Here is a 62,875-nt window from a genome sequence, read left to right as displayed (position 1 = left end):
CTGTATGTATTGATGCATCTCGGCCAGCTTCAATTTGCCGCATCAACTTACAGCTGGCCTTGCTTGAGCGCGCCTTTAGGTCACGGTCGGGAATTTGCGGTATCGGCGCTCCTGCGCCACCAAGCCACACTACTCCACTTTTTGCTGTGCACATAGCGTAACCTGTTGTGCATATAACTAGTCCCATTTTATATCATCATTGCCATTTTGCCTCCACATTCCACCCACATCATGCAGCCGCTTGATGTGGGTGTATTCCAACCGCTAAAATCAGCACATCAGAAAGCACTCCGAAAATCACTCGCAGAAGGCAACATAACATTTTCGCGGATCGATTTCCTCACAGAATTTCAGGATGTCTACGAGGCTGGCTTCACGCGGCATAACATCATGGCGGCGTTTGAAAAAACAGGCCTCTTTCCCGTCAACCCAGCGCCGGCGATCACCAAGATTCTCCACGAACAACTACGGCAACAGCAACCCATTAACCCTGCGTATGCATCAGACGCTTAGTTGGGCTGCTGTGGCCCCACGCCAAGATCAACGGGTACTGCACAATGGAACTTCGAGGGTCTGTACTGTCTGAGCGGTTACTCAAGCCCCGAGTCAGCGCAACAAGCCCGAAAGTCGGGACCCTCGAGAGCCCTATTCGCTGATAAAGGTGATACTCATGCACTCTGGGATATGGCACTGCGAACGATTTACTAATCACATGAACTGATGGTGCAAGCATTGCAGCCACGACAGCGACGATGACATTGAGGCTTCTTCACCTTAACACTCAAGGCCCAGACCTTCCGTCTTAAGGACTCGTAACAACGTGACATCGTTCTTTCTGTAACACCGGCCATTGCCCCGGCAATTAACCGTACCATCTGGGTCTCTCTCCATAAGTTCCGCGGAGAAGGCCGCGTCATTGCGCAGCACCGGGTATTGAGATTGTATTCGCAGGCAATTCCGCGCAGTAAAATGGCGGTGGCGAATCATCCGCTTTATGGAAGTAGAAGTGATGCTCATGAATTCCATTTAGATCAAACCAGCGCTCCTAATAGTGCAGACCGTTGATGATGTTTATTTCGCCATTGACGATAGTCAGAGGCACTGCGTCAGACTCGCTAAGCCTAATCTAGAGTTGTCCAATACTCGGTTCCGAGCCCAAGGAATTCGTCCCGATCTAATGCCTAAATTTCTCTTACATCCTTCAATCCGTCTCTTGCTCATTTGACCTGTCCCTTTCCAATTCTGGAGCCTGTCTGATGAGGTACAGACCACTCTCCTCCGCCGCATTTGACGAAGAGTCCACCTGCCTTTAGCCGTCCGGTGTAGCTAACCTACCAGCTGTGGGGCAACCACAGGTATAGGTAGAGGGTTTGTGCTGAAAAGAAAAGGTTAAGACAGAGGATGTATGTTAGTAAGGTGTCGGTCGTAACTTGGCGAGTTCCCGGCGATACACCGGGCACCCAGGATCTGTAGCTTTGTGTGCTCCTTTTCCACCGCACGCTGCACACTTAAAAACGTCGGAGGTGCAGGTCGACGCAGAAGTGCAGACCGTTTAGCGCACTATTAGTGCACACTGCAGTTTGCACTGCTTAGTCAGCACACTGCCAGTGCAGTGTAACCGTTTGGCAACGCACTGCTGGTCCAGTGAGGCCTCCCCCTCCACACTGCTGGTTCAGTGAGGCTTCCCCCGCCACACTGCTGGCTCAGTGCGGCTCCCGTCAAACTGCCCCATAGTTCAGTGCGAGCGTCGCGCACTATCAGTGTCACCATCAGTGTGACGAGTGTGACGAGTGTGATAGAGCTAAACTTGGACGTTTGACCATTAACGTAATTCCTGGCCTACTTACAACGAGTCAATCGCTGATTAAACGGCGGGATGCGTTCTTGCTCAATTTTACAAACCATCTAGCTCTTACGAGATATCCAAGTGTTGCCAGGGCAGAACGAGCCTCTGCGTAGCTTTCATCTCATGTCTTTAGGGTAGCATCTGGTCACACTTCCCATACTCTCTGCTAGGCAGAACTTGACGTTGAAGCCTTTCCTCAGTTCACCTTGCCCCCCGCCGACAAACACGAAACAGACGCGACAGGGTAAAAGCAGATCAGATGTGCAATATTTATTGCGCTCTCCAATCGCCAGACCGCTTCACGATCACTGAACTTTACCGCTCGACTAGTCTTGATGAAGCAAGCCACCGGCTTCCAATCATCCAACCTTGAGGGATGTGATTGGACGTCAAGCTCATTCTGGGACGCCCGATTTTGGCCTTAATCTGACCAACTTGACCAATAGCGAGCCGGAACAAAGAGCTGCAGTCTCTTGAGCGCTTTACTGAACCGAATTCACGCTTGCATGCGTATGAATCGCGCCGTGACGCGCCAGACTATTTTATCAGGGCCTCGTCGCGCTTTGCAGTGTCCCAATTTCTACGGCAATGACTCCTGTTCCGTAGTTGCGGTCGTTCCCGTACCAAGATTGCCGACTTCGACACGCCCAAGACGTTTCTTCAGTATCTGATCGCCTCCAAGTTCGCGACATCATGGACAACTTCACTCAGGCGGATGCGGCCGACTGCGCAAGTGACACTGCCGCCTCATCATCGCCAACACCGTCCACTTTGTCCCCACTGAACAGTTGCCGCCAGCATATTTCGCCCGTTTGGCAATTTTGCCGAAGAGAGGAAGGGGAAAAATTATGCGGCAGCTTGGACCGACGCAAACGGGACGAAATGGTGGCACTGTCAACCCTGCTGGAATAAGAAAAGAGCCAAAAAGTACAATTACTCTGGCGGTTCATCCGCCATTGTCAACCACTTGCGCAAGGAGCACCGAATCATGCTTCCCGGAAGACAAGAAAACAGGCGAGAAGTGACGCAAACTCGACTTGGTGACATCACCGCTTGGTGTATGCCAGTGGCATTTTCCTGGACTTCTCCTGGCGTTGGTTCGACTGGCGGCGTCAGAGCCGGCTTGCGCGCAACGGCAGGGTCAGTGAAATCCCAGATTTGTTGATTCTTCGCAAATTTGCGAACAATGCTGATCCATAGATCCCAATTACCGGGGCCTTTGAGGGTGACCCGGGAAGAGACTTCGAGGTCGTCAGCGGCCATTTTAGCGTGCTTATTGTTGGTGAGGCAAACGCAGTGGAAGCAATGTGTAGTAGAAACCCGGCTTAGCAGACCGGGCTCATAACTGTCACACAACAAGAGGCACGGACAGTATGGATGACTGAGCAACGATCGGGAAGGAGATCCCCTGTGAATCGGGCAACGAAAGACTCTTAATTCTCTATCTAAGTGATGGTGAAAAGTTGGCTTCTTATACTTGTGGTTTTGGGCTGAGTGGCGATGTTGCCACCCAGGCAGCATAGATGACGACGTCACCTAGAAGGTTCGAATCCATCACTAATATGGCATTACGAACTGCTTGCTGCCTGTTAGGCAGCACAGTGAATGAGCGTTCCGATCTTGACAAGTGGACATACATGGAAAAGACCTGGGAAGACAGGCAAGAGTGGATTGAAAGAGCGAAGGCTCGCGTTGGGCAGTTGTGGAGAGATGAATACAAACCGGCCTCGCAGTGCTGCATTACCAGACCAATTCCTGAACAAAGACCAGATGCAAAACGGCCAAACGGATACAAAATATGGATGAAAGAGCAGAAGGCTACGATTTTCAGCATGGATGATGACGAGTATGATGTGTACTGTCGCGAACCTGTAATCATGGTATCGGATCCGCTCAAATGGTGGCTGGATCCAGCGCAGCGGCGACGATTTCCCGGCCTATCCTTGATGGCTATAGACATTCTGTCAATCGCGCCGATGTCGGCGGAAACGGAGCGACTCTTCTCTAAGGCTAAGTTATCAGTGACCGATCAGCGAGGTTCTATCAACGTCGAAACACTCAATCTTCTGGAATGCCTCAGGTCTTGGGATAATAGCGCACTGATACTTCCGACAGAGGTAAGTTCCCAACCAACGAAATGGAGACCAGCTTCTTACGAGTGCATTTCAAGTGTCGATACATGGACGGCAGTCACGACACCATCGAACGCGTCAGCTCTGAAGCCCAAGATTCAGGTCTCGAGGACGAAAGTCAGCATCGGCTTGGTAGAACGTGATGCATTTGAAGCAATGAGGGATTCATGGGCACATGGGCGGCCTAAGGCGGAAATAACGTCTTGACTTCAATCGTGTGCGCCAAGCCTGTATTTTATATATCGCACTGATAGTGTAAACTGCAGTTCGCAGTGCAGTGCAGTTTGTCGCTGACGAACGGACGGACAGTTTGGTTTGGCCATCTGGTCTGCACTGGCAGTTTGGTTTGACCATGTGGGCTTGCACTGCCAGTTCAGTGCGCCCTGGCCGAGTGCACTGGCAGTTTGGTCTAGTGGCGTCACACGCACAGAAGGGGCCGTTTGGGGTGTTCACACGCACTACTTGCACTATTAGGAGCCCTGGATCAAACCTCTGCACCTATAAAGCGTATTTCAAGTGCGAACGGGGGGAAGCCATCTAGCCCTTACAGCGCATGCTGGCAAGCTTGCTATGAGCGCAACCGCTTGCTCCGATGAAGTGGCCCAAACGAGAGATTGCGACACCACTGCCAGTGTCACTAGCAGTGAACTGCTAGCCAAGATCTTCATAATAACCAGCAAGCTCTGTTCATGACTATGACTTGTTCGCCTTACAGCGTGTTGCACGGAGTTTACGAGGTCGAACTCCGGATCAAGAAATATAGAAGTCGAGTCCCATCCGCTATAAGTAGGGTGCCGGTACATGCAGCCTGCTAGAGTGCGGTTTAAATCGACGCCTCCACTCCAGGCAAGGTGTACGTGAGGTCTAGGGCGATGTAGTGGACTTCTGCACCTTGGCCGTCCTTGCCGATGGTTTCCACGCCGATCAATGACTGGCAGGCGTTCGTCGCCTCTGTCTGGACTAAAGTTCCTTTCGAGCCGCCTCCTTGCCGGACGTGAGAGCCCAGTCCGTAAGCGAAGTAGACAGCAATGTCTCAAGGAACCTGACGTGGCAAGATCCATTTGCGGCTGGATGCCAGTGCATTGTCAAAGTTGAGGGATAGGGAACGGTTCACTGCTACAGCTGCGCCATAGGGGCCAAACATGCCGCTTGTCATAAACATGGCATTTGCACCTCGAATCTTGGGGAAATTGCGAGCTACCGCCAGAGTGGCGCGTACGTGGGATTAATGCATGGTGAGTACGGAGTTGGACTACTCTGTGACAAAGGGAGTTATCCACTTCAGCCCGGTAATCGCCGTTGTCACAACTTTTGACGTTGATAATGCGTAGTACTATACATGTTATACTGTAGTATTGAAGGGCGCATATTTGTCCTAAGCTGCCTAGCTGCACTTGTTGGTACAGCTGTCGACACCCATTCTGTTATACGGCGGCGCCCCAGGACCTTGTCAACTAGACGTAGCCTCCGCGTCAGAGGTCCCTGTTGCGGTACTGTACAGACACTCCGGAACAAATACTCACTCTGAGAAATTGAAGTCGTTATAGCCAGCACATGTACTCTACGTGTAGCCATTCATTAATCGGGGTCTGGGATGTAGATGTCGTTCAACCCCCGTAGAGCTGCCGAGGCAAACCGACACATGACCATGCCCGGGACCCTCTCGCTCGAAGCTTCAGGTGCCGGGAGTCCAATCTTGCCTACACTGCCTTCCTCCAGAACGGTACCATTAATTTTCTCCTCACGCAAGACAGCACTAGCTCGCCCGCAAGCGCTCTGGTATGGGCGGAACCGGGCCTGGGCGATGCCGACCACAGCTTGAACTCGGGAACGAATGCTTTGCTCTTAAATGCCCGTCAATAGAGGCCTGTTATGCGTTCACTAAGGCAGTTAACAGTTGCAGCTGTGTTCACGAATAAAGACACCGCGTTTCTCTCCGTGCTTTGAATACCAGCCACCAGTGCGGATCTGTATGGCTATGGTTAGCAAAGTTTCATGTAAGCGAGATTCTGTTACAGACCTCTCATTATTCATAGCACCTCAACAGCAACTCGACGGAGGCAGTATGTGGGCTCCGCTGACCAAGGGCCACTGGTAACCTGTAACTTACAGGGCCCCGGCACCGATTGGCAAAGGACCAGTCACCCTGCCTTCTGCATGACAGGCCTCCGAACGCTGAAAGTAGTCTATACTAGCAGACTGACTACATACCGTTGCAATGTGTCGGGTAGACGATAGTAAGGCCAGTTTTATAAAGTACCGGTATATTGCATAAGAGAGAGCATTCCGTAGCTATTGTACCCAACGGTAATATCGAGGTACAGTATATTCAGCTACGATGATTAGGTCAGAGAGGGATTCAATCGGCCATCTGGACGCCTTGTGCCAGATTTGCTCAAGAAAAGGATGCTAAATGTGGGTAGGCACCTGCGGCAGCTGCTGCAATGAGACGGTACTAGGGTTAACCTGTGATGTTGTATTCGTCTTGTTCTCTATCTAAGGAGGCAGAGGCCAGCGTGGAGAAAGGGGGCACGCTGCCCTCAGCCGCACACGTGACCGTGCGGGTCACGTGCCAACCATGGTTGGTCACACCACTAGATAGATACATTCCTACACAGGCAACTCTTCTTTTGCTGTGAGAAGCACAGCAACACCTTGAACGGGTCTAAAGGATAGTAGCGTTAAGGCCGTGAAGGAATGTGCCGTGAGGGCGTGTGTCATTATTGCGAAAAAGTGGGTCCGACGTCTTGTTCTTAGCTGTAGATATCGGGGAAGAAGTGAAGGGGCTTCCTGATAGGAGCAATCATTTGATCATAGGGATAAGGAGCGGTTAGGAACGTTGTACGTATCCTTCGACTCGAATTGTCAGACTATTGGTATCGATGAAGCGTTCCAGGGCTCGGTTTGGTGATGCTTTCGTCATTGCATCTGCTGGGTTGTCTGCGCCGTTGATCCAACGAATATCTGTTATCTCTCTCTTCTCGTATGACTGGCGAAGGGCCATGATATCAATCATCAATCGTTTTTCCTTCGTCGTACCGAGCTTGACTAGGCATTCGTAGAGAGAGTACGAATCCGTACAGACGATGAGAGGGATAGGAGGAAGGTTGAGTCGTTCCGTAATTATCTTCATAGTCATCGCAAGGGAGATGCCTATGTCGAATCCGTTGGCCATACCGTAGATCTCTGATGCTAGGACGCTACGGGTAACACGTTTGCACTTTGTTGAACTCCAGTGTACGATGTTACCACTAATCTCGAACTGTTTTTCTTTGTGGTTTGTCTCGTTAACGAGGGCAATGACGAATCCTAGTTGGGAGGATAAGTCCTTGTTGTTTGCGAAAGAACCATCGGTGAAAACCATCAGCTTTGCAGTAGCTAGATCAATTGGTTTGTACGTGAGGCCACGTAGTTGGTGATCCATTTGCCATTGCAGTCGCTTGTTCAAAATTGCGTAATCTTTATCCTCAGGGGTCTGTACTTGGGCGGCGACTGAAACATCGAAAGAAGCTTCCGGTTGAGCAATTGAAGCAATGTATGAGGCTCGCGCTCGTTCCTCAACGTAGCGCTGGTGACGATCAATTGCTTTAGGTCAATGGTGGTCATTTTTGCTGCTTGTCCTTCTGTTGAAGTAAAGGGATCCTTTCTTAAGGGGTTATTATTCAGCAACGTCAGTCTTGCACCATTAAAGTCAACCGTTGTTCCGTATGTGATGTCAGTCTTGGGCTTGGAACGAAATTCTGCCTTTGTAGCTCTTCTTCTTCACGGGTAGAAAAGTTGTTCGTTCCAAGGATGAGGGTGTCATCAGTTTGCATTCCAACAATACCGAGCGTGTCAGGGCCAGTATTCGAAATCAGTAGGCAGGAGTCATAGGTGGAGGTAGACATATCCAGCTTTTCGAGGTGATGCTGCTGATATGTGCGGAACCAATGGACTCCGGCTTCTGCGATACCGTACAGGGGCTTAATAACACGAATAATTGTTCCGTTAGGTATTTGCCTTGTAGTTCCGTGGGCAAATACGTAAGAATGGTCCGGAAAGCTTGGTCTGGGATTGCGGGTATGCCTGAGTGATATCACGGAGGAGAGGTTATGCCGTAGTTTTGAAGAAGTCCGGGGCAATAGCGAGGATGAGTCTCTGGCTAACGCGTTGAATTGTCGGAGATTGCGTCAGGAGGGTGGTCTTCTCAAAGTCGTTATGTCCTTGAATAACAAGTCGAGACTTTTCGTAGGGCTTAGTGTTGATTCCTTTGACTTCACGAACCATTCGAGAGCGAAAGATTCTATAGTTTCCATGACTCATTTGATCGTATCGTTCAAATTGGAATACACCGCGGCCAACGAGGTCAGTAATCTCTTTGTTATCGGATTCTTCGAAGGGTCACCAGGAGAGGTGATTATGCCATCAGACCGTAGCTTGAGGGAAAGAGCTTGCATCTTCCTCCTTTTGGGTCAAGAAGCTCTGGTCTACGGCTTGGGCCATCATGATCAAATCCTTTGGCTTGTTCTTTGATCCTGGTGGGCGTCCTCTGCGGGGCGGGGGTTCGGGTCGGGCAGGCAGGTCCGTTAGGGTCTTAACGGGGTCTTGAGCCGGTTGTTCATTAAGATCTGAACGAATGCCTGAGGGGTCTGTGTCGTGTAGGGTCGGAAAGAGTGGTATCATCACGCAGATACGGTTGTACAAGGGTCGATCGAAAGACTTGGGGCCGTTGACTGTGTCAATGGTGATGTTATGGGTATCAATCGATGCAATCTTGAAGGGTCCTTGCCAACCGTCTTTCTCTCCAAACGCGAACTTCACTTTGCAGCGGGAGGGATAGCACTTCTGTCGTGCTCGGGCCGTTGCGTGCATGGAGGGCATCCTTAACTCGTCTTTCTGCCGAGAGTTGGCGGAGCATTTTCATCGCTTTCTGCATAGCTTCCGATCTTTTGAGGGTAGAAGCGGAAGGGGCGAGTCTGTAGATACGCGAGGGTATGCGCCGAAAACAAGCAACGTAGGCACAAGACCGTCAGGTCCTGCCGTATCATTGATTGCTTTAACAGCCATTTGAAGGACTGTTTCGGCGGAAGTGGTGTGGCCAATCTCAGCATGGAGGATGTTAAAGGCGCGTCGGAGGTGCGTGATAGCGTTCAATCTTTCCAATGGACCAATGCGTCTCAACAGGTACTTGAGAGCATTTGATTCCCATAATCTTTGCTTCGTTCCGGAATTCGAGAGAAGCAAAGTTAGTTCCTGCATCATGACGGAGGGTATCAGGAGGTCCAAGATACGTGTCGATCCAGAGGGTCCGGAGGGTCTCCCATGTATCTTTAGCTGACATTGACGGTAAAAATCTGGCTCCTTGGAAAGCAGTAGCTGAGTCCACAACGTGTAGAACAGGGCGTTGTGGTGTTCCTAGGTGCATCACATCAACGATGATTTCGTAGTTGAACTCTTGATCATCGTTAAGGGTGAACTTGAAGCGGCGTGGGGCTTGTGAGTGCATTTGACAGTGGTGACAGAACTTAGAGATAGTCTCTAATGTGTCTATCGAGACGTCACTGTGCCCGGCTTGCTTCAAGAGGTGATGGAGCCTAGGGACTGCTGGGTGTCCAAAGCGTCGGTGAAGTGTACGAATCTCTGTTTCCGTAAGAAACGAGATGGACTCTTCATCTTTCGTAAGGAAGAACCAGGGATGTCCCCATTTGCGTACGACTGGAATGCTTGTAGGGCGATTAGTACAATGATTAGTACAATTGATGGTATCTGTGATGTTGTTGAAATAGATACCAAGCCGGTCCATATCAGCAAGGCAGAGCAAAAAGGGAGTTGGGGTTTGAAGGACGTGGAACGTGATCCTTCCGAGGGGTGTGTTAAGGGCGACTGTGCCGAGGGAGTGGATGGCGTCGCTGTTGCCGAATTTGATGGAGGCCTGGCCGGATGTGGAGCTGTCGAGAGCTACAGAAGGGTCTTCTCGTTGTAGGGCGATGTACTGAGAATATCCTGCTGTGGAGAATGTTGCTGCACCTGTGTCGATCATGATACCTTGGAATCTATCCCTTGAATAGCGATCTTCAATAATAAATTGCGAGGCTGGAACAACGGTTTGATCCGTCTGATAGACGTCTTCTCCTGTGATCAAATGATTGAATGCCTGTTGACAGAGCATTTGGCTTGCTTGCCATTGTTCCGGGTGATCGTTGGTGCTATTGTCATGTTCTTCCCATGTATCTTCAGTGTCATCAAAGCTGCTCATCTCATGACCTTCGTAGTCTAGAATATAGCCTCCGATGTCCGTGAGTTGTACACCTATGAAGTGACATTGAGTGATATGTTGGTCCTTGGCCTTTGCCGTTCATCCGTAGAGTGTTTAGTTGACCAACAGCCTTCTTGTCCACAAACAAAACACTTCTTCGTCCAGTTTCGGTTACTGTAGCTATGATTGTAGTTACTACGGCTTTGAGGCCGGTAGTTTCCACGGTTGTAGCTTTGTCTGTATCCGCGGCTGGGTCGTTGACCTGAATATCCGTATCTACCTCGAGAGCGGTTGTTATTGTATCGACGGTCGAGGTAGTACTGATGGTGTGGATCGTTATGATCAAATGATCCAGCAAAGTCAAGGGAAATTGAGAAGTTGTTATGAGGGCAAGATGGGTTTCAACGGATGCACGAAGATCTGCAAGAAGGTGCTCGACGTTATCGGCGGGTTTGAAAAGAGCGTATTGGAGTTCGGGTACTCCACGGCATGCTTTCATAAGCGTTGTACGCAGTTGGAGGTCTCCTGCGTACTCCCTGCCAAGGGCTCGTTGGCAGAGCTGAAGCTTATCAAAGAGGATTTGAAGCACTTCGTGGGGTCTTCGAAGCATCTTGGGCACGGATGGAGTTGAAGGTTATTGTTGTCCAGTCAGTATGGTAGTGGACATGGTTGACTTCCGTGTCAAAGTGTTGTTTGAAGATATCATACGCTTGTCGGAACGTCGTAGCCCATGTGATCTTATCAAGATAGAATCTTTGGGCTCTTCCATCAAGGATCCGGGGAAAGAGTGCGTGAAATTGTGATGGTTTCACTGGGATATGAGAGCAGTTGCTTAAGAAGAGGCGGAGCTTATCATCAAGGAGATCGTACGGCTCTCCTGTGTAGTTCCGATCTTTGTTCCAGGTCTTCATAAACTTCTGCTGGATGTCGCTATCGACGATAGCGTTCGGGATGTTATCCGGGGGGAGTTTCATGTATTCTCCAAAGGTTGCAGGGCCGGATAAGTGTTCGGGGATGGAGTTGGTGACGGGTTGGACGAGATCGGGGTTCTGGAAGCGGTAGGAAGTCGGATGAATAGTAAGAGAGGTCGGAGCAGGTTTATCTTGGATAGTCGGAGCAGGAGTAGGTGCGTTAGGAGGGCTCGTTAGGGTCTTAATAGGTTGTGGTTCGTTAAGACCTTGATGAGGTGCTGCTAAGGGCGTAACTGATGGTGAAGGAGGTTGAGACGGATGGGGATTAGTGGAAGCATTTGATCCTAGTAATGCTGTCTGCCTCCTGAAGGCAGCAGTCCTCTCATCAAACACCATCTCCGTAAACTCCTGCTCTGGCCAGGTTTGTGGGTTCTCGATAGTTTGTAATATGAGAAATTGTGTTGCGAATTTCCACCTTTGTGAACCTGTGTAGATACCTCTTTTCCTTAGTAGTTTCCTGAGGGCTCTCTTGTATTCATTCGGGCGCGGTCCCATGTGTCTTCGGTCCATTCTTCAAAATGCTGTTGGAAGTAACCAAGGAGGTCGTATCCTTGATCACTGCCAGATTGAACGATGAATATGAACTTTGCCACATATGTCGTTACTGCGATCTTGTCCTTTTCGTCGTGTGTGATATCGTTGTCCCAAAGGTCGATATTAATTTGTCGGAATGCGGATGCTTGGATGTCTAGTGCCTGCATCTGGTCGCATATTTCTTCGAGCTGGGCTTCTGGGGACATAGCTCGGGCGGTCGGGGCTATCGTGATCAAATGAATGAGACGATGTGGGGTTCGTATTGGTCTCTTCGTATACGAGTTGTCGCTAATAGGAGGTCGAGCGTCGCGTACTAAGTAGGTCGTTCGCGGCCAGACTGAACTGACGGGGATCTTGCTACTTAACGTCAAGGGTCGAACGTTCTTACTAGTTGTTTGCGATGTGGTCGCCTGTCGATTCCGGTGCTCACGGCTAGGCAAACTAGCGGGCGATCGTAATCAACAGTTGGAAGGACTCTCGCGCGGCTGGGCAAACCAGCGGGAGATTCCTTGTTCTTAGCACAAATAACCTTCTTCTGAGCGCTACCAGGGCCACAGTAAAGTGACGCGGACTATAGCACCTTCGAAGGTTGAGGAATTTGTCTCTTCTACTTAGCTGTCTGTGACGGGCGTGGCCGGTCACTGATCAGTGTGGGTAGGCACCTGCGGCAGCTGCTGCAATGAGACGGTACTAGGTTAACCTGTGATGTTGTATTCGTCTTGTTCTCTATCTAAGGAGGCAGAGGCCAGCGTGGAGAAAGGGGGCACGCTGCCCTCAGCCGCACACGTGACCGTACGGGTCACGTGCCAACCATGGTTGGTCACACCACTAGATAGATACATTCCTACACTAAACCTATTAGAAAAATGTGCGATTGGAATACTCGTATATGAGTCGAATAGCCTTACCTTTCTTAGATCTCGAGGACCATCCGCTGACGTAATTGATGACAAGAACCCCAAGATTTGTGACTGGCGCCAACACGCTTGTTTCTCCACACCAACATTGCCGCCTTCTAACACGTATTTCTGCATGAGTCTCATGGTGATTGTAGCAAGTCCCTTCAAGTCTCTGGTTTTATTCTCGGATGAAGCTGGTACACACGTGTCATATTGTGCTCCATAGTCGGTCAGCTGATTCGTCCACCGGACGGGATCCATCGGTACTCACCTAGCTTAACGAGGCCAGTCCTGTGAAGGAGAACGTTATCACAACTGAGCAATCCGTGTGCGCGTTCGAGGCTCTCAAGGCACATTAGGCCGTCTAAGATCTATGTAAATCAGTTTCTTGTTGCAACATAGCGGCTAGAATTATCTCGAACCTGTCCTAATATTATCCCAATCTCCTTGCTGCTTGGGAAAGCGGTCGACCTCACAATATGCTCTAGCGGTGTATGCATCTCTTCGTAGACAACATATAGGGCGCTTTCTGTTGAGAATACCTCTAATGCAGCGATATTATTGGAATGTCGCAGCTTACGCAGCCATTCCAACGTCTCGTTCTCCTTGTCTTTCTTGACCGACTTCACACCAACCATATCCAAAGAGCCTTTCTTTCTTGACACAATTACTTCGCCGCCCAAGTCAAGCAAGGTGATTATTTTCTTGTATTTTGTCCAAGGAGACACTCTTTGCACCGCAAGAGTTCCTTCAGACTGCGCTGCATTGTTTTTAGTCGAGATGCCAACATGGGGTTGAGCCTTCTCTTCCTCTTCTTTGCAGTTTGTTGGGAGCCAAAATTGGCAAGTTGGAAAGGGTGCTGTTGGTAGAAGCGAGTTCGATTGGTACTCCTTGCTCGCTTTGAGCTCCTGAGGGCTAACAAAATCTGTGTGCCACGATCGCCACCTACGCTGCCCATAATGGCGATCTAAACGCAAGATTGGCTCAGCAGCATCACGCGCCTCACAGTACCCGAAAATGATATAGTTCAATACGACAGAGCCAAGGGTTATAAACCTCAGGGATAACTGGGCGATATATCAGGTTCGATTATTACTTTCAGACCATTTGCTGTGCTACCGAAGCTGCTTGCGCTGTGCCCATCATGCCACCCTCTTCTGGCTGCATGGAGTAATCCGATGGAAGACGGCAAGCGTTGGCAGTCCATATCCACTTGGCGACTTTTTGGAATGAACATGAAGGTTAGTCACTGGACCAGTATCCAGGCCCGCGCCAACACCCCAGAAAAGCCTACTGGGAGGGGAGATTGCAGTAACTGCCACATCCACGTTACTGTACTGTAATTGGTGACGTCGCTAGAGTACAGTATAAATCTCTTTGGGAGAGCCAGACGGCGTTACAGAACAGGTTGACAAGCTGTCTCGCAAGGTGAAGCCCCCAGTCCATTATCCAACTGTATTCTTAAGTTCCGGAACAGTCTTCGTCCACATAAGCCTAGCAGCTGCTTTCCGTTGGACATTTGAGATCTCCAGAGATGCTACAGGTACAACTAGACTTATAGCGACACGACTTCCTCGGACCAGTTCCGTGTTGCACCATCACGTATATCACTTGATATGAAATAACACTCCCCAGCAACAGTGATTATTCAACGAGATCGCTTGTTAAGAAGACTCCCGGTTATCGAATAGTACTGGAATAGGAAGCTTCGCTCTGATATCCGCGCTCCACAGTAAAACATGACGTATAGCGACGGTCAAAAACTGGTTTGCTGCTCGCCGGAGGAACTTTACACGGCTCCAGAAGGCAGTCGCAAGGTGACTCTGCGCCAGCACCTTGTATAGGCTGATCCTGTTATTGTATATCCGTTATTCGAATGGAATGCCTTCAACCCTGGCATCTCTGGCCTTCCGCTACTTCAAGATCTTGCGACGAGAACCGACGCCCTCGGGATGCTCTTTGCAGCAGAGGCCAGAGAGATATTCTACGGAGAGAATGAGTTTCTGGTCTGGTGGGATGGCCTTCACGAGTTTCTGCAGCCTCTTTGGAGCGAAAGGGTCTATGAGAGTAGTGTTGGGAATTTGATACGCAAAGTTGTTGTGCGCTACGATATGTGAGATATGGGTCACAAAGCACGCCACTTCGCGACAGAGCTAAAGCGTCTGTTTGAATTGACAGGAGCTCAGCGAGTCGCGATTGAGCTACAGGGCAGCGGAACAGCCGAAGGAAGTGACATTGGAACACAAGCCGTCATACAGGGCATTGCAGTCACCGTCAAGGCCCTGATAGACTACTTCGGTTATGTCTTCACGATACACAAGGCTGTCGGAGGGTAGGTTTTGCTGAATGCCGCAGAATTCTCAAACCTGCGCTCGTACTGGGACTCACCTTCCGTAGCAGCGAGGGAGAGAGCAAGCACGAGTCAAGCGGCTTTCAAAGAGATCATGCAAATGCAGGTGGAGCGTTGGATACGGGCACAGACAGTGACAAGCTCAAGCTTGCCTATTCTTGGCCATGAGGGTGGACAGACATTTCTTGGTAACCGCCGATCTTGGCAGCTGCCCAGGCTTTGGAGAGGGAGCTCGTGTGGTGGGGGCAGACTGCTTGGCAGTGAGAAGCAATACCCGGTTCCGTAGACGAAGCCAGGCCAAAGGTGCACGTAGCATCAGATGCATGACTCGCTTAATCCGGGACGGCGCGGAATTGACTACTTAAGCATTGCGACTTTGTTACACGATACCATTCTCCAGAATATGGCGCGCCTGACTCGTCCACCATGTGTAACCAAAATCAGATTTTGCTATAACTCGTAGGCATGAGCATCGCGATTCCCACAAGGCAATTCCAAGGAGATGATGGAGCGTGTACCGGAGACGACCAGCGCTCCGGCCGCCGGAGGCGCCACAGACCTACCGGACAATCAATCTTGTACGAACACCCGTTCATAATATAATCACTGTGAGATGCTGACGAGAAGGGTGGAGGCCTTGATGATACGTCTGAGAAGGACATGGAGGCATTCTTTGACTGCATACTGCGCGACGAACCGCACGAGGCGGCGACCGTGAAGCAGGTTCAGCGAGCACTGGCGCCAATCAAGGCGGCGCTGAAGTCTAGGGCAGCACAGAATAGCAACTGTCGAGGGGCCAGGAGCCGCCGGGTCTCGTTCAAATTGCCGGCGTCTTCTTTTCAATCACATCGTTGAGGCACATGGATTCTACTGACGAAGCATTTCTGTCGAGGTTATATCTGGACAAGTCTGCACATTCCCGCACGCGTTCTTCCATAGCTAACACCCGCATTCATCTGCCTTGTACACGATGTGCTGGCGCGCGCATGCGGATGCAAGTCCAGAGTGGGCACAGCAACGACGTCATGGGGAGCACTTAGCCACTTGCGTGCGCATTACAGGACTCACCGTAGCCGCAGCACCTTCTGGGCCTGTCAATCCATCCAGTTGTGGCTATTGCCACCTTGATAGGCAAATCAGGTGTGCGTTATAGATTTAACCAAATACTGGTGTATAGTGAGTGGGTTGAGGTCCATAGAAGCAGGCATATGTGGCCGTCGGCTTTGTCCCTTGTGCCTTTGCGGCCCTTTGGTCACCTCACAGGCGTATCGACAGAGCCGTGCGCTGCTTCAATCCATGCCATCCGACCGTCGCGCGAATGGGCAAAAAACCTCGAGGCGGAGCGCGGGAAGACGCCCTCCTCCACCGCAATCACCGCGCAGCGCGCCAGCCGATCCATACGAGTTTCCGGACACAAGCTCTAACGACGCGGAGTCAGCCCCTAGGAGCACAGCTGATAATACTGCTGGACATAGGCGCAGAGCCTCTGACAACGCTGGTACCGTGGAGCCGCACGGCATAGCAGATGTGCCGAACCACTCCACCGAGAACACAACTGTTCCGGCTGTCCATTCTATCGAGCACGTTGACCCGGATCCAAGCCGTGACCAAGCAGCTGCAGACGCGAACCAGCTTGAGGACGACATAGCCTGGCTATCAGATGCGTCTTTCGAGTTTGATACAAGTCTCCTCGAAAATCTGTTCGCAGAAAACAATTCGGAAGGGAGGCGGTCTGTCACCCCCGACGAGCCCAGCACTCAGGTGAAGCCCGGTGACGTACGTGAAAAGAAGGCTAGACAACCCGGAACGGCCTGGCGGCGCCTTGCTCGGTACTCCTTAATGTTGCTCGATACCATGCCCCACCCCCCTTTCGGTAACACCCACCTTTCGGTAGCGCAATTGAAAAAAACTCCACCAAAAGTCTACCATTTCACTTACACCGATTGCAGCCAACTTTAAAGATATTCGCAAGCAGTCACTTGGAGCGGATAGAGAATTGACCGAATTCCAGTTTTTGGTAGTTAAATATTTCTACAGGGCGCTGTGTTCTGTGTGAATGTTGCGCGCGAAATTACCATTCAGCCGCGTAATCTTCCTCTCCCTCCCGACGATGATTATTCTCATTATTCCTCCACCACATGTCCAAAAAGACCTCAAAACGGCCTTGACGTGTCTACGTTGAGGCTAAAAACGCAACTGTCATATAGTAAATCACAAACAACGTCTTGTCACAGTATCGCGCCGCTCAAAAAGTACGACATACCTCGGCAGCATGATTCTGACTGACAAAAGTCCAAGCAGCCCTGGTTGATCAGATCCAGGCTCGCAAACACTTGAGAAAGAATCATAAGGCTCGGTTTGTCTCCTATATCATCTGTCAAGAGTCTCTTGGCTCTGCTCCCTCCAATAGACCGATCCACGCCTGCGTGAGACTCTAAAACGCAACTGAACAACAAGCGGACAGCAGGCCGCAGCCGGTCCACCAAATTCATCAATCGCCATCCGGAGATCAAAACAAGCGTGAAAGACGTCAGGAAGCTAACAGGTTTAACACTTTCACGCCTCGGGCGGTTCACTGGTACTGCGATATCAGGGACAAGGGTATGGGCGGATTAAACCGGAGAATATCGTGAATGTCGCCGAGGGCGGTATGATGTTGGCTTTGGTGAGCGTTTGACTTGCCGTTCATTATTCCAACTAACCAGCGTCTTTTCTCCAGGTTTGGAAAGTCTTGTGGTTTGCAGTACAGACCCAAAACGGAAGGCCCTGCTGAAGGGACCACAGTCCCGCAACTAGACCTCATTTATCGAAGCCATCACTGCGGATGGCCGTGCCCTTACTCCTGGTATCATTTTCAAGGGCAAAGAACTCCAGAAAGAGTGGTTCGTGACGGAATTCGGCAAAATTGCCGACCGGAATTACATTACCTCGCCGAACGGATGGATGGACCACCTGTCGCTATTGAGTGGCTTGAGAGAGTCTATTTGCCTGAGACGCAGCCTGCCGATGAGTCGGTGCTAGGCTGATCATATTAAATGGACATGAAAGCCATGAAACGGTGCGTTTCCGTATTTATCTCCTAGAAATCACTATTAACCGGGACCAGGATGCATGGATGGCCACGTGCGTTTTGAACAACGTCTACTGCTGTTACCTTCCTTCCCACTGCTCTCATGGCCTTCAGCCACTGAATAACGGTGTTTTCAAGGCTTTCAAAGCGGCGCATCGGAAATAACTTCAGAATTTAACTTGTCTGACGGATTCTGCCCCCGTTGATAAGGTCAAGTTTATATGCGCCCATGCCAAAGCACGTGAGGTCGGAATGACAGCAAAGAATATGTTGTCCAGCTGGAGGGTCACTGGAAATTGGCCAATCTCACGATCCGAGGCATTCCGGCATGCAGATATTCACGCAGATCCGGTAGAGACATCTACAAATTCTGCGCCGCTTTGGCTCCTGATGATACACCCAAGAACCAGCCGCCAGATTCGCGATTTCGAAAGAACAAGGCTCCTAGCACTCGGATGAGTTACGCTGTGATCACTAGAGGCTCTGAAGCCCAAGAACAAACGGTTGCTGAGCACAGCAACAGAATTGCGAAGCTGGAGGCAGAAGTGGCCCGGCTGCAGAGAAGCAAGAAGAGGAGAGCGAATCAGAACGCGAACAGACGTTTTATGACTCTTAGTGAAGCTTTGTGGCCCAGGAAGCCATTCCCAAAGTAGAAGTCAAGAGATGCCCGTTGTGCCGAATTCTGCGATCGAGGAGGAGGTGGTCTCGGAGGTGGAGTCAGCTTCAGTGATGGAAGTCAGGACGGCACCTGAGGCCCTTTGTCACCACCAGATCCGGGAGAGTGGTAAAAAGCGCGGTGCAGATAGGAGCGTCCATTTATCTACGGAATGATATATTTTTGGTGTTTATAATCTCGAGTTCTGGTCATATTTCATGTAGTTCAAATGGTAGACTTTTGGTGGAGTTTTTTTCAATTGCGCTACCGAAAGGTGGGTGTTACCGAAAGGGGGGTGGGGCATGGTAATATCCTGTCTTCACACACTAGGAAAACAACGTTGTCGGGGTGCGCTCCTGTTAGAGCCCGCCAAAGATACATTATGTGCACTGACGCTACATGTATTTCTGTACCATGTACGCCTTCTAACATGCCTGTGTGGCTATGGCGCTTCTTAATGCCACGTGGCGATCCAGTCAGTAGACTTTGCTTCCTCTTGGGGCACGTCTGCTGGGCCGCACAAGGCAAGCATCCTCCACCTTCTTTTCTGGCGCTGTGGTCAGTTTCTTGACGCGGAAGAAGTCTGCAACACTGTTTGCTGTGGGTGTCTCAGCGGGTGCTCCTCCAGGCTACTCTTCCGCGCTGCTCGATTTATCCGATACAACCTCGCGCAAGCCCGAGTTACCCTCGGCAGAGACAGTTGGTCGGGGCATCGGATCTTGGTGATCAGTTATCCTGCACCATGTGCCTCTGCCCTTTGTTGCCGCTGGAATGCCCCGCAATATATAAGTCCACGATAGTGTTGTAGGTGTTCCGTGGATGGGTAGCAGGGCAGATGGGACGGCGAAGGAAAGGTCTGTGATACCCCAGGCTTTGTCCAGATCTCAGAGATGGCGTGTGATGCTTCGAAGTTGGGACCACCTTAGCCATGATGGCTGTTGTTTCGGTTGAGTGCACTCGATGTTTGAAGGATGGTAAAGATATGCCTGAAGAGGAATACCACGCTTACCCTCCTTTTTGCCCCCTCCCCCCCCTTCCCTCTCCCTTATATTTCAGCCAATTATCGAGATGTAAATAGAAAAGCTACATCACACTACTTGGCTTTTTGTCTTTGCATGACGCGACCGGGTCGGGTAGTGCGCTGGAAGACCCAGATACGCTGATCTCAATCACCGAAGCTGTCTCCGTCTCCTCCTCCACCTCCTCCTCCTCCGAGTCGCAATTCACCACAGCCGCTTTCTTTGGACCCCGAGCTCGGGGACAATCTCACCGGCCGCCAAAGCTTCGGCGAGGCACATGAAGCGTCTAATTGAGTTAGGGATCGCTCTTCTCTTTCTTCATCTCTTCAGCCTGTCCACTTCCTCCTCCAGCCTAGCAATTTTATCAACATGTTCTGCTAGTGTCTGTTCTTGAGTTTCCCAGCCTTTATCTATTTTGGCATATTGCCTCCGAGTCGTAGGTGTTCTGGCCTTGCCAAGATCACAATATGGTGGCTGGATTTCAGGGTGTCGTCAAAGTCCAAAACCGGCCTATATTCCGGGGATGCCGCAACTTTGTCTTCTTGGATCTCAGGATTACCCGACGCCTTGAATCGCGAAATTGGCCAATTTCCAGTGGTTCTCCAACCGGACAAGATGTTTCTTGTTGTCAGTCTCGTTTGACGTGCCGTGGCATACGCACGTATAAAGTTGACCTTGTCAACAGGCGTGGAATTCGTCAAAGACGCCAGTCCGTCAAGCTCCTTCCTGTAGGCTGCCTTTATAGCATTTAAAACTCCATTGTCTAATGGCTGGAGGCCATGAGAACAGTAAGATGAAAGATAACAACTCAGAAAGCACGTAGCCATCCACTTATTCTATCGTCAATCAGCAGGGCCTCAATGCCATAAATATAAAGGACGAACAGTTGCATGACCCGTATCCATCCAGAATGACAAGCATGGCCTCAGAGTCGTCTTGAGGTCGCGTCTGAGGCAAATAAACTTCATCAAGCCATTCAACGGCAATGTGGTTGTCCGTCCATCCACTTGGTGAATTTATGTAGTGCCAGTCCGCAAATCTCCGAAACTCCTCCTTAAACCACTGTTTCTGGAGGCTTCTATCCTTAAATATGATGCCTGGAGTCAAGGTGCGCCCGTTGGCGGTGATGGCCTCTAGAAAAGTGGTCCAACCGCGGGACTGGGGTCCATTGAGAAGAGTCTTCCGTTTGGGGTCCGATCTCTAACCACCAGACTGTCTAGACTTAGCAAAGAAATCGGGTTGACTTGTATCGCTTATGGAGAGTCCATTGCAAACCAAAGCCCGACATAATCCCCCATTCATCAATGTTCACGGTGTTCTCTGGCTTGATCCACCCGTACTCTTTCTCCCTGATGTCAAAGTACCAGTGCACTGCTTTGGGAGTAAATGAGTCGAATCGGTTGGCTTCATAATGCCTACCGACCTTGCTTCTAAGTTTTGGATGACGTTGAATGAGCTTTTCTACCCGATGACGTCCCAATTTTGAGTCGCAGCCTTGCTTTTTCAGAACGGCAACTACGCAGGCGCGAATTTGACTCTGGGACGGAAAATAACCCAGAGATTCTTGGCGAAGAGTCCAGGCATCCAAGTTGGCCCCCTGGTCTCTGGATAAGTACTTTCCAGGCTGATTCTGGTCAGTTAATGCCGACTGACTTCGCATTCTGTTGGAAATAGTCCTCTGGGGTATCCCTCATTTCTGACAAGCCCGGCGCTGCGACAGACCTTTATCAGTGACATCGAGGATTGCCTCAGCCATCATGACCTCTGTATAGATCGAACGAGGCCTTTTTGGATGCATTAATGACGGGTGGTGGAGGATGAGCAAGAGTGGAAAGCAAAGGAGATTATGGGTCGAAATTGCCATTTTGCGATGCCAGGTGTCGCGAAGCACGTCTGAGATCTTGAGCTCGGGGTCCCATAAGGGGTATACAGCTAAGGGCCCCGACGGGCTAGACAGAAAGGCAGCCTGCAGAGAGTTCTGAGGCTGCAGAAGACTATTAGGAGACCGCATTAGGCAGCCACACAGGCTGTAGAGAGACTGCATATACGGGGGAAGCTGAAAGAGCCCTAGGCGACTAAGGAAGGTCAGTATGCAAAGGGGGGGCTGGGGAAAGAAGCCCAGCCTCCTAGATATTGTACCTATACAACTGAGAAGGGGATATCAATAGGGAACCAAGGGATATAAATAGGGAGCCTAGAAGAGGGCATTGCAAGAGCACAGACACAAGAAAAGACACAACGAAATACAACAAATCATACCCATCGTTACACAATCAATGCCCACTTGCATGCTCTCTTCGTGAGAGTTATGAGCCCGGGAGAAACAGAGTTTCTGTAACTTCCGGTGTGCAGATTGCAACCAGCCTTTCTTCATCTTTGTTGCTTCTCAAATTATACAGTCAGCGAAGATGTCGAAGAACCTAGCATCACGACGAACAATTCTTTCGGAGCCCCAAGATTGGGATCAATGGATAAAAGAGCTTCGATCTCATACGGACTTTTCGATTCACCATCTTCTCTTTGAAGATAACGCGCAGCCATTCACCCTTCCTCGAGAACCCCAATACGCTGATTTCTCGCCTACCGCAGCCGACGCAGCTACCTCCCAACCTTCCGCTAACATTCGTTCGGCCACAGCTAGTGCCGTTCCTGCTGCTATTAGTGCTGTTCCTGCTGCAATTAGATATACTGATCTTACAGCTTCGCAGCAAAAGGCGTATGGAAATGCGGCTAATGACTACGAGACTCGACGAAAGCGATATCTCTACGAGATAAAGCTTATTACAGCAGCTAGATCAGCTATTACGGACTCAGTCAGCAAGGCAAAGCTGACCTCTTTGAGGGAAGGTGACTCCCTTCGTCAGTGGCTAATCAAACTAGAGACTTCGACGGCCCCTACTCCCGGCTTTATGACTGAACGGATCAGGAGGCAATACCACAGTCATATTCAAAGCTACGGGCCAAGAACGAGCCTTTCGGACTGGCTAACAGAATGGGAAGAGATTATGGAGGATGCAGACCTCTATTTTCTTACTGAAGCCCTTACAGGCCAGTGGTTGCGTGACCTTGCTAATGTGATTAGGCACCTAAGTGACGGCTATGCAACAGTCTTTCAGGAAGAGAGCCGAAAGCTTGACGAAGAAGCTGCTATTGCGCAATTTAACCACTATAAGGCCCTTCGACCTTATACGACAAGGACCGCACCAGCACCTTCCCTAGCAGCGGCTTCTTCAACACAGTGGACCTACCAACTTGCAGCTAGGAAAGTCCGGGAAATTGCGGAGCAACAGCCCAAACGGTCGTACGGAGGGATTAAAAGAGGTAGTGGTTTTCTTACTAACGATATAGACGACGATTCTTCTTCCAACGAGGCACCTAAGGAAAAACGAGCCAAAAGAGACGCATCCCCGGCCACCCCTCGAGGAAGAAGAACGCCCTCACCAGCGCACCGAAGAGAACCCTTACCAGCTTATCGACAAAGAGACCGTTGCCCAGCGTGCGACCTTTCTACACACTCACTGTCAGGCTGTTGGCAGGTATTTGATGAATTACGACCTTCTCGATTCGAAAGGAACGACCGACTTTGCGAGAGGGCAAAAAAGAGCGTTACGAGACGACCCCAAATTGCAACAAAGGGTCGATAAGATTCGCAAAGAACAGGCATAGCAATTACAGCAGCTTCAACCGTCACAAAACCGGCTTATTGGAAAAATCGTTGGAACAGCTAATCCCGCCTTTGTCTACCCAGCAGGCTCAAAGCCATCACCTTCATCGGCTAATACGGACTACCCTCTTCGCAACTCGACTCTCCTTGACTCAGGAGCTTCCCTAAGCGTCTGTAATAATCTTAGTCGATTCAGGTCCTTTAGGAAAGCCCGGAACGATTATCTAGTCACAGGGGACTCAGAAGTCCGCATCGAGGGCTACGGAACGGTTCACGTTAAAATCACGGCACCCGACGGATCGAAAAAGCGGCTACGGTTGAAGAATGTAGCCTATTGTCCTCGATTTTCAGCAAGCCTTATTTCTTTCCAGGCTCTCCTAGACGACGGAATTTTCTGGGATACCTTTACGACACCTACCCGGCTGGTCTACCGCGATAAGACCCCGATTTGCATTCTATTACGAAAATACCGTCAATTTCTACTTGAATTTCAGCCCGTTACTAATAACGACATAGAGGAAGCCGCCTTTCAAGCCTCTAAACCTCGAAGAAGAGGGTCTCGAGACCCTAGGCCGACTGCAACGGCTTCTGCAGACCTTTGGCACGCTCGACTAGGCCACCCGGGACCACAGTCTCTTCAGAAGTTAGGGCAACGCAAAGGAGTTCACATTAGAGGTCCGAAAACAGCCGAATGCGAGCATTGTGCTCAAGGAAGGGCCTACAGACAGGTCTCGCGAAGACCCCCTTTCCGGGAAAGAGATACGCCCTGCTCCGAGATCTGGATCGACTGGACCGACTTAGACCCTGATTTTGAAGGCTACGTGCGAGTTATGTTTATTACTGACGCCTATTCCGGCATGGTATTTCCATATTTTATGCGGACCTATCGAGAGAAGCACAACTGGGCAGCGCTACGAGATTTTATCGACTGGATGAAGCTTCGTTTTGAGTATAACGTTAAGGTAATACGGTCTGACGCGGAGTTATTTACTAACAAGATTCGAAAATGGCTACGAAAAAGGGGTATTTCAGCAGAAAGATCGGCCTCAAATACCCAAGCCCAAAACGGGGGTGCAGAGAGATCAGGGGGCATCATCACAGAAAGGGCCCGCAAGATGAGGATTGCAGCACGGCTTCCCCACGACCTTTGGAAAGAAACAGTGGAAGCTGCTTGCTATGTGAGAAACCGGTCCCCGAGGGCACCTAGGACAACAGCGAATTCAACGGACCCCTGGAAAACCCCTCTCGAGCTCTTTACGAAAAAGGATCAACCGCATCAACACGACCAACTTAAAGCTTACGGCTGCAGAGCTTATGCAATGACTTCTAACGCACAGCTGAAAAGGAAGCGGTTGCAGAAGCTTGATCCAAGGGCTTATATCGGCTACCTTGTTGGCTATAATTCGACGAATATCTTCCGGATTTGGATTCCCCACCTTAAGAAGGTCATTTCAACACGAGACGTAATTTTCGACGAGTTAACATATTTCGACGGCAAGTTCGAGCAACCCACGCTGCTAGCTAGCATCAACGAGCTGGTTCAGAGGGTGGAAATCCCCGAGGATCAGAGAGCCAATCAGGAAATCCTTGATGAAGAAAGTGAAGAGGAGGAATTTGACGATTTTGAAGAAGAGGAAGAGGAAACGGAAAACGACGACGAAGAGGCCGAGAAGCTACAACAAGAAGAAGCTTCCCTCATGACCCCACCGGCAACAGACGACGAGCTAGACTCTATTTTTTCAGTCTTGCTTCCTGTCTCTAACCCTGAGGGGGTGTGGAAGAAAAGAGACCCCTTGAGGCCATCAAAAAAGAGGGTTTCCTTTATTCTACCAAACGTCGATTTCACGATTTCACGACCTAACGATTCAACGCCCCTCATTTCACCTAATCTAACACTAGAACAGCCCGATCTGATGCCTCTAACCAAGGAGTCTTTATATGTCACAGGGATAAGCCAGGAAGACCGATTTCCGGATCGATTTCACGACTTTCACTCAACGCCTATAAAAAACGGTATTCACGGAGCCTTTACAGCAGGCAGGCTATTCAAGCCGAAGACAACAAAAAGGACGCATAAGAAGGACCTTCCCGACCCTCCAGAGACCCAAAAGCAGCTACATCGGCACCCCTTCAAGGAGGAATTCATTAAAGCCCAGAAAGACCACTTACAGTCACACGAAGAGATGGGGTCCTTTCTAGAGGTTCCTTGGAAAAGGGCTGCCGGCAAGCAAGTTCTAGGCTGCATGTGGGTCTTCATCTATAAGACCGACAAACACGGGTTCCTTCAGAAGTGCAAAGCCCGCCTCGTGGTATGCGGCAACCAACAGAAAAAGGGAGACCTACCGACCAGGGCCACAACGTTAGCAGGAATGTCTTTCCGAGCTCTGATGGCTATAGCAGCCGAATACGACCTCGAATTAGATCAAATGGATGCAGTCAACGCCTTCGTTAACTGCCCTCTCGACGAAGTAGTCTATATGAGGATGCCACCAGGATTCAGCAAGCCAGGAAGGATCCTACTACTTAGGAAAGCTCTTTATGGACTACGACGGTCGCCTCTTCTTTGGCAACAGCACCTTACGGGTTCACTAGAGCAGCTTGGATTTCAGAAGGTTCCACAAGAGCCTTGCGTGATGAGAAAGGGAGTATTTTAGTGTTTTTCTATGTTGATGATATCATTTGGGCATATCGGAAAGAGGACCAAGAAGAAGCTAAAAGAGCTATGCAGGGTCTTCAAGAGCGGTATCAGATGACCTTATTGGGAGAACCTAAGTGGTTTCTAGGGATTCATATCATACGGAACCGGTCTCAACGGACGATTTGGCTGACGCAAGACGCCTATATCGACAAAATCGCCCACAAGCTTATGACAGACTTACCCATGAGGAAGCTGCCGGACACACCGATGACTAACGAAGAGCTTCTTCCTTCTCCTTCTTCGGACCAAGCTTCTAAGCAGGATATTCACCGATACCTTCAGAAAGTCGGATCTATCCCTTTTTGCAGCTATTTCAACAAGGCCCGACGTTGCATTCGCAGTCTCCCGGCTAGCTAGACATAACCAGAACCCCACCGATTCACACCAACAGGCCGCAGACCGAGTCATCCTTTACCTCTTTAACACACGTTCTTATGCAATACAACTAGGGGGCCAACGAGACCAGAATTCGAATGCGGCAGAGATATTCCTTTGTTCAAGCGATGCTTCCTTCGCAGATAATACACTCGACAGAAAGAGCTCTCAAGGTTACGTTATGACCCTTTTTTGGCGGACCTATTGCATGGAGAGCATCAAAACAAGCAACCGTCACTACTTCAAGCACCGAAGCCGAATTTCTTGCTATTTCAGAGGCAGCCAAAGAGGCTATTTTTATCAGCAGATTACTACGGTCGTTACAGTTAGCTATTCCGACCCCTTTACAGCTAGAATGCGACAACAGTCAGACGATACGACTACTCGAAGAGGATAACGCAAAGCTTTCAACACGGCTTCGTCACGTTGATATACACCAGCATTGGCTACGACAAGAGACTCAGCAAGGCAGAATTCGAATTCGTTGGGTTCCGACCGCAAAGATGCGAGCAGTCGGCCTAACAAAGGCACTTTCATTGCAGAAGATACGAAGTTTTCAAAGATTGATTGGCATTATTGATATTCAAGAACGATTACGGCTTGAGACCCGAATGGAAGACTTGCGGGCTAGGATCAAGGACAGGCAGGGGGGTGATTCCCTAGGACCTGCTGCTCTATAATTCCTCCCTACTGGGCATTTGAGGAGCTTTCTCCCTAGACTGGGCATTTGAGGAGTTTCCTCCCTAGGCTGGGCATTTGAGGAGCTTTCTCCCTAGTGGGCATTTGAGGACTATTCACATGAGACGCGGAGTCTCCCTTCAATGAAGTTTTACCCCGAAGGGACCTCTCAAGACACTCAGACAGAGCTTTTGAGTTTACCTTGGGTTTTCTCCCTGACGGACCTCTTCAGAGGAAGGCTTCGAAGCTGTTTAGCTGAGCCTGAGGGGCAGCCACAGCTAAGGGGGTGTGTCGCGAAGCACGTCTGAGATCTTGAGCTCGAGGTGACCATAAGGGGTATACAGCTAAGGGCCCCGACAGGCTAGATCGAAAAGCAGCCTGTAAAGAGTTCTGAGGCTGCAGAAGGCTATTAGGAGACCGCATTAGGCAGCCACATAGGCTGTAGAGAGACTGCATATACGGGGGAAGCTGAAAGAGCCCTCGGCGACTAGGGAAAGTCAGTATGCAAAGGGGGGGCTGGGGAAAGGAGCCCAGCCTCCTAGATATTGTACCTATACAACTGAAAAGGGGATATCAATAGGGAACCAAGGGATATAAATAGGGAGCCTAGAAGAGGGCATTGCAAGAGGGACAGACACGACGGAATACAACAAAAACACACCTATTATTAAAACAATCAATGCCCACTTGCATGCTCTCTTCGTGAGATGAACCATGACGAATGGTTGAAATACGTGGAATTGCTCGGAAAGCTGATTTGGCTATGCAATACGAGGTTCGACATTATATTCGCAGTTAACAGAATGGCATCTTTCACGGTAGAGGCATGCTGGAACCACTGGAAGGCTTTGCTACGAATATTGGGTTATGTCGGCAGGACTATTCACCACGGTATCACATATGGCGGAAATAATGAGCACGCACAAGGAGTCGAAGGCAGCGATATCGACTATTACTCCATTGACCACAACATCGAAGGGCACGTCGGCTCTGCAGGCCTGCAAGATGGAGAAGCGTTCTCTGACACCGACTACGCTACTGATCCAAGGGACCGGAAGAGTATCCTGGGGTTCGTCTTTATGGTCTACGGAGGCGCCGTCATGACGTATAGCAAGAAGATGAAATCAGTGGCAAGATCTACGACAGAAGCAGAGTATGTTGGGATGGGGGAGGCCACAAAAGCTGCCCTCTGGGGACGTCGACTACTTGCAGAACTGGAAGGAAAGGGGGAGCAAACAGTGCCACTACTGCTTGGAGATAATAAGGAGCTGTACAGCTGACCCGAGGAGTATCGAACACGTCGAAAATCAAGCATGTTGATATAGCATTTCATCACGTGGTTGATGAGGTCAAGGAAGGAGAATCCAAGTCTACTGGGTTCCAGGGGAGAATATGCTAGCAGATGGGATGACCAAGCCTCTGCCTAGGAGGCTTTCGAGAGGAACAGGAGGAGGATTGAATTGGACCCATACGCTATGAATAGCGTTGCAGTTGAAGTCTGACAGCTCTAGAGATGTGTTGACTTGATATGAGACATGGACCAAGACATGTTTAGGCAGCAGTTACAAGTGGTGAGTCACTGGATAGTGGCACGGACGTGCCACTATGTATATATGTATGTTGAGAGCTGTCAGACAGAATTGAATAGAAGTAAGTTCAATCGCAACAGACCTATTTCTATAGGTTGCACCACAGTCCCGAGAGAGGAAGTTTGCAAGTGGAAGAGAAAGACCCGTGATGCGTTTTTGCGTGTCCCTACGCACACTGGGGCGTTGGGCACGGCACCAAGCATCAAGGACACCGGCTGCCGCACGCGCAGCCATGTGAACAGGCAGCCGTGTGAACAGGCAGCCGTGTGAAACAGGCAGCCGTGTGAGCAGGCATCGGTATGTGGCTGCCTTGTAAACCGGCCGGATCACCTAGATAGTCCGACCTGGCTGCCTCCTACATGTTACGGCCAGGCACATACGAGCCTTGACGGCTATAAAGATGTATTGGCACTATGAACAAAGACTCAAAGCTAAGGAGCAAGAAAGGAAGACTAGACTACACGACCGAGCGGGCCCTTATATAGACACGAGGTCGCGCGTGGGCACGTGATGCTGCTTGGGCACGTGACACTGGTGAGGTGCTGCGCTGGCGGCTCTACGCTGGCGCCCAGGGTCGTGACACTGCCCCCCGTCTAAGGCCTTGATATGCGTATCAAGGTAGTCAGTCGTGGCGGCGGCTTCTTGGTTTCACGGCTTTTCTGCTGTGTCGTCATCGTCTCGTTCCTCGCAGCCCTCCTCCGCTGCAGCACATTCGATCCAGTATTGCAGGTTGACGGGCGGCCAGCTGAGCCGTCACTTGGGCCATCGTTGGCGGGTCTTCGATTGAGGCCGACGTCTCCTCTTGCAGCTGGAGAATCGGGGTCGAGTCTTGGTCTTGGTCTTGGGTCGAGGGGCCTTGATCAGGCACTTGCGATGCCGTACGGACTGACTTCCTTGTCGGGGGTCCGTAGTCGAGTTTCTTCGGCATCACCTAGTCAAGGGCGAGTCGGGGTCGAATCCAACACGAAGCGAATCGGTGGGCCAAACCTCCTGATCACACACAGGAGGGTCAAGTCGACAGGCGGAGGTTGTTCCTTTCCAGTCTTTAGGAAGAGGAACGGGTCGATGCGCTGCACAGTCCTTAGTGCGTGCGCGGGTCAAGGCCGAGCCGAGCTGCACACGCAGACGAGTCGACAGGTGCCTCCAGTACCTTCGGAGGGCTTGGTCGAGTGTCCTCACGGACAGTCAACCCTCTGATCACATACAGAGGGGTCGGAAGTGATTCGCAACGCAGTCCTTAACGAAGCGAATCGGTCGGGCTCCTGATCACACACAGGAGGGTCGGTCGGTGTTGAGTCGGGGCACAGTCCTTAGTGCAACGGGTCAACGGTCGGTCGGAGTGCACGAGTTTTCAGTCCAGCGCGAAGGACCAGGTTGTGGGTGCCTATTTGTTTATCGCGGGGCACGCGAAGGTTGCCTATATTTGTTTCGCGGGGCACGCGAAGATTGAGCTTTGAGTAGTGTTTCGGCCAGGCACATACGAGCCTTGACGGCTATAAAGATGTATTGGCACTATGAACAAAGACTCAAAGCTAAGGAGCAAGAAAGGAAGACTAGACTACACGACCGAGCGGGCCCTTATATAGACACGAGGTCGCGCGTGGGCACGTGATGCTGCTTGGGCACGTGACACTGGTGAGGTGCTGCGCTGGCGGCTCTACGCTGGCGCCCAGGGTTACGAGCCTTGACGGCTATAAAGATGTATTGGCACTATGAACAAAGACTCAAAGCTAAGGAGCAAGAAAGGAAGACTAGACTACACGACCGAGCGGGCCCTTATATAGACACGAGGTCGCGCGTGGGCACGTGATGCTGCTTGGGCACGTGACACTGGTGAGGTGCTGCGCTGGCGGCTCTACGCTGGCGCCCAGGGTCGTGACACTACATAAGGATGAAGCAGTCATAGCTTAGTTGGAGAGACAACCATCCCACTTCATCTCATTCATATGCAAAATGCATCAGATTGGTAGCAATTCCTACCCTTTGCTTTGATTAGCACCAGTGAGCCATTGTGTAAGCCTCACACCATAGCTCAAGTCTGCTTGGGCACCACACGTGAGCCGTTGACTCGGGCTCGCACCAAAAAAAAACCACCAAAAACAACCATCGTGACTTACATAAGTCGCCCCCACGAGCTTACCCAAGCTCACCACCCCCCACGAGCTTATCCCAAAGCTCATCAATCCTTTGGCTTGCTAACCAGCTAACCTTGTGGTGCGACCGACACCCTTGACAGCTAGCAGCCAACATTTCTTCACCCTCGTGATAACGCTATAGGGTCAATACCGTTGCATTAAGGTGTCTTTCGCTCGTGACGACTTTGGTGATAGTAAGTTTTGCGAAAGCCCGTGTAATCGTATATCACTATCGCAAGTGTCAGCTGGCAAGCAAACCGACCACACAATGGCCAAACCGACCAACGAAGGAAGCTCGGTCAAGCAAGCTGACGATAGAAGCTCGCCACGCCCGGCTGAAGAAGATGATGCACCCCGGCTACCGGACGCAGTCCAGCAACGCCGCCCGAAGCGCAACAGAGTCTCTCTCAACCCCAAGGACAATCATTCGCAATTGGCAGACCAATTACAGCAGCTCCCAGAAGCTCTCAACGCGTGGAAATGGTCCATCCGATTCCTCAAGCTGATGCGAGACAAATCTAAGGAAGCTCTCGATACCTTCACAGTCCGTGACAAGGAAGCATGTGAAGCCTTGGAAGATCTCCTTTCCACGTCTGTGCTCATCAAATCAGCCTACGCGAAGTATTGGCTGTACCACAAGCCGGCATCTCGGACCTCGAACATGTGCCTGCATGGAGAGCAGTGGTGGAAAAAGCCTATATTGTGCCGGAACCCACAGAGGACAACATGATGAAATTGATCTCGAAGATCACGCCCAAGGAAGTTGATTCGAGGTCAATGACATCCAATCTGTATATCTTCCGGATGCCGACCAACAACTTCCCACGGAACAGCGAGGTATAAATTCTCAAGCTATGTTGCAGTCAACGGAACCCCCAAAGGCGCCAACTCAGTCACAATCACCTTCAGGCGTGAGGAAGCAGAAAGGAAGCCGGCATAGCCACCACAGCCGCCGCGACCGCCGCAGTCACCACAAACATCGCAGATACCTACGACTAGATGATTCAAGCGACTCGGAATCTTCTTCTTCCAGCAGCAGCAGCTCTGGAAGCAGCATTGGCATTGGATACGCTCACAGCCGCCGGAGCGCCTCTCTCCCTACCACACAGACCTTTCAAACCTCTAGTGATGTGGAAGCTGTTGCCAAGAGGCTCAAACGTGACAACATGGGTGTTTTCAACCCCAATCACAAGGATCCTCATAAACAAGGCCTTGTGTCCCTCTCAAGCGGCAGCAATGTGTACACGGATGTATACCTCTTCTGCGAGCGCCTGCGAATGTACAAGGATCTCGACTCCTACGCCTTGTCGCAGCACTATATGTCTTTCCTTGCCGGCGGAGCTCTACAGTGGTTCATGAATGAACTTTCCATCGAGCAGAAGGATCGCCTTATGAAGTCATCAGTAGAGCGTTTCTGTAAAATGCTCATCAAGCGATTCCAACGCCCAGCAGCAGAGGTCTCAAGGAATTACACGGCATTCCGTATACCGTGTCAATGTGGAATGCTGGTGAAGTCTCCTTGCCTCAATGGATTCAACGGAAAGTCTCCTAGCAAGGCAAATCAACATCGAAAAGGACTACCAAATCATCCAAAGCATCCACCCCTTGATTGCGGTCCAAATCGCTACTCACCTTTCTGTGCCCACTAAACGCACGCCAATTGACAAGTGGGTACGAGAAATCGAGGAACGCCGACCCTGATCTCCGCGGCATTGGAATTTCGCGGCAGATACGATGAACGCCCCAAGGCCGTGACCGTGACCGCAACTACCAAAGTCGTGATCGTAGTAGTGATCGTGATCGCAGCTTTAGGAACGATAGCCGCGACCGCGACCGCAGCTATCAGCGAGATCACTACCAACGCGATCGAGGCCTTGACCGCAGAGACCGCAGCAACCCCAGCAGCGACTTACGGGCCAAGGAAGGCGAGAGCCGCCCCAAAGATCCTCAGCGCAATGAGCGAAGCGGCGGCTATGAGAAAAGGTCCGCTTTGAGAAAAATTACCTTGCCAGCGAGGATGAAAACAAGCAAGATGCTCCAGACGACAAGAAAACCGCCATTTCCGACAACGATGAAGCCAGTGATGTAGGATCAGACGCTTCTATCGAGGAATACTACGTCTGTATGACCTCAACTCCTGAGAATCTTGGCCAACAAGGAAACCACCAATGCCGGAAGTGTAACCGCAAGTTCCCCTCCCGCAGTGTGTTATTTGAGCACACACAAGCACGCTGGTGTGTGTCTGCTCAACAGCTCCAGCAGGAGGCGACCCCAGCAAGACCTTCGTTGTGTGGGAAATGCTACGCCCGATTTCCCTCACGCAATGCACTCTTCAGGCACCTTCCTGGTTGCGTGTCACAGCCCAAGGCCCACGCAAATGGAGAGGCATATAAAGCCGTAGAGCAGCACAATCCAATTCCTCCCCAGAAAGCCCAGTATCTTTGGGAACAGTCGCGAGCGCTATCGCAGGAAATCCTCGAGCCACAGCCGCTCGAGCCGCCATCGCACAATGCCCCTTTCGGCTACTCATATCTTCGCATCAAGATCAAGGCAGCTCCCACAGGACCAGAGACCGAGGTCTGTGCGGATTCCGGATGTGGCAACCCCCTGATTGACAGAAAGCTTCTCAAGAGCTTCGAGCACACCATTGAGAAGAAGCCTCCAACGCCAATTGCAGGCATCAGCGGCAGTGTCCGCTGCACAGACTGGGCCACGTTCTCCTTCTATACAGAAGGAAAGAGGGCTGACGGCAGCAGCGCCGGCATAGCTAAATTCACCAGTTCCGCTTGGGTGACTACCGTGGAACCAGGAGCCTTGCTAGGCAATGCCTTCCTCAAGCCGTATTTTGGAAACATCCACTACGACAAGGAAGTCGTTCAAATAGGCCTCCTCGACGACTTCGGTATCCCTTTTAACATCTATAAGCCTCATAAAGGGGTAGTCCGACGCGTTCAGGCCGTCAGAAAAACCGTGGTCCCGGCAGGCAAGACAATGCTAGTCCCAGCTAGCTGGAAGGAAGTCCCTAAAGGCCGTTCCTTCGCTTTTCATTCCAATCATCCCTTGGCCGCTCATGCTCTCGTTGACCGAAACACTGTCCCGGCGGTCATGTTCACGAACACTACGAACCAAGATATCATCGTGAACCGCAAACAGCGCCTAGGGCAGATCAGAGAATGCGAGGAATCGGGCTACTTCGCTGCAGCCTCATGGAAATCAGCTCTGACAGCTTTGACAATGGCCACAGCGGCAAGAGCAGCTCCAACAGCGGCCTTGGCCCCAGCAACTTCTGCAATGACGATTGAAAGTGCTCCCCAGAGCCATGCATCGTATGATCTTGCTATCAACAGCACCTTCCACCTCTCAGACGATGTTATCGCAATAGCTGACGGGACCTTCACCCCGGAGGAAGCCCCTGTTCTAGCAGCAACCGCAGAATCAATTTCAAGCTTATCAGAAGCTGTGTACGCGTACACAACAGCAGCCAGCAACGACAGCCAGCCCTGGTCAACAACAAGAAAGGAGCTCAACGTCACAAGCACCCAGCTTAGTGCAGCAGCAACAGCCGATACTCCTGACCTTGCCCCCGTGTGCACTGACGACGGAATTCACATCTATGCGCAAAAGGCAGCTTCGTGACCAAGATCAAAGCCCTCGTTGAAAAACACGCCAAACTATGGAAAGACTCGGGCACAGCTCAAGTCGAAGCAGGCCACGAGCTCACAGTTCCCTTATCAAGGATTGGCACACGCACAAGGTGGCTCAACGCCCTATCCTCAGGGATTACGAGACAAACAGGTCATTGATGAAACCCATGACAAGCTCCACGCACAAGGACGCATGGAATACGTGCACGGGCCAACCCTTTGCAGCCCCGTCTTCGTTGTGTGGCGAACAGCCCGAGGAGAAACCAAGGGCAGGGTCGTCATCGATTTGCGAGCTCTTAATAAGGTCACCATGCCAGACAGCTATCCCTTGCCATTGCAAGAAGACATCATCCAAGAGCTTCGAGGCGCACAGTACATCACAGCAATCGACGCATCGTCTTTTCCCACCAATTCCGAGTCAAACTCGAACATCGTGATCGTTTTACCCTCACGAGCCATAGAGGACTGGAAAGACTGACTGTTGCACCAATTGGCTTCTGCAATAGCCCGGCCTACGCCCAGAGCTATATGGATCGAGTGCTTCGACCATATAAGGGGTTTTGCAGAGCGTTTATTGACGACGTTGTGATCTATTCGAAAACGGAAAAAGAGCACTTACAGCACCTTAGCAAAATCTTCCAGCTATTCGAGCGTTTTAACCTCACGATGTCGCCAAAGAAAAGCTGGATTGGGTATCCCTCTGTGCAGCTCCTTGGCTTCCGCGTTGATGCCTTTGGAATGAGCACAACGGAACACAGGCTGGCAGCCTTTGCAAAGCTGGAATTTCCAGACCAGCTATCTGCGTTGGAAAGCTACATTGGAGCAACAGGCTACCTACGGCATCTCTTACCGTATTATGGAGCCCTCATTGAGCCATTGCAGCACCGGAAAACTCAATTACTAGCCCAAGGACGAGAAATTGGCAAAATTCAGCAAGGTAACATCAACAAACGCCGTGCCTTTGCGAGGAACACCAAATTCGAGCCTAGTGAAAAGGAGCGGTTGGCATTTGAAGCTATCCAAAAGGAAGTAGCCTCCGGCAGGATGATCCACCACATGGACCCAAGCAGGCAACTGTTCTGTCAAGTTGACGGGTCCTTGCAACGAGGATTTGCCTGTACCTACTTCCACCTTAAAGAAGGTTACGAATGGAAGCCTGGCCAAGCTATTTCCTCAACAGCGATGCAACCTATAGCTTTTCTCAGCCGCACCCTCACCAACGCAGAGAGATCATATGGTCCGTCGGAATTAGAAGTGGCCTGCCTAGTCTGGTCTATCAAAAAGATGCGCACAGTGGTCCAATCGTCAACGAAGCCCTTAATCGTACTTACGGACCATTCAGCCACACAGCAGATCGTCAATAAGACCTCCCTCGACACTTCAAGCACGGACAGAGCCAACAGACGGCTAGTAGTAGCCTCCATCTATCTCTCTCAGTACGAATTGCAGGTTGATCATCTTCCAGGAAAATCAATTTCATCCCTGATGCCTTAAGCAGGCTGTCAGCCCTGAGACCGACCAATTGATCGAGCGGCAACGACCTGACTACACAGCGCTTGACGATGTGCTCCTTGCGTCTGAGGCCATCATGGATCCAGCATACCGCATCAAATTCAAAGAAGGCTATCAGGCTGATACCCATTATCGCAAGATCCTTCAAATGATCCAGGACAGTGAGAACACTGTCAAAGCTTCTAGGGCCCCAGAAATCGCGAAAATCAAGCGCAGAGGAATTCTTTTTCGTGGACCAGGGTCTGTTATATCACGAAGGAAAAGATGGATATGTTCGTCTCTGCGTGCCCGCAAGCCTCACGCACGAATTGATGCAAATGGCACACGACGACAAGCACCACTTTGGCGTTGTGAGAATGCTCAAGGAGTTGGAAACCTATTCGATCAGGAACGTATCTTGGCAAGCGAAAAAGCACATCGCCAAGTGCAAAGCTTGCTGCCTTGGACAGACTGATCGACAACAGCTTGCTGGAAGCTATCTGCCCAATCGACCCCCGATGCTTCCAATGCAGTCAATTGCAATGGACTTCATCACAGACATGCCTGCCGTCTCAGCTATGGGCTCACCCTGGCATATTGAAGGCTTTAATGCCTTTAATCAATTACTTACAGTCACTTGCTTAGCTAGCAAGCGATGCCTACTGATTCCAGGCAATGCAAAGTATAGCGCCAAGGACTGGGCAGCCTCCCTAGCTAGGCAGCTCATGCTATGTGATTGGGGCATGCCGCGCACGATAGTCAGTGACAGAGACCGCAAATTCACCTCTGCTTTCTGGCAAGGGCTCTGGAAGGCCTTTGGCACCAGAATCAGCATGACAACGGCATATCATCCGCAGGCGGACGGCTTGGCCGAGCGGCGCAATCAAACAGTGGAAACAGCGTTGCGACTGGCCTATATTGAGGACCCCAACCTTGACTGGAAGACCCTTATTCCTTCGCTGCAGTGGCATCTAAACACAGCCTACAACACCAGCACGAAGACCTCAGCCCATGAACTAATGTACGGATTCCCCTGAAAGGGCCCTGGAGGCTGTTGATCGCACAGCCAGCGCAGAGGCAGACGAATTGCCCTACATCAAGGAAGCCTTGCGTAAGCAGGCCAGCCTAGCTATGGACCTTGCAGCGATGAAGGCCAAGCGTTGGTACGATGCCAAACACCGACCTATCCATCTCAAGGCTGGAGACAAGGTATATCTCAAGCTTCATCAGGGATATCACCAGCCAGGCAGGCCGCCCAAGAAGTGGTCACAACAGCGGGAAGGCCCCTTTGTGATCAGAAGGATGGTTGGAGACCTGGCCTGTGAATTGAACCTTCCAGAGCAAATTAAGGTCCACCCAGTGATCTCAATACACCACCTCAAGCCAGCTCACGAAGGCTGCTTTGAAGAAGCTCACCCGGACCAGTAGAAGTCACAAGGGACTTTACGGACCAGGAAGGCGAATTCTACGAAGTTGACAAGCTTCTTGACGTACGGGTCAGGAAAATTGGAAGAAACAGGAAGCCCGTCACGGAGTACTTGGTCCACTGGAAAGGATGGGGCAGCATGCATGATCAGTGGGTCAGGAAGGAAGAGATATCGTCAAAGGCCCTGGATGAGTTCCACGGGCAGACGACGGGACCGCGAGTGGTTCGCAACAGCAAAGCAAAGGGACGATCGGAAAGTTCTGACATGTAGCCTCTGTTGAGGCAGTCACTGAGGACAGTGGAGTTTTCTTTTTGAGGCCGGCATTATGATGCGTTTTTGCGTGTCCCTACGCACACTGGGGCGTTGGGCACGGCACCAAGCATCAAGGACACCGGCTGCCGCACGCGCAGCCATGTGAACAGGCAGCCGTGTGAACAGGCAGCCGTGTGAAACAGGCAGCCGTGTGAGCAGGCATCGGTATGTGGCTGCCTTGTAAACCTGCCGGATCACCTAGATAGTCCGACCTGGCTGCCTCCTACATAAGGATGAAGCAGTCATAGCTTAGTTGGAGAGACAACCATCCCACTTCATCTCATTCATATGCAAAATGCATCAACCCGATTCCTTGAAGAATTCCCTGCGAGACCTATTTCTATAGGTTGCACCATAGTCCCGAGAGAGGAAGTCTATGCTACACACACGACAAGAACCGACTAGACCAAGCCGGTAGGAAAGCCTTGACATCACAACAATCAACATGTCACAAGGACAAACAGAAGGCATAAGGGTTATACAACCTCAAGAAGATGTACGCCTACGCCAACCTATTTCTGCTCAGGAATTTATGCGCGGAACCGACTTCGCGGCCGATTTTTCCGCTATAGACCCTCAGCTTCGATTCAAAGATATCTCAGTCGATAATATAACGGAGATACATGCAACCACGTACGCAGCTAAGGCCCTTAAAGCCTATACTCTTGAGAAGATGTGGGATGATGAAGTCTTCCATGCTTTCCAACAAGACTTTGAAGGATGGACGCTAGACATGTTCCTTATGGTTGAAATTTCATACCGGCGGGAGCTCCGCCGGGTTCTCCGCCGAAAGGGAGTATATACTGGGACGAACCACCAGCGAATCGAACGATCCTTGATTAAGCTACTCGAAGCCGACAGTTTCCTACTTGGGACCCCGAGGAATTCACAAAACAGATATTTGACGTACGATCAAATGCTTCCTGGCAACAACAAGCCCTCGCAACGCCTTCTTCCGAGAGAATATCCAAAATCCGACCCAAGACCAGTCACCAAGGGACCAGCCTACAACCCAAGCCCAGGCTTTGCAACAGCAGCAACAGGTTGTTTCCCAAGGACCCCAGAGGCCTCCCGAGCAAGCCCAACAGATGACCCCAAGGAACCTTATTCCAAGCCCCATTTTCCCAGGAAAGCTTTCCCAAGACATCCCCACTCAACAGACCCAGACGAAGTCTATTCCCAAGCCCCTTACTACAGTCATTTCCTTCAAGGCAGACCCAGCCTGACGGGCATCAGCCGTACAAGGCCCTGCCCCTCGTTCCGTTCGAACGAACGGCTTGACCCCGCCGTTTCTGCCCAGTTTCTAAAGACCTTTGACAAAGACCAAAAGTACACAGGCGAGCCCTACGACCTCCTTGACGATAAGATGAAGATCTTTTCAACATCTGCTTCCATGCACAGATCCGGGAGACCCAATTCTATGCGGTATTTCCTAGGATTCTTAACGGACGAGCAGAAACCTTCTACCTTCATTACGTCGATCAAGACGATACATTTGCAATAGCGTATCACAAGGTTAAGACGCATTTCGACACCGATGTTAACCATCATCACTATTACACCGACTGGACAACTGCTACCTTCGATAGGGTCCGTAGGGAACATAGTGATAAGACCCTACATCAGGTTCTTCAGCTGCTACTTGATAAGCTACAGCTTTGCCAGAGGCCCTAGGCCCTGAGTATCGAGGAGGATAATTTACGTACTACAGTTATCCGAGCCTGCCGAGGAGTCATAGAACTTGAACACGCATTGTTCAAGCCTGCCCGCGTGTGCGAAGAGCTTTTTGCTGATTTACGGTCTTCAATCGAGACCTCTATCAGTAGACAAGCTATATATACAACCTCGACGGACAGCTACTACATGGACCGACGGTACAATCAGTACGGTAGGAACCGCGGATATTCCTCTTTTCGGCCCCGAGGAACCCACAAGGTAGCCGAGATCAGAAACGACAGTGGACGAAGAAGTGCTTCGTTTGTGGAAAGCCAGAATGTTGGTCAACGAGGCATTCCGACGAAGAAAGACGTAAGTCACGAAGCCAGTATATCTCACAATGCCACTTCAGTGGGTCTACGGCCACAGCTACGGACTACGCTGCCTACCTCACGGAATATGAAGGAGCCGATACGGACGAGGAAGCCGACTTTGACCCTAGTGACCCGTTTGACGACGAAGACGAAGACCAGTTGCAGGACGTAACGCAGTTCCTTACAGACCAGGCTTTCTTGCACCAAGTCACCGGAGAAGACATCTACGCCGATAATGCCCCAAAGACCCCATCCAACCAGTTCCTTATTGAGGACCGGTATGCAGGACGCTTCAAGGCATCCTTCCAGATACCGGTGCAGCCAACGTCTCGACTGTCGGTATGCAACAGTATCTTGCGCTGCAGCGGGAAGATCCTTCCGTTGCTATAGATAAATCGACAGCCGGAAGAGCTTCCATCACGTTCGGAAAAGGAGAGTCAACATCGTCTATAGGGAATGTTAACGTACGAACAGCTATTGGACAGATCGACTTCCAGGTCCTCAACGCTCCGACCCTTTCTTGCTTTGCCTTGCAGACATGGATAGGCTGCACGTCTATTTCAATAATACCACAGACGAACTTATCCAAGGCGAGACCCGCATCCCTATTATACGCAAATGGGGACATCCTTGGTTTCATCTTAGCAAGCAAGAACAGAGCGTTTTTCTTACAGAAGGGGAACTACGTCGCCTACATCGCCGTTTCGGGCACCCCGCTACAGATCGCCTATTCAAGCTGCTAACCCGGGCCGGCCACGAAGTCGAACAGCAACGGCTAGAGGAAATCGGCAAATTCTGTCATCACTGCCAACTACACGGACGAGAGCCTCGTAGGTTTAAATTCAGTCTAAAGATGACCATGAATTCAACTATGAAATTCTTGTCGATGTGATGTACTTAATTAGCCGCCCTGTCTTACATGTCGTCGATTCTGCTACTGCTTTCCACGGGGCTAGGTTCCTGAAGTCCCTATCAACAAAGGACACTTGGGAAGCCCTCCGCTGCTTATGGATCGATACGTACCAAGGACCCCCGGACGTTGTTACCCACGATGCAGGTACGAACTTCGCCTCAACGGAATTTCAAACCGAGGCCAAGATGCTAGGGATTACCTGTAAGGAAGTCCCTATTGAAGCCCATTGGTCTATCGGCAAGGTTGAACGGTACCACGGCCCTTTGCGACGAGCGTTTGAGATTATGTACGCAGAGCTCTCAAGCCAGGCAGACGCAGATTCGATCCTCGAACTAAGGGATATATCACAAGCCTATACGCATTCAACGACAGGACTTGCACGCCTAGTCCTAACCTATCTTCCCATCGAACTACAGGATAAGTACCCAAAGGGGACTATCATCCGGATCGTCCGCCCTCTTTATGGCATTGCAGAAGCAGGCCTACATTGGTTCGCAACATACCACAAGCATCATAGGGAGCAGCTACGGATGTCGACTTCAACGTTCGACCCATGCCTCCTTATAACGAACACGGACCCCAACCAAGCGTTTGGCATAGTGGGCATGCAGACGGATGACACCTGATCCTCGGAACAGCAGGCTTTTCTGTACACGAAGAAAACAAGATACAAGAAGCTAAGTTTATCGCCAAGCCAAAGACAAAGCTTTTAATTTCTTCGGCCCTAGACTTCAACGGCTGTACGCTTGCACTAGACGAAAAGGTCGCATTCACCTTAAGCAGAAGGGACAAGCTAAGAAAATCGCCCTTATTAACGTGGAAGCTTCTGATCGTATGCAAAAGTACATGGAACAACGCGCCCGAGGAGCCTATATCGCCTCAATCTGCCAGCCAGAAGCTACGTGTGATATGTCAACCGCGGCACAGGTCCAACAGCCCACAGACACGGACTGCATCACCTCAACAAAAGACTCAAATGGCAACAGGACAACCTACAAAGAGGGATCCAATACGTGCCCCTAGACCTACAGACAGCTAAACTAATGGTCTTTACGGATGGATCATTTGCCAACAATAAGGACCTCTCATCACAAATCGGCTTTCTTGTTATGCTTGTTAACGAAAAACAAGAAAGCTCCGAGGATGTTCCTTCTTTTAACATTAACGGCAATTTGATCCATTGGAGCTCTACGAAGTGCAAGAGGGTAACCCGAAGTGTGCTTGCCTCCGAGATCTACGGCATGACCGACGGATTTGACATCAGCCTTGCTATTGCAACGACCCTAAGAATGATCACCGACCGACTGAATCTCCCTCCAATCCCCCTTATCGTCTGCGTAGACTCTTATTCCCTTTACGAATGCATTGTCAAGCTCGGCACAACAAAGGAAAAGCGTCTTATGATTGACATTATGGCTCTACGGCAGTCATATGAGAGACGGGAGATATTAGAAGTCCGATGGATCAACGGCAACGACAACCCAGCTGATGCAATGACGAAGGCGTCACCAAACAAGGCCCTTGAGCGCTTCATCTCGACTAACCAGCTGACTATCCGGGTAGAAGGGTCAGTCCATAGGCCAGTGTGAAACAGAGCGTCTCCTTGCCTTTTGACTTCTTTCCTTCCCTGGCCACTAGATTATCAACCAGCTATATTGTTACCTTTGTCTTTCCTTGAAAGAAAAAGTTGCTAGTGTCTAGATGCGGAGGACTTCATTATGTGGGGACATGGGCTCTACTGGCCCTACGCGAGAAGGAGGCTTTATAGGAGGGTCTCGGAAGACATTCGGACCGGGGTTACACGCCTCCCTTCATTCCTCCCTTCCTTCCTTCTTCTCCTCCTTCCCCTCATTCTTCTTCATCTTTTTCTCTTCTCTTCATAGATTACCAATACAACAGTCACAGGCATAGCTCTTTAGCACCTTTGATTCGTATTCTCTATCACCCCTGTGCACAGCACGAATACCCACGACCCAACACAATCATTTTCTAGTTGCAAAACTACATTTCAAGCACATATTAAGCTCGGCAGTCCAAATTTTTAAAATAGAATACAGGACTTATACCGTTAAACAGCCTCCGGCAAGCTAATTCGAAAAACGCGTTCAGATCCTCAACATCTCAATACTGCGCGAACAATTGAGGTGACACGAATTGCGTCATCTCGCGATTAAGAGGCTGCTAGGGACTTATCTACTCCTCGAGCCCAATATGACTGCTACTTGTTTGTCCACACAAGCTAGCCCGATGAGAAAGTACCGAAACATCTGCATGATAAGGATATATTGTGCCAACCAGCTGGGTTTAGACGCGTTAAAGTCCCTGCACATAGAAATGGGCACCCCCCTGTTTTGGGCACCCCAAAAAAATCACGACCATTTTCAACACCATTAATTCAATCCCTTCTCACTGCCCACCACCGTGCACTACGATACAATCGTCACCTATTTCTGAAACCTCAGCTTCGGTTTCATCAGATTCTTCATTCTCAGCTGCGTTCACCTCCTCCTGCGCCCGTCGTATTGCCTCAATATTGGCGAACCTCGAATTCGGGCTCGTGACCACCCTCTTCCTTTTTCGGCTTGACGGCCGCCAATTGTGTTTCCAGTGCCTGAATCTGCAATTGAGCTTTTGCTAAAGGCCATCCTTCTCGTCAAACCCTTTTGTGATCTTCCTGAACAGCAATCTCTTCGTGGGCACGTCGTCGTCTAGCTGGTTGAATTGAACTACCTGAACCTTCAGATCTTGCGAGCGCCTCGGGGTCGACCACGCAATCTGGGATGTGTCTGATTGCCAGTCACTGGTGGGTAAGTGGCTATTGAATGCATTGGCCACATTTTTCGCGTTCTTTTGCGTCTGTTGCTGTTCTCCAGCAGAAGAGGGCTCAAAAGTGGCTTCGCCATCGACACCGGCCACAAACCCGTCGCTTTCCAGCCACCCTTGATGTTTGACACAGTGAGCGCTTGCTCGCGTGCTTTCTGGTAGCAGGAAAGAAAGTTTTGCTTGCCGACTGGGCTTGAATCGGTCAGGAGGCTGAGAAATCCGACCTGTTTGCGGTAGTAGTGCTTAAGAGCGGAGAAGACAGACAAATCGAGCGGTTGCAGCACATGAGAGGTATGGGGAGGTAAGAAAGAAGGTGAATCTGATGCTGGTAGCATAGATACATGAAGTCAACCGTCTCGTGACTTCCGTGGCCGTCCAATACTAGCAGTCTTCGCTCCGAAGGGTCGGGTGGCTGGGTTCTTGGAATGAACACCTTTCGAGCCACTCCACCGCAGTTTGGTCCGAAGTCCAGCCGTTCTTTGTCGCAGTGAATTGCCAGTCACTAAAAGTACTGAGATCTTCTGGGAACCACTGTTGCTGGACCGATTTGCCCTTGAAAATGACGAGTGGAGGAGGAAGGTGCCGGCAGCGGACACGCACTCGATGAACGACGTCCAGACCCGAGAACCAGGCGTCTTCTTTTGTACAGATCGTTTTTCAGCACTGCCAACGACCAGGCCATTCTCCCCAAGTCCTTCCATGATGCCTGCTTCATCCATGTTGTACCTGTTCTCCGGCTTAATAGCCAGAATCTCGGGAAGGAAGAAATTGTTGAACCAAGGCCGAATTACCTCGGTAGAAGCGCCGTTGACACGCGCAGAGTCTCTGTGATGGCACTTCTGGGTCCGAACTGCAGGATTTCGTCTTAAAAATGCTTGCATCCAGTGTTTTCCGAGCGGTGTGTGGTCTCCTTTGACGGCGAGCATGCGCTGCGCGAACTGCCTGATCTGCGAGTGAGTGGGAGGAAGGCCCAAGGCGTCCTGAATGAGAATCCATTCGGTAAGTTGCTTTTCCTGTGTCTGAGAAAGCCTCTGAAGAGCAGAAAATGCATCCTTTCTGCATTCGTGACCATGCATGCGATTGTAAAGAGTTGCCCTCGGACGCCCCAATCGCGAGCAGCCTTCTTGGCGGATCCGCCATTGGCGATTGCCTCAAGGGCGCTGTGAATGTCAGACTCTGTATATTTCATCAGTAGTGGCTTGAAGACACATGCGTCAATTTTTAGCAGATTGGATGCGTTTCCGCGGTGAAATTTGCTGTTGAAGTTGACGCAGCCGTTTAGGTTGGGCACCCATCTTGGGTGCCCAAAACAGGGGGGTGCCCATTTCTATGTGCAGGGACTTATTCGCGCTCAATTGACCACCTGTTAATCCTACTGCTGTCGGAAAGTGTCGCGAAGCAGATTTGATGTTCAATTGAACATGTCACCTGAACAACAGGTGGCTTGATCTTTCGTGACAGAAAGACACGGCCAGCCCATCCCACATTTTTTTGCCTGCATTGAGCAACGGTCTTCGCGACAACTTCCACGACATTATTTTACGACGATCTCGCCTAATTCCTGCTTCGATATTTCCGACAGCGGCTTCGGGTCGACCCCCGAATCAACGCCCTGCCCGACGACCTATCCTACCCGTTCAACCTCGACTCCTTTATACTCTATTGTGGTTTATTTGGTATTCTCGAGCCCTTTAGCCAAGACCGGGTAAAACTTCATGACCCTCCAACCTCCCCCTCTTATTTAATCACTTTACGAGTGAATAGCTAATTATAACATGATACATAGTATGGCCCTTGCTGAATCGAAAACATCTGCCGCAGCAAGTTTCTTTGCTCCTAGGACCTGTCAGAACCTTGATGAGGTTCTCGTCGGATAGGTCACGGACACAGCAAGAATGGTACGATCGGATGAAGTGAGGTATGATGTGTGTGTCTGTCTGTGTCCCCCATTTGGGGGTGCTCTGCCCAAGCCCTATATCAAAGGGCGATGGCCTCAATCCTATGACATGCCATCACGTCATATCTCTGTAACTGTCTCATAGATGTCCTCGTGGCCTCATCAGCTGCGCTACCTGGTGCGCTATCGTCTGCGCTACCGTTGGCGCTGCCACTAGTAGCCTGACGCTATCGTAGCTGCATCTACCCGGATTCTACCGGATCTAACACACCCTCCCAGCTGAGCTCGCATCGCGAGGGAAGCTGCCAATGATCCGCCCAAATCGTCCAAAGCCATTGTGTATGTGAATTGTTCTTTCGGGCCGGAACATCATCTCTCCGGGCGAGTATCGTGCCTGTAGATGCGCTCGCGGCTCATTGCGCCTTCTTCGTGATTTCGTCGCTGGTCATTCCTTATCTTCCTTGTGCCACACCTCATATATCTGTTCTTGGAGTTCTTCGTCATCTGTTTCGGGGAGCGACCGGCCGGCGAGGAGGCTGGTGACGTCTTCGAGGCCCATTTGCTTGACGAATGCTTCAAAGTGAGGTCCTTGGAGCGCCTTTGTCAAACCATCGGCCATCAGCTCGGCGCTGGGTGTATACGTGACTTCGATCGTGCCGTTGGCTACTTCTTGACGAAGCCAATGGTTGTGGATGTTGACGTGACGAAGCTTTGTCTTCAGCGCTGCGATCTCTGCGTTGACGAGCCGGATTGTTTGGTTATTGTCGCATTGAATCCGAATGTGTGAGGCATCCAGCTTGACACCCAGCTCGTCGATCAGCCTGCTCATGTATATTGACTCCTTGGCGGTTTGTGACAATGCCAAAAGCTCTGCCTCAGTTGTCGAGGTTGTGACGGTATCTTGCTTGTTTGCCCGCCACCCGATGAGACCTCCAAACAGCTTCATGGCGTAGGCCTGCGAGCTTTTCCGGTCGGTCGAGTTGTCAGCAAATGATGAGTCGCTTGCCACTTCAAAATCATCGCCACCTCCCAGCCTGAGGGCCAAATTCTTTCTCTCGACCAAGTAGCAAATTGCTCGGTCAGCAGCGTCTTGGTGTTGAGGGCTGGGGTTGGACATGAAGTTTGCCAGTTTTGAGGCGACAAAGGCTACATCTGGCCTTGTGATGACTGCTGCATACAAGAGAGATCCGCTTTCACCTGGTAGGAGTTTACTTCTCCGTTCGTGGCGATGCCTTCAAATGGGAGTAGCTCTTCAGTCCCCATTGGTGTGTTAAAAATTCTGCGTTTGTTTGCTAGGCGGCCGATCTTCTCAATGTATGAAGCTTGTGACAGCCAAATCAGGCGTCGATCACGGTTGCGAATGATTTCGATTCCTAAGAACCATTGGAGGTCGTTTCCTCCGGTCAGTTCATATTTTGAACGCAGTTGGTCGGTTAGAGCTTTGCCCTCAGTCCGTCTTCCTTCCGAAACGCAAACACAATGTCATCAACGTAAAAGAAGACGAATATGCCGTCGAGGGTTAGGCAACAGGGCTCATGAGGAACCGTCTTGAAGCCAATTTTCTTGAGCGTATTGGTCAGCTCGCGATGCCACAACAGAGGCGACTTTCGCAGCCCGTAGAGTGCTTTCAACAATTTCAAGATTATGCCGTGTTTCCTGTGACCCGGCGGCATACGCATGTAAATCCCGTCGTCCGTTGGCATTCACAAATGCATTGACGGCGTCGTATTGGATCAGTTCGAGGTCGAATCTTGCCGCAATTGCCATCAGTGATCTGAAGCTTCTTCCAGCCAACGTAGCTGCATATGTGTCTTGGGTGTTTCGACGTTCTTGGTCGCCTCGGACCACAAGGCGAGCTTTGCATTTCACCAGCCTGCCTCGCTTGGTGTACTTGTAGACGTAAATCCACATGCAGTCAAGAATTTGTGTTCCATTTGAGATTGTGTTGAGGGCCACCTCCTTCCAAGAACCCATTTTCTGGTGGCTCTGGAGGTGGTCTCGTTCGGCTTGCTCGAACATGTAGCGGAAAGTGTGTGTCTTGAGATCGTGGTGACTCTTTGGGAGAGGCGGTAGGTCTTTTCGATCGATTTGTTTCTTGAAGATGAGTCTTTCTAGGTAGGCCTTGTCTCGAGGCTTCCCACTTGTCTTGTCTTTTGAAATGGGGTTTGCAACAGTCCCTGCTAGGAAAGCTGACGCCCAAGTCTGTCTTGCAGAGTTTTTCTTTTGACGATGTGGTTCTGGCTCACAGGAGGGTGACAGCCCGTCCTGGTGCCCATCTGTCAAGCTCTGTGATGTTTCAGGCATTGTGAGGTCATCATGACTCTCTTGCCACCAGGGTCTGTCCTGGATTTTTCTTTCCACAAAGGGGTCTTGTATCATTTGTATTGAGGCTGCAAGGAGAGCAGCCGGAGGAGTCTGCGGAGGCGTTGGCAGGAGTTCAAAGCGTGCCTCAGTGTATTTTTCATTGAATTGTTCCTCGTTTGGTGGATCGACCATTTGTTCGTCGTCGTCGTTGAAATCGAAGACGGGCTCATCTGGAGCCTGCGTTGTCATTAGCGAGGAAATTTCATCATTCTTTGGGAGGCCAATCTGGGTGAGAGTGTCTGCCAGTTTGTCAAGGTCGGCTTCCCTGACCGATTCAGCGAGGCTTTGGAGCGTTCCATCGAACACTTGATCCTCATCGAAAACGACGTCTCGTGTGAGTATCACCTCGCCTGTCAAAGGTATCCAGACCCTGTAGATGTTTGAGGAGGAATACCCGACGAGATGGCCAATCCAAGCCCTTGGGTTGAGCTTTTTGAGTCGTTGTTCTTTCTTTTGGGCCACCTTGTCATGGCGAAAACCTTGCACCCGTAGGCGCGGAGGTGTTCGAGGGTGGTTTCTTGCCTGTGAGCACTTTGTAAGGTGATCTCCATTTCTTCCCGTATCTTGGGGTGCGGTTGTTGAGATACACCGCGGCCCTGTAAATCTCTGTCCACAGCTGAGTTGGAAGCATTCCCTCATCGCTGCCTTGTCTTTGATCGTCCCGGCTGAGCGTTCGGACAATCCATTTTGACATTGGGTGTTTGGGGCCGATGGCTCGACCTTGAGGAACTTCTCGTGGACGAGGTAGTTGAGAATTTCTGGTTTCCCCGTAGTCAGCTCATTGTCGCACTCGACGATTTTTGTGATAAATTCGTATTGATGTTTCAGGTTGCTCAGAAGGTATTCAATCGAAGCCTTGACAGTCTCTGTTTTGCGGTCTTGCAGGTAGAAATCCCAGGCAAACCCGCTTGCTCTGTCTGTCACCAGCATCAGCGAGTTATATCCCTTCTTGTCAGGCTCGAAGTCGTGGAAATCGATTCCGAGTCTTTCCTCCAGGTTTGCAGTCTTCGCGGGGTTCTCTTCGTATCTGTTTTCTCAACTTGCCCATTACGCAGTTATCACAGTCAACGGAGGGGGGATTCCTTTGATCTTCACTCCTCGTGAGCAGTTCACGAGGTGCTCCATGGCTCTGGGGCCTGGGTGCCCGAGCCGCAGGTGCCAGAGCTTTGCAGATACCTTCTGAGGGCTTCGTTGTGTTATCGAAGTGTACTTGTTTCGTCTGTTGAAGAATGCCCTTCGAGTGACGTCGCTGGGGATGTGTTCCAGCACAAACTGGTCGTGTTCCTGGCTGACCAGGCCGATGATGCTCCAATCTGAAGCTCGAAGGCACGACTGTTGGCCTGGACTTTCGTCCCACCAGATGCCGTGTCTCTTCAGGGTTTTGTAGGAGACTAGGTTGCACGCAAAATTTTCGCAAAACGCGACATCAGTCAGCCGTAGACAGCGTGGGCCTTGAGGGCCTTCGATCCTGATGTCGACATCACCATAGCCTTGAATAGGCACTTGGCTCTCCCCTGCCCAGAGGAAGTCGCCTTTTGTCGCTCTCCTGAAGTTGAGAAATCGTGAAATTTGGTTGAAGATGTGGATGGTCGAAGCAGAGTCAAGCAGGGCCGAGTTGCACAGCGGATATGACTCGACAGAGAAAGCTGCTTGGCCAGGTTGATGAGCGATGGCGAATGAAGCGGAGCACTTCCCCATCGCTCTTCCAAGTCAGGCTGGAGTTAGATCTTGAGCAGGAGCTGGGGTTGAAGCTGGCTCCCGCTTCGTGCTTGGCATGAATTCCCTTTCTTGCCTCTTTCCACGGTATCTGTCCATTTGTCTTTTCACTTCTTCAAGCTTCGAGTTTCTCTCGACCGCTTCGTTTGGAGCCCACCACTTTGGGGCTATATCTGGGTTGATTGCGTAGCAATTCGAGAATGTATGGCCTGGTTGTTCGCAAAGGTTGCAGAATCTTCTGCTTGGCTCGTCATCTCGAGGCCTCTTGTATGTATCTCTGTCTCTTGTATCTCTGTTGTCCCGGCCTCGATCTCGGCCTCTTCCTCTTCCTCTTCCTCTATTTCCTCTCGTCTCGTCAAGTGTTGGGCCGAAGGAGCCAGGCTTAATCGTAGAAGGAATCATTTCGGAATCGATATAGTTTGTGAAATGGTTCGTCATGGTGTGTATATCAAAATCATCGTCAGTATCTTTTCGGAGAGGTAGAATTGGGTTACCCAGCCGGAACATTGAGGTTTCACAGCCTCCAAGAAGTCTCTGATCCATATAGCTGGGTGTGTCGCTTCCGCGAGCTTCTCTCTGATGCCCTCGTGCATCACGTTCTTCCATGACTGGATCCAGCTTTCCCAGTCTTGCGGTGGTTTGGTGAGAGGTGTAACCGCCTTTCGATACCTATTTTGCAAGGCCCGAGTCATCTCTTTCTTGTTGCCTTTGGCCTGCTTCTTCAGGCTGGCGTACCAGTCTTTGAGGGACTTGGCTGGAAGACAACAGGTCTGAAAATATGGATCATCAACGGTCTTTGCCACCCAGGCTCGCAGATCTTTGATGCTTTCCTCTTGTTTTTCGTGCTTTCCGAACCTTGAACTGGAACATACGCCAGTCGTTGGTGGTGTCCCTGAGAGTAGCGTCAGCTGCTCGAGTGGTTACTCCCGTTTGATTAGCAGTTGGCTGTGGTTCTTCGAGAAGGCTTGCTCCTTCGACTCCAGAAACCCAGTTCCAGAGCTTGTAATCGATGGCAAGTGCCTGGAATTTGGTGTCCCATAGAGACCAGTCCTTGGGCTGCCGGAGGAAGGCTTCAGAAGTCGGAGTCTTTGCGAATGAAGTCATCGCCAAAATTAATAAAAAAAAATTGAATTGCTTAGTTTTTCAGATGCGGGTTCTTCCACTCAATTGGTAGAATTGAGACTCTTAATTGTCAGAACCTTGATGAGGTTCTCGTCGGATAGGTCACGGACACAGCAAGAATGGTACGATCGGATGAAGTGAGGTATGATGTGTGTGTCTGTCTGTGTCCCCATTTGGGGTGCTCTGCCCAAGCCCTATATCAAAGGGCGATGGCCTCAATCCTATGACATGCCATCACGTCATATCTCTGTAACTGTCTCATAGATGTCCTCGTGGCCTCATCAGCTGCGCTACCTGGTGCGCTATCGTCTGCGCTACCGTTGGCGCTGCCACTAGTAGCCTGACGCTATCGTAGCTGCATCTACCCGGATTCTACCGGATCTAACAGGACCCGGCGTAAATTGCCAACGCAGAACTATGCCCGTCGAACGTCCTCAATTCAACCCTCAGAATCCCACGCGCGCGCGCCCTGATCCTAGCACAGCTCCGGCTCCTTCGTCCCCTCTTCCGACTGGCGAAGATACAATTGTCTGCGCCCCCCCGGGCCATCCTGACTGTGAGTCAGATGATGACATGCCCGACGCGGATACACCAGAGCCGCCATTGAACAGTACCGGTAGTCATATGACGCTCGCAGAGAAAGCCGGACTTATCAAGAAGTGGGCCGACAACAAACAGAAGCATGTTCGCAAGAAGAGAGACAAGAACAGCCACGTTTATTGGTACATGCAGAGGGAAGCCATTGACAGGAGCTTTTACTCGAGTACAAGTATGGACCGAAGATATTCCAAGAGTTCCGGTGGACTTGTATAGAGTGCCTTCAAAATCCTTCTACTCTTCGGAAGATATTCCAGGTCCTTGAATCGAACCGCCGAGGGGTTACCTCTGGCATGGGAGACCATTTAAAATCCCACAATATTACGAAGGAGTCTCACCACGCTCGAATCAATGGATACGGCCGCGCCATTGGCGGAGGAGGTTATACAGAGGCAGATGCATGGAGCGGTCGACCCGGCAAAGAGCAAGGCTCACGGCAAAGGAGTCTATCCGCCAGTGGTTTGTAAAACACCGACAACCCTTCTCTGTTGTTGAGACCCCTGCTTTCCAAGAGATGTTCTTGGCTCACAATACAACCTGTGTGTACAGGAGTCGTATAACTTTACGCAATCATATCTACACAGACTTTGTCGAACGCAGAGAGAAGCTGAAGATTGAGCTTGAGTACAATTGTGCTACCATCTCGCTCACCCTTGATATCTGGACAGCACCGAATCGGGTGCCTATTTTCGCCATTATTGCGCACTGGATTACGCCGGAGTTTGAGGAGGGAGAAGAGGTTATTGAGTTTATCGAGCTCAAAGGATCGCACACTGGCAAACAACTAGCTGAGATAGTTGAGAAGACACTTGAGGAGCTCAGGCTGTTGACTTGGTATGAGACATGGACCAAGACATGTTTAGGCAGCACTTACAAGTGGTGAGTCACTGGATAGTGGCACGGACGTGCCACTATGTATATATATGTTGAGAGCTGTCAGACAGAATTGAATAGAAGCAAGTTCAATCGCAACAGGTTATGCACCCGGTTGCTTTTATTTTGCTTCCACTGCACGATTGAACTCGGCATATGAGAACACTTTTTCGTCAAGAATCGACGGTTGACAGCAAAGACCCGGCACTATGGGCAAGAAAGACTACAAAGGAACCATCCTTGATGGAAGAGACTCCTTTGACAGCTGGAAGATGGATCTTGAAGATAACTTGTTGAGTGACGATCTTATGAGCTGCGTCACCGGTATGGCAACAGCGGAATCGTCAGATTTATCAATGCCAGGAGAGAATGCTGCGGACATTAAAAATGTCTCTCTTGCGAGAATGAAAATACGACAGAGTATTGACCAGATCCACAAGAACTCAGTCAACCATCTCACCGATCCACGAGCAATTTATCAGTCCCTCGTTAAGCGATACGCGATATCGAACAAAGCAGGGAAGACCTGGCTAGCCTCTGAAAAAGCGAAGGCGAGAGAGGCCATGGATAGCAAAGAAAAGGCAAACGCGGTCAGGATCCTTGAAGACAGTGGTAGTGAATCTGAGAGATCTACCTACTTGCTTCCGAACACAAAAGTAACAGCCCTCCACAATGGTATCTCGACAGCTGTGCTTCCGTCCATATCACCCCAAGGGAAGACCAATTTATCTCAAAGTTGTCCCCTACAAAGACAAGTGTTGAGATTGCAGACGGCTCCTGAGGTTCGTTCAAGAGGGAAAGGAGATGTGAGGATCTTTTACGTCTCACAGAAAGGAAGAGCAAGGTCGACAATAGTACGGGGTGCACTACATCCCGGAGGCGACGAGCAGCCTGCTATCAGTCGGTGAACTGGAAGACAGGGAGCATGTATTGTCGTGGACTCTCCGGGGAAGACAGTCACGGTGACAAGAAATCAGGAGGAGGTGCTGTTTGGCCACAGACATAAAAAGGTGTGGCGCTTGAGCCAGACAAGAGGGCACCGAGCCCATACAATCCAAGAAAAGGATGGCGATAACGGGGTAGCGCTGAAGTCAATCCTGAAGATGCCTGAAAGACTACTACATGCTAGGCTGGGACACCCTGGAAAGCATATGGAGGGCAAACTGAACGCCATAATGGATGATCTCGGAGACAGCTCATTCTGCCCGTCATTCTGCTCAAGCTGCACCGAGGCCAAAATGACAAGAAAGGTCTCAAGGAGCCAATGTCTGCGGTGACAGAAAAGCTAGAGAGAGTCCATATAGATCTTTGGGGCCAGTTGAGCTATCACTTCAAGGAATGAAGTACATGCTGACAATCACCGATCAGGCTACCGGGCGAGTTTGGGTTTATTTCTAGAGACAAAACGAGAATTACCGACAAGATCAAAGCCTGGGTAGTTGTTGCAGAGGCAGAGTGTCGCGAGTACGGAAAAGGCGAAAAGGTCAAGGCGATGCGCTTTGATCGCGGAAAGGAATTTCTAAACGAGGCAATGAAGGTATTTTGCACGGGAAGAACTATTCGGATCGAACCAACAGTGGGCTACCACCCGAGGGGAATAGTATCTCTGAGAGGAGCATGAGAACCATATCAGAGAGGGGTCTGCTATGCGTCACGAAATGGACCTCCGGCAGCATACTGGGAGTTTTCGAATGCAACAGCGGCCTATCTGAGAAATAGGGAGTTGTCAAGGGAATGGCTAAAAGCCCATGGGAGTTATGGCGTGGAGAGAAGCCAAGATCAGGGCACTTGAGAGTGTTCGGATGTCCTGCCTGGGTATTTATTCCCAAAGAAAAGAGAACAAAGCTTCTGAAAAGAGCATGGCAAGGAGTTTTGTTGGATACAAAGAGGAGACAGATAAAATCTATCTAGTCTGGAACCCAGCTGATAAGAAGGTCCACGAGGTTCGATTCGTGGAATTCGATGAGAGCAAGTATATGGACAATGAAATCAGCCAAGAATCACAATCGCAGTATGACGATGAGAAGGAAGAGAAAAAGGAGCAAGGGGAGCTCACTGATGATGACTCTGATGCCGAAGATTCGGTCGGGGATAGGACTACGGACCAGGAAGCTACAGAATCTGGGGAGGATGCCGGAGAAGCAGCGGATGGGAACCCGACCGACCAAGACACTGCAGATTCGGAGGAAGAGCTCCAAGGAGACACAATCATTGTCAATACAGGGGAGGCGGATATAACCTCTCCTGAAAGGAGTCTGCCGAAAACAAGATCCCAGATTCGACGAGAGGCCGTGGCACTCAAAAGAGCAGAGAAGCAGCGAGCAGAGCTGGAATGGCGGCAAAGAGAAGAACAGCGCATGGCAGAACGTCTGAAGAAGCGAGGGAGAGTGGCAGGAAGGAAAGAGCCATGGTAGCAAGGACGCTTCTCCAGCCTAATACAGACCTGTACGACTTCGACCCGAAAAGCTTACCTTCCGACAGGCGATGAAAGGCAGTGAGAAGGATCAATGGGTAGGAGCTATAGATGAGGAAGTTCAGAATCTCATTCGACGACAGACATTCTCGGAGGAAATCAACGAAGTTGACGTGCACGGAGAAGAAGTAGTTGATGCCAAGCTTGTGTTTGATCACAAGAAAGACAAAGAAGGAAGATACTACGGTATAAAGCACGTCTAGTCGCGAGAGGGTTCACACAGAAACACGGGATCAATTACGAGGAAACCTTCGCACCCACGATCCGGCTCGATGCGATGAGGATCATTCTAGCTTTAGCGGCGAAGAAAGGCTGGAAGGTATACCAGATGGATGCTGTGGCTGCGTTCCTTGCAGCAGACCTAAAGGAAAGGATCTTCATGAAAGTGCCAACTGAGCTCCAGCAATATTTCGGGAAATACGTTCAGATCCTGAAGAGTTTGTACGGATTGAAGCAAGCAGCAAGGATGTGGTATTTGCTAATATCAGAATATCTCAAGGAGATTGGTTTCTTACCGATGACAGTGGATCCGACAATATTCAGACATACAGAGTCGGGGGTAATCATCGGCGTGCACGTGGATGACTTTATGATTACAGGGGACGAGGTTGCCATTGAACGGGTCAAGGAAAAGCTGAAGGGAAGATTTGAGATGAAAGACCTCGGAGAAGCAGAGAACATTCTCGGAATTCGGATTCAAAGGCACAATGGAAAGCTGATGATTGATCAATCACAATTTGCGAAGGAAACCGTGGCAGAATTTCTCTACGACGACTCAATGAAGCACGCAACCCCCATGGAACCTGGAGCTATACGGAAGCTCGTTGAGGAACCGGGACGACCTCTGAACCATGACGAATGGTTGAAATACGTGGAATTGCTCGGAAAGCTGATTTGGCTATGCAATACGAGGTTCGACATTATATTCGCAGTTAACAGAATGGCATCTTTCACGGTAGAGGCATGCTGGAACCACTGGAAGGCTTTGCTACGAATATTGGGTTATGTCAGCAGGACTATTCACCACGGTATCACATATGGCGGAAATAATGAGCACGCACAAGGAGTCGAAGGCAGCGATATCGACTATTATTCCATTGACCACAACATCGAAGGGCACGTCGGCTCTGCAGGCCTACAAGATGGGGAAGCGTTCTCTGACACCGACTACGCTACTGATCCAAGGGACCGGAAGAGTATCCTGGGGTTCGTCTTTATGGTCTACGGAGGCGCCGTCATGACGTATAGCAAGAAGATGAAATCAGTGGCAAGATCTACGACAGAAGCAGAGTATGTTGGGATGGGGAGGCCACAAAGCTGCCCTCTGGGGACGTCGACTACTTGCAGAACTGGAAGGAAAGGGGGAGCAAACAGTGCCACTACTGCTTGGAGATAATAAGGGAGCTGTACAGCTGACCCGAGGAGTATCGAACACGTCGAAAATCAAGCATGTTGATATAGCATTTCATCACGTCGTTGATGAGGTCAAGGAAGGAGAATCCAAGTCTACTGGGTTCCAGGGAGAATATGCTAGCAGATGGGATGACCAAGCCTCTGCCTAGGAGGCTTTCGAGAGGAACAGGAGGAGGATTGGAATTGGACCCATACGCTATGAATAGCGTTGCAGTTGAAGTCTGACAGCTCTAGGGGAGTGTTGACTTGATATGAGACATGGACCAAGACATGTTTAGGCAGCAGTTACAAGTGGTGAGTCACTGGATAGTGGCACGGACGTGCCACTATGTATATATGTATGTTGAGAGCTGTCAGACAGAATTGAATAGAAGTAAGTTCAATCGCAACACAGTGCCATGCACCAATAACCCGGATTATCTACCACACGCCCTCCTGGGGCTGTGCAGTAGCCTTATTATCATCGAGGAACTCGTCGTTCATTTTGGTTTCGGATTCATCCCCAGCTTGGTAAGTCTCCCGCAAATCAGACTCCCCTTCTAGTTTCCCGATTTTGGTATCCTCAAAAGTATTCCGCACAGGTGGGCCGTACCAGGACCGGAGGCACTCGCTAGCTTCGATGATGTCTATCTTAAGTCTCGATCGCCGGTCGGAACTCGGAAAGCAGTATCTTGGCGCTGCTGAATAGCCGCTCACATTCATCCGACATTGGTGGAACAGCTAGAACGTCTAGTGCCATGCGTGCTAGATCGGGCTGCGTATGGTAGCGATCGTTCCAATACTTGATAACGTCAAAGGTTTCGTCCTCACCAAGCCGGATAACATCTGTCTCAAGGAACTGATCGAGAAGGTCGATGCAGACTTGCAAATAGATAAATCATAATCAAATCAAATCAAATTAAATCAAATTAATCCAAATCAAATCAAATCAAATTGCCCCTGCGCTGAATCAAATCAAATCAAATCGCAACACCCAAATTTATTTGGATATCTGATTATTTGGATACGCCCCACAATGGCGACCTGGGCCAATAGTTTTGGGGAGCCAGCCCTGCCTGGCCTAGAGTGGTCGCTAATTACGGGCAGTTGCTTTTCCAGGCCGTGTCACCAAGCTTTCTTTTTGTGTTTTACCTGACACGTTTGATCGTGAAATATATCTTTGGGTGCATCTGCCATATTACGGGGGGAGATATTTGTAGCCGATGGCCAAAATGGGACAGCTCTGCACTTGACTGCTGCAATGGCGCATATGGGAGGAGTACCGAACCCTCGCGGTCGAGCAAGATACGATACCCGAGGAGCCCACAGCTGCAAGGAAGACAACGGACCTAGATGACTTCATGACCTCAATTAGAAACTTGGCGCCCAACCTGCGCCCTCACCGTCCTCCATGCGTGACGAGTACGCAGAATGGGTGGGCAGTACCGATCCGGGCGATTGTCTTGTGGACAATCCCATCCAGTACTGGCTTCTCCGCAGACGCCAATATCCACGCCTGTCGCGAATGGCAATCGACCTCTTTTCCATTCCGGCGATGTCTTCAGAGCCGGAGAGAATATTTAGCCTTGCCGGACAGATGGCCGCAGCTCAGAGAGGCCGCCTCAAAGCGGACCTTATCAAAGCGGACCTTAAGGTATAGGAGCGGCTCAATGTATTTTGTCGTGGAAAAAGTGGGCTATCCAGATATCCAAATGAGATCCAAATCGATTCAAATCAAATCAAATCAAATCAGATCCATGATTTTGCTATCCAAATCAAATCAAATTGGACCCCGGATTTGATTTGATTTATCTATTTGCAAGTCTGAGCTGCTGTGCCTCCAACAACAACCCCAGCTCCCACTATGGTGCCTTCGGCAACGGCTCCGAGGGTACCATCTGTTCCTGCTGCAGTACCCATGAGTTGAAGGGCATGCGGAGTGACCACGGCCATACCGATTAGGCCAAGAGAAGAGGCTCCTGCAACAATGAGGACCATCGTTTCGTGGGTAAGAACTGTCTGATCACCGATGAAGAATATCGGGGTTGACTTTGCACTGTAATTATGGCGTTGCAGCTATAACATTACCAAACCTTGCACTGTCAAAGTGACGTTATATAGTGACATTGGCAGCGTATAGGAAGGTCAAAGGGGCTTCACAATCGGATAAAACGTTGATCCATACATCTATCTAGCTATAGGATATCCATGCTGCATTTATAGGTATTTGTGTCCACGGCCAGTATTCCGTTAAATCCCCGGTGGCCTTAAGCAGGTCATAGAACATATGTCTGTTGTCGCGGCAGGACCAGAGAAACAATAGCTTTGCCGCGACGCCGTCTCGCTTTTCGATGGAGCGAAAGGTTGCTCGCATCGAGATGGTCCAGGGAGTAGCCCCCGACTCTTGAGGGTATCGGGGGTCTTGAGGATACTAAAGAGGCAGCCAGCCGTCGAGCAAGCCGCCCTCGGCCATGAAGAAGCAACCCCGCTGTTGGTAGCAGCGTACAAAGACGGCTGCATCGCACCCAGTCACTTGGAGGAAGTGGCCGCTTGCGCAAGAACCACGGTTAGCCCATCCACGAGGTCAAGGAGCTTGGCTAAGGCCACTGATTCTCTGCCGGGGCGTCGTTGTCCGTGCCACTTATCCAACATAGCTTTACTCAGGGACCCGTCAACCCGCTGCACTCGCGGCACGTTGCCCAGCTGCACCAGGCTTGACAGCTGGGTAGTGATGAGCATCGAGTCTCGGCTGTGAGGCAGGTTCGTGCAAAGTTTTGGAATCATGGCACTGACCTGTCCCTCCCAGACCTGACCGAGATTATCCAGGACCAGTAGCCACCTGCTCTGGTCGGGTCGGCCGAAAAACCTAGAGATAAGGCGCACCCTCCGCTGCAGGGCAATCCCCAGCCCTGGTGGAGGGCCATGGTGGCAAGAGCTGGCGGGCCCGTCCATCGAGACATGTTACGAAACTCAGCTCGGATGCGGCGTCGATCCACAGAATGGAGCTGAAGGAAGCCTGATATCGCCGGGTGAAATCGGCTCCCAGCTGGGTCTTGCCTATGCCCGCGAGCCCATGCAGGACAAAAGGCCGATGCGTTGAACTAGGATCTAAGAGCCATCGCTCGAGTTCGGCCGTGTCAGACGGCATTGGGACAAACCGATTATACCGGGCGATTGGACAAAAGTGGAAGGGCGGTTCTCCGAGGATGGGGCGTCGGTTGTCGTAGTGAGCTGGGGAACAAGCGTTAGATCAAGCCCGAGTCACGGCCGACCACATGTGCAAAAGAGGACTTGCTTACCAGTCATAATGACTGTGACGTCTCTAGATGATGGAGGTGGTGGGACTGCTTGTTTCAATGTTGCGTAGTGGATATAGTTCGAGTTATCGGGACACAACATGTAAACGTGACTAGGACGAGTGTGATGATTTATATCCCGGACTTTCCTGCTTGAGCCTACATGCGTAGGTGACTGCTAAAGCCCAGGTGATGTAAGCCAATACCTACATGAGGTTATGCCTTCTACACTTTGCAAGTATCTTGACGAGGCCACGACTGACTAAGGTGTGCCGGATAGTATTCAGCCATTTGCGGATGATGCCCCTTAGCAATTTGGGGAGGCGGCACGTAACGAAAAGCACAATAAAGCGGGATATGGATGAAATCTACGTTTCGGCCGAGACGCGAGATCATGGCCTTCAGTCCCGCCAGTGTCCACTTCGCGCCTACACCAGATCCTGGCCTGTTGGTAGGACATGGAGGAAATGAAAAACCCCGGCCACCGTTCTCGTTGCACGCCTCAATATTCGCACCTCACGTTATTAAACCGCCAAGAGCGCAACAGTCTATCTCGACGACGGTAGCGCGATGCCTTCATTGACGAAATGCAAGTCGAAACTGCCCACTCCTGCCGCACCGGCTGGGCTAACGGACGGTAGGGGGAAAGAAGCTTTGGCTCCTCATCGCCCGTCGCAAAAAGCAGGAGCCGCGACGGCGCTCTCAACCCACGCCCATGCCGCCCGAATTCGCGCTTCTACCGGAAGAGCATCTTGTCCGATCGCGCACACCATCGCCTCTCGACGACCAGTTTCCTCCATGCCCGCCGCCGCCGCGACGGTCAGTTGGCTGTAACCCCATAGTGCCGCCCTCGCCGCATTGCCAGTACTCTAGCTCTTCACGTCCGTGTTGTTCCTGCTCACGGCTGCGGTGGGTTCCTCCTCCCCGTCACCCCAACCGGTCCAAGCCTCATCTGCCCCTAGAGTAAGGGGTTAGGGTTGGGGTAGACCATGGAAGGCGAAGGTGGCATCGGGCATGCATTGCTTGTTCGATTGTCACGGTTAAATCCACGAGCCGAGGCAGAGGAGGATTGTAACTTACATCCCTGAACTTCGATGCCGGGAATGCCAATTTAGTATAGAAGTCGGATGGATTGACGTAGGGGACGGGAGTACGAGAACTTGGTACCTACCTACCTCCCATTTGCGATGAACTTTTATCACTGCGTGGGATCCTTCCCTTACCAGGTACCTGCTGTCCTTGCCCTAGCGGGGGAGGGGGAAACGTGGCCATCCTTGTCTCCAGCTATACTTTGAAGTATTTCTACATTATCTATCTTCGCAATACTCCAACCGAGCTGCTGCCTCGAGACGCCCCCTCGCCGACAGAGACATATTGATTGGATTCTGTGGGGGACCGTTCATGGAATAGCTTTGGTGATCATCCCGGAGGAGGCAGAGCTCTTGATACCGGTCATCAGGGCCATGGAGAGCGCACCGGTACACTTAATTCCCTACGCTGCATCGACGACAAAGAATATGGTCCATTTCAGCAAGTTGGCGCTGCGTCTTACTCTCTCCCCTCTGCCTTCGTGGATTTCGATTAAGCCGGGGCTGCTCGGTGCTGGACCGTACTTTGACTTTGAGGAGTATTTGATGGCCCTGAAACACCTGCGCTCAGTGGTCAAATTTGGCGGCACGGCATCTGCCGAAGCTGCATCTAGTAAACATTCCACAGGCTTCTCAGCTGGAGACATCTACGCCTTTCTGCCGGAGTAGTTGAGCGTTCGCCGTAAAGGACAGGACATTATGCACACTCCAATGGGGTACATCTGTCAGGGTCGACAGTTAGAAGCGAGACACGATGGTGAGCCAGAGAATGTCGCGGGTTGCCGCAGGCCTCCCTCGATCAGCCATCAGACCGGGACAACGCCGGACGTAGGTCATGACTCTCGGTCGGGTGCTGTTGTTGGTCCAGCTATCGACGGGAGAAAGGTGTCGTAGGCGGTGTGGGTTTTGGTGAGGCATCGGCCGTCCTTGGCTTCTGTCCACGGCTCCTGTAATAGAACGACGTCGTATTGTTCGGAGTCGGCGGCGGCGAGGTCACACTCGTGTGCCGGCGGGATCTTGCCAACATTGGCCTGAAAGACACGTATAGTCCTTGCTTCGTTTTGGTTTCTGCAGGGATGCTTCGTCATGGAGATTGTGCAATGGGGCTGATGCGACTGCTGCGCCGTTTCTTCGAAGGAGAGGCGGGTCTAGAGTCGTGACCATTGCCGTGAGGCTGAGGTGTCGTGGCTAGTACGATGCAAAGCGGGGACATTGTCATGGTTGGGCTGCAAGTCCATTTGCCCAGGTTTGGACATTTAAGTCTTGCGGCAAATACTGGCTCGGCGGGCCCGAAACGTCTCTTCGTGTCGCCTAGAAATTTGGTACAATTGTCCTGCACAGCGCGAGCTTGCTCTAGAAGGTCGGCCTCGGCCAAATTCGTCTCCGCGCATGGAGGTCACGGCCGTGTGCCAACTTCCAGGATCCGCCTGTAATGCGTTGGACGCTGCGCGCAACAACAGTACGAGCGAGTAGGACACAAGGAAGTAGAGACCCACTTTCTCTCTGGTTTATATAGTTCGAGTCTCACCTATAACCAGCGGTGGTGGTCTGCTTCGTGGTAACTTCTTGCCTAACTTGTGTCGTCCATATCTGCCTCAATCATGATTTCGGCTGTCGAGCTAGACAATGACCATGTGGAGGCGCTCAGACGGCTCGCGTATGAGCCGGTTAGCCGCAGCATGGTCGCTCACCTGGCGCGTGTCACGAGCAGAGTCATCAACCAGACCATCCCAGTCCTACTGACGGCTACGGAGCAGCGACAGCAACAGCACGCACCTCTCGTCGCCACAGAGGCAGCACTTCCTAGCCTTGAGACATTCATTGGGTGTCTGGCCACTGCATCCAGAGTCACAACGTTGCCCCTGTTAGCGACCCTCGTCTACCTTGCGCGGGCCAAGTCGAAACTGAAGCAAACGGTCCGCGGTCTTCCATCTGCTCCTCACCGCATATTCCTGGCTTCGCTCATACTATCCACCAAGTATCTCGAAGACTGCCCACCTAAGAACAAGCGCTGGGTGAGATACTCTCGCGTCGACACGGAAAGTACGATGACACATTTCACTCTCAAGGATGTGAATGTGATGGAGAAGCAGCTCATAGACATCCTGGGCTGGGACCTGACGATCAGCGAGCAGGAATTGTATGCGCAACTGGAGCCGTTTCTCCAACCCATCCTAGTTCAGATCGCCCAAAGGCAAATCGCAAAGAGAAACAGAAGGCATAGAAAACGGGTGGTAAACCAGGTTGACCGTGGCGGTGTTCCTACGCTGCCGTTGCCCAGTATGCTCCGCAGCCGAACTGCTCCAAGGCAACTTGACCAATGTGTTCGAGGATATCAATATGCCCTGCATGCCATGATTGACCAGACGGTTTCGACTGACCATGGCACGGCCTGGGAAGCCGAGAAATCTCACAGGACGGGCGATCGAAGCGGAAGGTTCGAATCGAAGACGACTTCGCCATGGTAATCCTTCTGGTTTCCGTCTTTGAAGACAAGGACCAGGAAAACATCATACCGCTAAACTCGTCTGTGATGAGCAAGACGTAGCGGTGTCCGTTGTATGCCG

The 62,875-nt window shown here is 50.8% G+C and overlaps 11 protein-coding genes across 11 annotated transcripts; 7 read left to right on the top strand and 4 right to left on the bottom strand.

Annotated features, from left to right (window-relative positions):
• Window positions 1-6,808: 6,808 nt before the first annotated feature.
• Window positions 6,809-7,402, bottom strand: HRG_09724 (polyprotein; the record flags this gene model as incomplete). The annotated part of the gene is made up of 1 exon (XM_044868195.1): window positions 6,809-7,402. One exon carries the CDS (start codon window positions 7,400-7,402, stop codon window positions 6,809-6,811), a length of 594 nt encoding a protein of 197 aa, XP_044716776.1.
• Window positions 7,403-11,630: 4,228 nt separating this feature from the next.
• HRG_09723 (uncharacterized protein) lies at window positions 11,631-11,924 on the bottom strand (the record flags this gene model as incomplete). The annotated part of the gene is made up of 1 exon (XM_044868194.1): window positions 11,631-11,924. One exon carries the CDS (start codon window positions 11,922-11,924, stop codon window positions 11,631-11,633), a length of 294 nt encoding a protein of 97 aa, XP_044716775.1.
• Window positions 11,925-22,119: 10,195 nt separating this feature from the next.
• On the top strand, window positions 22,120-23,377 carry HRG_09722 (uncharacterized protein; the record flags this gene model as incomplete). Its single annotated transcript, XM_044868193.1, has 3 exons — window positions 22,120-22,351; window positions 22,412-22,977; window positions 23,060-23,377. 3 exons carry the CDS (start codon window positions 22,120-22,122, stop codon window positions 23,375-23,377), a joined length of 1,116 nt encoding a protein of 371 aa, XP_044716774.1.
• A 1,317-nt stretch (window positions 23,378-24,694) lies between these two features.
• Window positions 24,695-25,967, top strand: HRG_09721 (reverse transcriptase (RNA-dependent DNA polymerase) domain-containing protein; the record flags this gene model as incomplete). The annotated part of the gene is made up of 2 exons (XM_044868192.1): window positions 24,695-25,843; window positions 25,869-25,967. The coding sequence occupies 2 exons, from the start codon at window positions 24,695-24,697 to the stop codon at window positions 25,965-25,967; spliced, it is 1,248 nt and encodes a 415-aa protein (XP_044716773.1).
• A 1,962-nt stretch (window positions 25,968-27,929) lies between these two features.
• Window positions 27,930-28,406, top strand: HRG_09720 (uncharacterized protein; the record flags this gene model as incomplete). The annotated part of the gene is made up of 1 exon (XM_044868191.1): window positions 27,930-28,406. One exon carries the CDS (start codon window positions 27,930-27,932, stop codon window positions 28,404-28,406), a length of 477 nt encoding a protein of 158 aa, XP_044716772.1.
• Window positions 28,407-38,169: 9,763 nt separating this feature from the next.
• HRG_09719 (uncharacterized protein) lies at window positions 38,170-39,228 on the top strand (the record flags this gene model as incomplete). The annotated part of the gene is made up of 1 exon (XM_044868190.1): window positions 38,170-39,228. One exon carries the CDS (start codon window positions 38,170-38,172, stop codon window positions 39,226-39,228), a length of 1,059 nt encoding a protein of 352 aa, XP_044716771.1.
• A 489-nt stretch (window positions 39,229-39,717) lies between these two features.
• Window positions 39,718-41,293, top strand: HRG_09718 (uncharacterized protein; the record flags this gene model as incomplete). Its single annotated transcript, XM_044868189.1, has 3 exons — window positions 39,718-39,752; window positions 39,793-40,093; window positions 40,736-41,293. 3 exons carry the CDS (start codon window positions 39,718-39,720, stop codon window positions 41,291-41,293), a joined length of 894 nt encoding a protein of 297 aa, XP_044716770.1.
• A 417-nt stretch (window positions 41,294-41,710) lies between these two features.
• HRG_09717 (polyprotein) lies at window positions 41,711-42,256 on the top strand (the record flags this gene model as incomplete). The annotated part of the gene is made up of 1 exon (XM_044868188.1): window positions 41,711-42,256. One exon carries the CDS (start codon window positions 41,711-41,713, stop codon window positions 42,254-42,256), a length of 546 nt encoding a protein of 181 aa, XP_044716769.1.
• A 3,576-nt stretch (window positions 42,257-45,832) lies between these two features.
• Window positions 45,833-46,504, bottom strand: HRG_09716 (polyprotein; the record flags this gene model as incomplete). Its single annotated transcript, XM_044868187.1, has 2 exons — window positions 45,833-46,228; window positions 46,301-46,504. The coding sequence occupies 2 exons, from the start codon at window positions 46,502-46,504 to the stop codon at window positions 45,833-45,835; spliced, it is 600 nt and encodes a 199-aa protein (XP_044716768.1).
• A 316-nt stretch (window positions 46,505-46,820) lies between these two features.
• On the bottom strand, window positions 46,821-49,449 carry HRG_09715 (GAG-pre-integrase domain-containing protein; the record flags this gene model as incomplete). Its single annotated transcript, XM_044868186.1, has 6 exons — window positions 46,821-46,934; window positions 47,233-47,564; window positions 47,634-47,961; window positions 48,022-48,121; window positions 48,431-48,664; window positions 48,803-49,449. The coding sequence occupies 6 exons, from the start codon at window positions 49,447-49,449 to the stop codon at window positions 46,821-46,823; spliced, it is 1,755 nt and encodes a 584-aa protein (XP_044716767.1).
• Window positions 49,450-61,909: 12,460 nt separating this feature from the next.
• On the top strand, window positions 61,910-62,856 carry HRG_09714 (uncharacterized protein; the record flags this gene model as incomplete). The annotated part of the gene is made up of 2 exons (XM_044868185.1): window positions 61,910-62,448; window positions 62,709-62,856. The coding sequence occupies 2 exons, from the start codon at window positions 61,910-61,912 to the stop codon at window positions 62,854-62,856; spliced, it is 687 nt and encodes a 228-aa protein (XP_044716766.1).
• Between the last annotated feature and the right edge of the window lie 19 nt (window positions 62,857-62,875).

This window comes from Hirsutella rhossiliensis, assembly GCF_020360975.1.
Source record: "Hirsutella rhossiliensis strain HR02 chromosome Unknown scaffold00013, whole genome shotgun sequence".
Classification (NCBI taxonomy): domain Eukaryota; kingdom Fungi; phylum Ascomycota; class Sordariomycetes; order Hypocreales; family Ophiocordycipitaceae; genus Hirsutella; species Hirsutella rhossiliensis.
This window is presented reverse-complemented; position numbering and strand designations above follow the sequence as displayed.